The sequence below is a fragment of the Lactuca virosa genome, chromosome 8 (genome assembly GCF_052849685.1).
Source record: "Lactuca virosa cultivar CGN04683 chromosome 8, Lactuca_virosa_CGN04683_v6, whole genome shotgun sequence".
Classification (NCBI taxonomy): Eukaryota; Viridiplantae; Streptophyta; class Magnoliopsida; order Asterales; family Asteraceae; genus Lactuca; species Lactuca virosa.
In genome coordinates this window covers 212,279,416-212,351,504 of record NC_136433.1, presented here as the reverse complement: position 1 = coordinate 212,351,504, position 72,089 = coordinate 212,279,416, and the positions used below count along the sequence as shown (strand labels likewise).

The 72,089-nt window shown below is 33.1% G+C and overlaps 5 protein-coding genes and 3 long non-coding RNA genes across 11 annotated transcripts; 3 read left to right on the top strand and 5 right to left on the bottom strand.

Annotated features, from left to right (window-relative positions):
- Window positions 1-24,532: 24,532 nt before the first annotated feature.
- LOC145134805 (uncharacterized) lies at window positions 24,533-26,508 on the bottom strand. Of its 3 annotated transcripts, none has more exons than XM_079069634.1 (5): window positions 25,670-26,508; window positions 25,421-25,557; window positions 25,204-25,355; window positions 25,051-25,117; window positions 24,533-24,825 (listed from the first exon to the last, which is right to left on the bottom strand). In XM_079069634.1, exons 1-5 carry the CDS (start codon window positions 26,400-26,402, stop codon window positions 24,802-24,804), a joined length of 1,113 nt encoding a protein of 370 aa, XP_078925760.1. In that variant the 5' UTR covers window positions 26,403-26,508; the 3' UTR covers window positions 24,533-24,801. The 3 variants fall into 3 exon arrangements, with proteins under 3 accessions (XP_078925760.1, XP_078925759.1, XP_078925758.1); XM_079069633.1 differs by having other exon boundaries at window positions 24,533-24,811; XM_079069632.1 differs by having other exon boundaries at window positions 24,533-25,117.
- An 803-nt stretch (window positions 26,509-27,311) lies between these two features.
- Window positions 27,312-28,192, bottom strand: LOC145131237 (uncharacterized). Its single transcript, XM_079065957.1, has 2 exons — window positions 28,039-28,192; window positions 27,312-27,961 (listed from the first exon to the last, which is right to left on the bottom strand). Exons 1-2 carry the CDS (start codon window positions 28,190-28,192, stop codon window positions 27,312-27,314), a joined length of 804 nt encoding a protein of 267 aa, XP_078922083.1.
- A 27-nt stretch (window positions 28,193-28,219) lies between these two features.
- On the bottom strand, window positions 28,220-30,173 carry LOC145131236 (uncharacterized). The gene is made up of 3 exons (XM_079065956.1): window positions 30,034-30,173; window positions 29,041-29,915; window positions 28,220-28,962 (listed from the first exon to the last, which is right to left on the bottom strand). Exons 1-3 carry the CDS (start codon window positions 30,171-30,173, stop codon window positions 28,220-28,222), a joined length of 1,758 nt encoding a protein of 585 aa, XP_078922082.1.
- A 1,463-nt stretch (window positions 30,174-31,636) lies between these two features.
- On the bottom strand, window positions 31,637-32,476 carry LOC145131235 (uncharacterized). Its single transcript, XM_079065955.1, has 2 exons — window positions 32,295-32,476; window positions 31,637-32,117 (listed from the first exon to the last, which is right to left on the bottom strand). Exons 1-2 carry the CDS (start codon window positions 32,474-32,476, stop codon window positions 31,637-31,639), a joined length of 663 nt encoding a protein of 220 aa, XP_078922081.1.
- A 5,869-nt stretch (window positions 32,477-38,345) lies between these two features.
- Window positions 38,346-41,706, top strand: LOC145132507 (UDP-xylose transporter 2-like). The gene is made up of 9 exons (XM_079067306.1): window positions 38,346-38,466; window positions 38,633-38,661; window positions 38,771-38,970; window positions 39,471-39,655; window positions 39,968-40,035; window positions 40,159-40,291; window positions 40,712-40,873; window positions 41,002-41,274; window positions 41,370-41,706. Exons 3-9 carry the CDS (start codon window positions 38,850-38,852, stop codon window positions 41,478-41,480), a joined length of 1,053 nt encoding a protein of 350 aa, XP_078923432.1. The 5' UTR covers window positions 38,346-38,466; window positions 38,633-38,661; window positions 38,771-38,849; the 3' UTR covers window positions 41,481-41,706.
- A 17,781-nt stretch (window positions 41,707-59,487) lies between these two features.
- Window positions 59,488-60,906, bottom strand: LOC145129812 (uncharacterized). 2 transcript variants are annotated; one of them, XR_013717667.1, is made up of 4 exons: window positions 60,675-60,906; window positions 60,073-60,203; window positions 59,873-59,999; window positions 59,488-59,739 (listed from the first exon to the last, which is right to left on the bottom strand). It is a non-coding gene; the product is annotated as an uncharacterized LOC145129812 (long non-coding RNA). The 2 variants fall into 2 exon arrangements; XR_013717666.1 differs by having other exon boundaries at window positions 59,873-59,971.
- Window positions 59,841-62,267, top strand: LOC145129810 (uncharacterized). The gene is made up of 4 exons (XR_013717664.1): window positions 59,841-59,973; window positions 61,654-61,796; window positions 61,863-61,931; window positions 62,016-62,267. It is a non-coding gene; the product is annotated as an uncharacterized LOC145129810 (long non-coding RNA).
- Window positions 62,268-64,452: 2,185 nt separating this feature from the next.
- LOC145129811 (uncharacterized) lies at window positions 64,453-67,092 on the top strand. The gene is made up of 2 exons (XR_013717665.1): window positions 64,453-64,561; window positions 64,802-67,092. It is a non-coding gene; the product is annotated as an uncharacterized LOC145129811 (long non-coding RNA).
- The last annotated feature ends 4,997 nt before the right edge of the window (window positions 67,093-72,089 follow it).

Sequence of the window (72,089 nt, the reverse complement as noted above, 5' to 3'; positions counted from 1 at the left end):
TCATCATGAGGATTGACGGGGTAGGGTAAGAGTTGATTATATATGTGGGCAAATTGTATATTTTATGAGATCTAAATTATATATATATATATATATATATATATATATATATATATATATATATATGATATAACATTATGGGATTGAAATCCTTATGTACTCACCAGGTTTCCCAACCTGACCCACTCAAGCTTATTTGTATCACAGGTGTCGATATGAAGCTACTTTACACTGAGAGGTTTAAAAGAGACGTAGATCACTAGTGTAAATGAATGTAAGTTATGTTTATACTTATGTTTCTGTATTGACGATGACATCCCAATGTTTTAAAATGAATAAAATACATTTCTTCGGAAATGATTTGGTAACATATTTATCATGTTTTTCTGGGAACAAATTCTGCAACACATTTCTTTAAAAGATACTCTGATTTTCAAAATAAAGCATAAACAAATCGTTCTTTTCTGGCCGTGAAAATGGGGATGTCACAGTTGGTATCAGAGCATTAGTTTAAGCGAACTAGGAATAAGCATTTATTTCTAGACTTAAACTTAGAATGCTAAGCGATGATCATGAGGAGTGTGTCTATTATATTTTAGGTAGTACACCAGAATTGACACAAGCACTAGCTTATTTAGGGAACATGACTAAATTGCTTTTATGTGCTAAGTGATTTATGCTGCCTTATATGCTTTATGATGTTATCGTTTGATCGGATCTATGGTCTGTTGCCGACCGGATCTGGAAATTTTAAGTGTTCAGATTTCTAAACGTTTAATTACGGTGTTAGAACTGGCATGTAACTTTTCGGAGTAATAAGGAGGAATACGCGTCTAAATCTTCCTCTATCTATATTCTCGTCTCGATACACCGAACACCTGCTTTGGTGTGCAGAACATCATGGTCAAGACTCATAGTGAATTGAGTAAATGGAGGAAATGAGAAGGCTTACGATAGTGAATGATACCTATCGGAAGATATCGTAAGAGTGATATCTTGCCTTTAGAATGCATCTAATAAATAATACGTCTAGTACAGGAGAAGTACACTTTCGATTAGCAAAAAGAAAGATTTTTGGTATAATCCATGAATTTATCCCATTGTCTGACAACCGAGTTGAAGCAGAATGGATTATTGAAGATACGCATGGAAGAAGTCCTAGTAGAGTCTAGGGAAAATTATATGATTGTTTGGACACATTTGTATGTGTTAAAATTGTTTTTGTGATAATAACTTGGAGAACTGCGAGAAAATACTTGGGACGAGTGTGAGTAGGTGTGAAAGGTAGTAGAGGCCTATACTACCGGAAGCACAGGACTCACGCTTGGACCAGGGAAAGTCACAAGGTTACCAAGAAGCTAGTATTTGATTTCGTTTTATTCATGTATGTCGTTACCATTGTTTCGGTAATGACTACGAAGATGATTGTTATTCCGACCCTAGTGGTCATATCGAATTGAGTCCGACTACAATGAGTATGTTACGTGGTTCAGAGAACCAAGTTTGATGTAGCATCTGACTTAAGCCGGAAGATTGAAATAAAAGATAATCAAAGCGACCGGTAGAGGTATCGTTATAGTTGCTTGTAGCTAGAAATGCTACCTTTTAATGTGTGATTAGAATACGAAGGAAGGTATAGTCTGTTCTGGAAATTGACTCTAAAAGACCTGAGTCTAAGCGTCACATCATACGATGAGATGTCATTAGAACATGACCCATTGGTCCATGGTAGTAATAAAAGAACTTATCTTAAGTTCGTATCCAGTGAGGATTGAGATTGTGACTTAAAGGGTCATAATTTGGAGTCTAACGTGAGATAGGGAGCAAGTGCAAGATCGAGCACCGCCTGCAGTCAAGGAGTCCAAGAGTTAGATACTCATTCGAAGGAACAAGGAAGTTACGATTATTACCTAGGATGAAGAGATAACGTATGGAGTCATTATACTGCCCTGTTTCGTTGATGATTTTGGGACGTATTCATCCTAAGGGGGAGATAATTGTAACGCCCGCAGATCCGGGCTAGTCAATTTAGAGACAATAAGCATCAAAAATGAATTTTTTATGGAATATTATTTAGAAGGATTAATCTTTTCCAAGTGGTAGTATATGTTACAAGGGTTCCGTACATATAAAGAACGCCGAAATCCGAGTTATAACGAAGAAGTTATGACCCGTCGAAGTTTTTCGGCAAAACCGGCACGGCATCGGAAGACGTAAATAATGAATTTACAATGGAGTACTTTTTAGCCTTATAAATCTAAACAAAAGTTGTGGTATACGTTAAACCGAGAACATACCAAAAAAGAACGCCCAAATCTGACTTCGTATGAGGAAGTTATGAATTTTCTAAGATTTGGCATAGCAGTGCACGACCCGAAACTCGAATTTTAGTTTGAGCAGTTTTTGGCTTACACGACTTAAATGAGAGTTGAAGATCTCATTAATAGGAACTCAACGGTAAAAAGACAGACGAAAACGGAGTCCGTATGAAAGAGTTACGAATTCTTCGCGGTCATTTAACAGTCTAATCTCCTACTACTGTTAAATTTAAGATCTTTCGAGAATTAGCCAACGGAGTCTAAATGAAAGTTGTAGATCTTGTTTTTACCTACACGTGGAAAAAAAGAACGTCGAAAACGGAGCTCGTATGCGAAAGTTACGGGGTTTAGAAGTCGGCAGGGTGCTGCTGCAAAAGGGGTGACGTGGCACAATACAGGACACACACGTTTGGCCACCAGAAAGCTGACATGTGGCATGGACTCCGCGAGTCGATCAGGAATTCAGCCTATAAATAGAGGTGCCGGGTTCCCTAATTCTTCACACCATCCAAACTCTTCTCTCTCTCTCTCTACTTTCTCTCTCTAAAGCCCCAACCCCCCCCCCCCCCTAAAGTCTAGGTAAACACCCTAGCACCTGAAGGAAGCCCCGAGGCTCCCGAAGCCCCGAGAAAAGAGCCTTTCGGCTCAAAAACTCTGCTTCGGCGGGGTCCAGTTTTCGAGAAAACCCGCTGTAAGTGAGCTATGCCTATCCTATCTTTAGTATAGCTTATGTTTTAATATAGTAATGTTATTAGGACCTTATAATAAGTATTTGGGCTATTATTATGAGTTATATAAGTGTCGTTATAATATCTTTTTAACCACTCGCGGTACGGGGAATCTGGTTTGGAGGGCCGCTTGGGTTGCTGGATTCAGAAGTGTTATATGCCAAAATGATATTGCCCTCCGGTGTTTCATTTCTGGCCCATGTCTGTACATAGTGGGTGAAGAGTATTGTTTAACGCTTATATAATAGTAATAATACCTAGGCTATTAATTAGTCGCGGTTAACATTAGACTAAACTCTAGTGGTAATGATACTAGGTTTTGTCCGAGGGAAATTGTTTTGAGATGACGAAGTGCTGTCCGAGTAACAAGTCACCACCTCTTCAAGTGAGTGCATAGTCCTTTTCATGAACATGATTTTAATACAAGTACTTATTGAAGTATTAAATATATGTTTATGTGCGAATTATTTGATGTTGCATGAAATACATGTTAAAGAACATACCTGATAATATATGATGATTTAGGATAAAGAGTAAACCTAAATTAATTATGAGGAATATTGGGTAGTATCTTCTTACGAGTACGAGTGAGTTATACTCAGAGAATAGAGCTTTAATATATGTCATTGATCCGGGAGCATGGATTAGACATAGTCATTGTCCCTAGTCCGATAGTATGGATTGGACATAGTAAAATGTCATTAATCCGGGAGTATGGATTAACACATAGTCAGTTGTCCTTAGTCCGGGAGTATGGATAGGACATAGTTATTCGTCATTAATCCGGGAGTATGGATTTAGACATAGACATTTGTCCCTAATCCGAGAGTATGGAATAGGCACAATTATTGATCCGAGAGCATGGATTAGATCCAGGAGTAAGAGGTAAAGTGTAAGGTCCGAGAGTATGGATAGTGTCATCGTGAGGATTGACGGGGTGGGGTAAGAGTTGATTATATATGTGGGCAAATTGTATATTTTATGAGATCTAAATTATATATATATATATATATATATATATATATATATATATATATATATATATATATATATATATATATATATATATATATACATATATATATATATCATATAACATTATGGGATTGAAATCCCTATGTAATCACCAGGTTTCCCAACCTGACCCACTCAAGCTTATTTGTATCACAGGTGTCGATATGAAGCTACTTTACACTGAGAGGTTTAAAAGAGACGTAGATCACTAGTGTAAATGAATGTAAGTTCTGTTTATGCTTATGTTTCTGTATTGACGATGACATACCAATGTTTTAAAATGAATAAAATACATTTCTTCGGAAATGATTTGATAACGTATTTATCATGTTTTTCTGGGAACAAATTCCGCAACACATTTCTTTAAAAGATACTCTGATTTTCAAAATAAAGCATAAACAAATCGGTCTTTTCTAGCCGTGAAAATGGGGATGTCACAAATGGATGGACCAGTTTGTGGAGGAGTTGATCCACGCTAAGTGATGGGTTCAGGAGAAGGATGTGGAGAGTGAAAATGAATGTGTTTATTCAGTCTTAGATGAGATACCCTGGTGGACATAAGAGAGTCAGATAAGTGACCTTCAGTTTCATTTTCATTCTCTCCAAGTGCAAACTGAATAAGTGAGGAAGAAATAACCTCTCTTTCTTGATCATCCATAGGAAACACTTTAGTGTCTGTACTATTAGAAGGGGAAGAGCTACTTGAGTCACTAGAGGATTTGGTTTCATCTTTATCGTCACTCTCGCTGGAATAATTGGCTTATCCTTCTTCATCTTCACCCTGGCTAGAAGAGTTGTTGGAATCTTCATCCTCATCTTCTTCAACTTCTACATCCTCATAAGTATACGGATGTTCTACCCAAAGAAGAAATTGCTTAAATAGGTGAATATCTTTGTCTTCAAGGTCTGATTTGATTATTTTTTAGGAGAGAATTGGAGCTGGAATAGATGCCCCATGATTGATGTTATAACCCATTCCATCGTGTGCCAAAGAAGAGCAATCCAGCGTTGATATGGCACATATGTGGGAGGCGTGTTGCCGTTGATACACTCAATCATCTGATCGAAAAACAACTGAGCAAAATATAGGTTTTTGTCACGACCGATGGCATATAGAATTCATAAATCAAACATATTTAACTGGTCTAAGCATCCAGTTTTGTGCCCTAGACACTTCCCTACGACTCCCGTCACATATTTCCAACCAGAATTAAGACACTAACGAAGAACATATTTTCTTCAGGGTCTCGTCTACCCTGAAGAGAGAGATTATACCCAATTTGAGGAAGAATCGATATGCATATGGCTTCAGATGGAGTCTCATCATATGCGTCTGAATGAGGAAGACAAAGAACTTGTCGTATGAGCGCTGGAGATATTTCGACCTTTGAATCACCATCCCCGATAGTTTCAGAGATTGTTTGAGCATTTGCATCAAAAGTACATGAGTAATATAACTCAAATACTTGCTTTGGGAAGAATGGCTCTGGAATGTCACTTAGGGCATAGCGAAGAGGCAGCACATCAAATATTCAACAAAGTCTTCGATGCTTGAGTTTTGATGTTGTGGTGGAATGGTGTCTGAGAAAGCAACATTATTGGCTTGGATAACAATGGGGGTATCTGGAGGAGTATTAGAAGCCTTGATAACATTTGCAGCAGGAACAAAGGCAAATAGAACTCGAGCCATTGATGTGTTTGAAGAACTTGAACTGGAGAATAGAACTTTTGAAGAATATGGAGATAATCGGAGTGGGATTTTGAGGGAGTGTGCTTGAAATGGGAAATGGAGTGACCTAGGAGAGAGAAAACTCATATTTATATTCAAAAATCCCCCTACCATTTACGTAATCATAATGGATGGAGAAATGTGGTAAAAATATCAAATCCCAGGGTAACAGTTTACATTCTTATCCTCATCAGAAAGTTACCGTTGAGGAATTACCATTTGAAAACAGTGAATCACAAATTAACGCACAACGTATCATGATTTGCAGCGGAATAGTGGATGGGATGGTGATCTCTCCTGATGGTATGTAGTGATATTATAGATCATTAACATAGTATTGCTAAATCTCATTAATGTATGGCCTTATATAATGAATCATTAACTTCTTTTATTAGAAGAAAAGGGCAAGAGTGGGTAGTGGCGTGTAATATACCATGGTACATGATATACCCATCGGCATAGATTTTTCAAGTTCTCATCAGCGTCTGGAATCTTACGTTGAATCATAAAAATTTTAAGAAGAAAAAATAGGGTGAGAAAGGATTGGTGTGTGTGTGTGTGATACACTACGGTACATAGCCTTACCGTCGGCATAGAGTTTCGAACTTTTATTAGTGTATGGCATTATACAGTGAATCCTTAAGCTCTATTTTAGAAGAATTGAAGTAACCCTTTGTCAATAGAGGACCTGACATGTATCTCTTATGCTGATGATAATGCAATTAGGGTAAGCCAGTAGGTAATGCTCAATGTTCCAGCAGAACATGAGACTTGATGCATACGGCAAGCACGCTTCCAGGGAAAAAGTTTGGATGAGTGATTAACCATAAAAAGAACACCCAATCCTTAATATAATTTTTTAAGGACTAGGAAATCTCATGCTAAGGACATGCTGGTGCATATAAATCAGGGTGAGTGGGTGACTCAATGTCATCTCAGTAGATGGGCTCGTTGATGAGATGCTTACGGATTTGTCACATACAACAGCATGCTTCTAGGGACGTAATTTGTCAACGGTTTCATACTTTCAATTCGTTGGTACAGGACAAAAATATGAAATAAAACTAAAGAATTAGTCAAACAAAGAATCATTCAAAAAGAGGAGAATATGCAGCTTTTTCAGAAAAGTCAGAAAGACCGGATTTGGTGGATCCTTTGAATCGAAAGGTCATTAATAACTACCTTCTTTCCAAGATATCTACCATGCCACCTTCGTCTATAAAAAGAACATAACTGAAGCACAACCCAACACATTAAAATACAAATTCAAATATAAAAGTTAGAGAGAAATGTTCTCAACCTTTGAGGTGTTGCAGATGGATTCCAAACTTCATATTTATCAAATCAAACGAAGTCCAACAAGACATAGTCTTTGTAACCAACAAGTTAGAAGGTTCTAATATTTGTAACACGATAGAGTTACCTGAATCCACAACTTATCCCTTCTCCTTGTTGAGAAAAACTTTATATCCAGCGACACACAAATGATTGATTAAAACAATATTGTTTTGAAGACCTTCGACAAAATCCACATTCTTTAGCTCAATTTATTTACACTTGACATTACCAAAACCTTTGATTTCTTCCTTGATGTTGTCTCCAAACGTAACTGTAGAGCCATCTTTCTTCACATAATCATTTAGGAGAGACTTAAATCCTATCATATGTCGCGAGCATCCACTGTCTAAGAACTAGATATTCTCTTGACCCTGCAGTACTAAAGCATGAATTAGCACATACTGGCCTATTTTTCAATAGGTCTCTTAGGAAGGAAAATGTTATAGAATTCAATTGGAAGGCAGTTTAGAGAATTTTCCTTTTTGATCCATTTGTTATTTCGAACTATAATGTTGTCGGGATGTTTTGTATTTTCATAAAATGTGCACTCAGTTGATCTTGTGAAGAGTCCCCACATCCATAGCATATCCTGATTCCAGTATTTTTCCTTTTAAAAATAGGCTTCTAGTGAGTGGACTCCTGTTCATTTTATTCAAAAAAAACCCTTTCTTTTGTCCTGGAACTAAATACGCTACACTATGAAGAAACGTTTTCATTACATTCAGATGAATAAGAAGATTCATCAGTGTTAGAAGTATTTGAAAGACAGTCAGTGTCAATGTCACTTACAGTGCATTGAGGAAATTCACTAAGGATTGCATTCACTAAGTGAAATTCACCATTCGAAATGGAATATTTTAGCAAGACTTTGGTAGAGGGAAACACATATTCATAAGTTGGAGGTTGTTGTGATGGATCAAGAGCGGACAAGTGAGATTTGCATTCAGTGTGTCCATTTGAGTCGGTGACACAAAGTTTGCCAATTAAAATTTGATTTATAAATGAGGTACTGACAACTCTAGTTTTGAAGTCGTTTTCAAGATCACGGGAAGTGTCAAAACTTTGTTAAGATTCAATATGTTCGAGTATTTTCATAGCGTCATCAATATTTCCACCAAGAATTTTCTCACACTGATCAAGAATTTAAGCGTCTATTATTTTGTTTAACTTGAAATGTAAATGTTCCCAATTGTGAACTACTCATTGCAACTTTTTGGCAAGTTCATCAGATTTTTCCTTTTCAGTGAAGAAGAAACTGTTTGATAAAGACAAATTCGTAAATTCTTTATTCAATTGTGAGAGAGAAATTTCAGTGGCAATCAGTTTTTCCTTTAAAATCTTAATCTCTGATTTAAGTATGAGCTTTTTAGAGTTAGATTTTTCAATATCAAGACACAAATAATCAAACATATCGAATTTTTCACTACAAGAATAATGAACAAATTTCTTAACCTGATACATAGAAGATGAGTCCCAGTATTGCATCTTTAAGTCCCTGGCGGATTGAGAAAGATCAATGTTAAAAAGTATTGTAACTTCCATTTGACTCCTCATTGTGAAAATCATCAATGCGAGCCATTAGACCCTTCATTTTTGGCTCCTCGTCTTTCGAAGACTCTTCTTCATCAACCTATTCCTCAGTTTTCTCTTGTTTAGCAACAAGTGCTTTTGGAAGAGAAATGTATTCTTTCTTCATATGATCCAGCAGCTTCTTGTACATCACCTCGTAATTTTCTGAGTCTTGTGATGCTTTCTTCGCTTTGCAATTCCTGGAAAAGTGATCAATGCTTCCATAGTTGAAGCATTTTTCACCAGCCTTTTTGTCAGGTATATTTTTTCTCGCTGATGAACTGCTTCCTTTAGACTGAAACCTTTTACGCCCACTCAACCTGCTTTCTTCATAGCATTTGACAATCAGTTCAACGCTAGCAATTAACTCATCTGAGCAATTATTAGTAGGAGTTTCATCCTAATCTTATGTTTTAGAGTCACTGATAGATATCTCCTTTCTAGAGAACAAGGCGACAATTTTTTCCTTGATGGAGTCCTTCATCATGTCTTTTCGAAGAGCCTTGGCTTCTTCATAGTTTTGCAGATTTCCAAAGAGTCAGTTTAGATCCATAGTCTTGATCTTCTCGTTTTTCTTGAGAACATCAGCATGATGTTCCTAGCTTTTGCCCAAGGAATCCTAGAATTTTAACACTAGCTGATATGAGTGTTTAGTGATGCCCAATCGGCGGGTATCATTAACCAAACAGTTAAAGTTGTTAAAGGTTTGAGTCAGAGTCTCACCTTTTTGAGCAAATAAGTGTTCATATCTTCGGTTCAAGTTGATGATTTGAGTTGCTTGAACTTCTACAGTGCATCCGTAGGCAACTGCCAGCGTCTCCATCATTTCGTGTGCAGACTCATAGTTTCGAACCATGTAATAAATGTGATAAGGAAGAGAGTTTCCAATAGCAGCCATTGATTTTACATCTAGACTCATGAGTCTTTTGTGTTCTTCATCATAGCTTGTCTTCGGTTTCAGCTTTAATCCACCAGTGGGTGCATTATCGACCATAGGTTGATACATGGGAACGTGTGGACCATTATTGACAATGTTAAGCATGTCATAGTCCATAGTTTCAAAAACAACCAGGGCTTTTGCCTTCCACATAGCAAAGTTATTTTCATCGAACATTGGAATTTATTTGCTGCTAAGGATTTCGGATAGTATTGAGATGAAGAAGAGAAGATATATTGAATGTATCAGAAAACCTGCTCTGATACCACTTGTAGGTTCGCTTGATCGGATACAAACAAGAAAGAAATAAGAACAAAGTTATCACAAAGGTGTTTTCGCTAAGGAGTGATCCTCACAAATAGAATTGGGATAAAGCGGCGATTAGGGTTACAATTAGCACAACCTAATTACACAAATATATAGCAATACTAGTAACAATCAATCTTGACATTTATGGGATTGATTCTAATCTAAGTAAACAGACTGATCCTAATCACTGAGCTTAAGGAATAGTTAACTGACAGCTACTATTACTATAATTACATAATACAAAGTAAATACACTACTACTAGAGATCACACATTAACGCTGGTGAGGTTCATAAGTTGACGATGGCGCTAGAGCTGATGGTCAGTATGTATTTGTGTAACACCCAGTTCTAAGTAAGCATCATTATGGAATTTCTGATTTAAATTCTTAAGTTTAGACCCAGATCACGACGTGAGCATTAAGGTGTCACAACGTGACCCCATTTGGAAGAACGTGCAGTTCCTTGAGGCTCATGACATAAGCCCTTATGGGTCACGATGTGAGAACGGTTGCGATTTAAACCCTAATTTTCAGGGGTTTTCCCATATTTAAAGGAAGTGAAGGCTAGGGTTAGCCTACCCTTAGCCTTCATCACCTCCTAATACCCCCCCCCCCTTGAAACCTTAGCACCCCTTTGTTGATTTGAGCTCATTTGTTGTGATTTCTAGCAAAGAATAAGAAGAAGATCATCTAGTTATTCATTTCTGCATTCAAGCCTCACCATCATTCATCTTCACACCTTCTAGACCCTTGTGAGTTTCCAAGTTAAGTTCTTTTGAGTCTATAAGCTTAGATCTGGGTTTTTTATGCATTATCTTTCATGTATAGAATGATATAGTGTTTGAAATCCATAGATTTGCCAACTTTATGGATCTCCAATGTCCCTTTGATGAAATAAGTGTGGGATCTGAAGTATGGTTGGGTTTTGAGACTCTTGCATGAGCTTCTAATGCTATTTCTTCCTTTTGTGCCCTAGTTCGTGTTTGGGACATGCATTGGACATGCATGTCCAAAAAGCCACGATCTTTATGATGTTCTGGAGTAGATAAGACATTTAGGAAGTTTTGGTTGCTTGTCTAAAAGGATTAGAAGCTTATTGCATCAAGTTGTTCTGAGTGTATCTCACGATGTGAGGCCTTGTGGCTCACGACGTGAGAATGGAATATCTCGACTATTCGTCTTACTGTCTCACGACGTGAACACAAGTTGTTCACGACGTGATGGATGGTTGTGTGGCTTTTGAATGTGGATTTTGACCATTAACAAAGTTTGACTTTAGGTTAAATAGAGTATTTTGAGTAGTAGATTGAGATTGGGTCCCTGTTTATTGTATAGGCGACCAGTAGAGTTAGTATCCAGAGTAGTGATCAGTTCAGCTATCTGTTACACTTAAATTAGGTATGTTCCTTTTATCCCTTTTTATTTAAAATATTGCAATTTTGTCCTTAGGGTTAGTACATGAGGCGTACCATTGGGTATGCTTAGCGTACTAGCTGAGAAGCTAGTAGCTAGTACGTGGGGCGTACCACATGGTACGCTTAGCGTAATAAGGGGGAAGTCTGATCGTGGATTCGAGCCTCGTACGCTGGGCGTACGAGGGTTTAATGAAACCCTAATTTGAGGGTGTTGCACCCTATATAAACTCTTTAAGTCCCTAGGGCTGGCCTTTTTACCAGCCTCCATACCTCCTAAACCCTCAAATTCGAACCTTAGCCATCATTTTGTCTTTGAACTCTTGAGAAGACTAGTTGGTGCTTATTTGCTCATTTTGAAGGGATAGAAGAAGGTTGAAGGTTCATTGCTTAGTGTAAATATTACAGATCCATAATCATCACTCTTTTTGCAAGTCATTTGAGGTATAAAGATATTATCTTGACAAGTTCTCTTATGGATCTTCTTTTGGACTTGTTTATGGCCATTTTATTCCCTTTTGGTTGGTCTTGATGAGTTAAGACCGTTTTAAAAGCTAAATCTTGTAGATCTGGATGTTTGGAGGGTTCCTTAAACTTAAAGGTGCAAACTATATGGTGTTTATGGTCTCATGCATGCATTAAGTCATTTATTAAGCTCATTTGTGCTCTAAGAGCCTCATTAAGCCATGCATGCACGTAAAGTTGGCAACTTTACGTGATAAACCATCTTAAGGAAGTCAGATCTGAGTTTGGATTGAGGTCTTAATCGATTAAGAGCTTGAAAAATGGAAGTTGGCCAAGTGGGGGAGTACATTGCGCGTACAAGCAGGTGTGCTTAGCATACAAGCCCTAAAGCGAGTACGCTTTGCGTACTTGCTGAGTACGCCCCGCGTACTCAGCAGGTTGGGCTTCGGATGCTTGGGCTTTCGGTTTGGGCCTTGTTTGGACTTAGATGTTTAGGGCCTTATTGGGCCATCAGGTTTTTGGGCTGATGCTTATTTTGGGTCCGTTTGGAAACGGCCTGTGACATCTCCTAATTTCTCGGCCAGAAAAGACCGATTTAATTTATGTTTTTAAAATAAAATCAGAGTAATCCTTTTAAAAGATGTTGCGGAATTTGTTCCCAAAACAAAACATGATAAAAATTTATCAAAACCTTTCTTTAAGAAATACATATTTTCATTTTATATCAAAACCTCGGAATGTCATGTTCCGATACAGATTAAAAGCATAAACAAGGCATTATAAGCCTTACAACAGTTATTTACAACTACTGGCCTATAATCCAAAAATCTCTCATCATCATCCAACTATGCTTGGGGTCCACTACCTGTAATATAAAAAGTTGAGTGGGTCAGGCTTGGGAGCCTGGTGAGCATATAGGGTTTTCAACCCACAAATAATAAATTTATTAATTTCATCATTCAACAATAAATTTATTAATTTCATCAACCAAAAATAACCTTGATTACCCATTCTCGTTATCCTCACTTTACGTCCCTAAAACAACTATCACAAGGGACCTAGCCTAAGGATTTTCATCGGGGCGACAACACTGCTTTGGGGGTTTCCCAGCAATTTATGTCAAATAAGGCAACCATGTGGGGGATGGAGTACAGCAAATGAACACCCAAGCTCATTAACACCTACAGGTTGCGAGCCTGCCAGCGTTCCACAGGACTATCTAGAAAAGTCTGTGGTCGTCATCCATACTACGCTAGATGACTGATCACAATAACATCGAGGCCTCTCATCATTTTATTTCATCGCACATCAACTATCTACCCATGTTTTACCCAACATATTTGTAGATAAAAATACATATACAGTTAAATTTATTTAAAAATCTGTATAAATCATGCATTCATCATCCATCTCAAATAAATAAACAATATATATTCACATAGCACGTATTTTATATAAAATACTTCATATCTATGTGTAAGATGAAAGTGACTATAGACTCACTTGATTTAACGATAATCGGGCAGCACTTCGTTTCCTAAAACAATCGTTTCTAATAAAACCGGGAGTTTTATTGAGAAACCGGGCTCTGCGAGGGTTGGGCTTCAAAACCGAAAAGATAAATTTTTCCAGGTCTTCGGGCACTTCGGAACGTATTTTGGGTGTTTGGTATAATATCGGTGCTTTGGGGGAAGTTGGAATGGAAGAAATATGGGTTTAGGGGTGTAAAATGGCAATTTTCCAAATTACCACCGGGAGGTCTCGCAGGCACTATTTATAGGGAAGAGCCACGGATCCGAAGCAAGGGTAAGCGAGCACGTGGCAGCTACTGAGAGGCTCGGACGCAAGGTGGCTCGGATACGAAGCGAACAGGTGGCTGGTGCGAGGGTGAGACACGTATGCGAGGAGTGAGAGGCGCGTCGGAAGCTCGTAGGCGAGGTATGGCTCGCTTCGGACACGCCACGTATGCGACACACGTCTGATTTCTACCGGACCATGCTTTAGATACGTCATCGGATCGGACACGGGGCAGCAGCGAAGCGAGGGTAACGTGGACTATTCCGGACCATGCGAAATTTCTTGGATTTCGTGTTTTTCTCGATTTTTGAGCCAAAACTTCTAAAATCCATAACTTTCGCATACGGGCTCCGTTTTTGACATTCTTTACATGCACGCATAGGTAAAATTATGCTCTACAACTTTAATTTAGACTTCGTCGGCTAATTTTGAATTTAATTTTAATATTATTATTTTTAACAGACCGGGACAGGAAAATCCGTTAAAAATTCATAACTTCTTCATCCGACGTCCGTTTTCGTCTGTCTTTTTACCATTATACTACTATTGACGAGACCTTCGATTCTCATTTAGGTTGTGTCGGCTAAAAATCACTCGATCTAAAATTCGAGTTTTTAGTTGTCTACTGCTAAGCTGAAACTTAGAAAAATCATAACTTCCTCATACGAAGTCAGATTTGGGCGTTCTTTTTATACATACTCTCGGTTTAACGAACACTACGACTTTCATTTAGATCACCAAGGCTAAAAAGTAGTTTATCAAAAACTCACTTTTTACGTCATTCGGCGCCATGCCGGTTTTGTCGCGGAACTTCGACAAGTCATAACTTCTTCGTTATAACTCGGATTTCGGTATTCTTTATATATCCGGAATCCTTGTCACGACCACTACAACTTTCTTAATAGATATCGACTTTATCTAATATTTATTTTCGATGCTCATTTTTATTCTTAATTAATTAAATCCTAATAATTAAGCATAAAACACATAATTCACATAATAATCACATAATTCCTCTTCATTTCTTCAAAATGAGTTACAAAGGTTGACCTAAACTATTTCATCATCATTAATGCCTAGCCTAGAAACACGGGCATTACAATTCTCTTCCGCTTAGGATGATTCCCTCCCCGGAATCACACATCAGCAAACAAATGCGGGTAGCGACTCATCATGTCACTCTCCGTTTCCCAGGTGAGATTTGGCCCATTCGTACGTTTCCATCGCACAAGCACTAAATCGACCATCTTGCGTCGCAATTTCATAGTCTTACGGTCAACGATTGCCTCTGGTTCTTCAATTAACCTCTTGTTTTCATCCAACCTTAATTCAGAAATTGGAATTATGTCGGGTACATCTCCCGTGAACTTCCTCAAATAACACACATGAAAGGTGTTATGAATACCCTCTAGTTCTTCTAGTAATTCTAGCTTGTAAGCTTGATTCCCGATCCTCTGAAGAACTTTAAACGGTCCAATAAACCTTGGACTCAACTTTCCCCTTTTACCAAATCTTATAAGTCCCTTCCACGGCGAGACTTTAAGTAAAACCGAATCTCCAACTTCAAATGATATCGATTGTCTTTTCTTGTCAGCATAGCTCTTTTGACGATCTTGAGTAGCTAACATCCTTTCCCTAACCACTTTCAACTTTTCAGCAGTCTGAGGGACTATTTCAGGTCCCATAAACTGCTTTTCCCCAGCTTCCATCCAACATGACGGCGTTCGACACTTTTCTCCATACAAAGCTTGGTAAGGTTCCATCTTGATGCTTGAGTGGAAACTATTATTATAGGAAAATTCTACCAGAGGTAAATGTTCATCCCAGTTACCTTGGAATTCTAGGGTACATGCTCTCAGCATATCTTCCAACGTTTGAATTGTTCGTTCACTCTGACCATCCTATCTGCGGATGGTATGGAGTACTTAAACATAACTTTGTACCCAATTCCTCTTGTAGACTTTTCCAAAACCTTGAGGTGAAACGGCTGTCACGATCCGACACAATCGTTAAGGGAACACCGTGAAGCCTCACAATTTCCTTCACGTAAGAATTTGCAAGCTTATCCATAGACCATTTCTCATTGCAGCTATGAAGTGCGCACTCTTAGTGAAGTGATCAACGACCACCCAAATCATGTCGTGACCGTTCTTTGTTCTGGGCAGTTTAGTCATGAAATCCATGGTGATGTCTTCCCATTTACCCATGGGTACAGGTAAAGGTTCTAAACTCCCATATGGTTTCTGATGTTGTGCCTTCACTCTCGCACATGTCACACACTCGGCCACATAATTTGCAACATCAAGCTTCATCGTCGGCCACCAGTAGTAGGGTTTTAGATCCCTATACATTTTAGTGCTTCCGGGATAAATTGAGTACATGGTTTTGTGAGCTTCTTCCATCAGAAGATCTCTTAATCCTCCTGTCTTAGGTACCCAAATCCGATCTTGGAATACCTTCAGTCTGTGACTGTTTATACCGAACACTAACGTTTTGCCCAAACGTTCTTCCTTTCGGTCATTGTTCTCTGGAGCTTCTTCTTGAGCTTTCTTTATACTTTCCATAATTGTCGAGACAACTTATATTCTCAACGCCCTTGGCCTTTTTCTTTCAAGATTGACTTTTCGACTAAGAGCATCAGCAACAACATTGGCTTTACCGGGGTGGTAAAGTATCTCACATTCGTAGTCCTTGAGTAACTCTAGCCAACGTCTTTGCCTCTATTCAATTCTTTCTGATTAAATAGATATTGGAGACTCTTATGATCAGTGAAAAGTTTGCACTTCGTGCCATAGAGGTAATGCATCCATATCTTTAGAGCAAATACTACTGCTGCTAACTCCAGATCATGAGCGGGGTAGTTCTTTTCATGCTCTTTCAACTGTCGAGATGCATACGCTATCACCTTTTCTCTTTGGGTCAAAACACAACCCAACCCAACACCAGACGCGTCGCTATAGACAGCGAAGTCTTCAACTCCGTCGGGTAGAGAAAGAATCGGCGCTTCACATAATTTCTTCTTTAGCAACTTGAATGCTTCTTTGTGCTTATCACTCCAAGTATAAATAGCTCCTTTGTGGGTCAAAGCTGTTAATGGAGTAGCGATCGAAGAAAAGCCTTAGATAAACCTTCGGTAATATCCAGCTAATCCTAGAAAGCTTCGGATCTCCGTGGGACTTTTTGGTTGCTCCCACTTCATCACAGCTTCAATCTTTGCTGGATCAACCATTATCCCTTCTTGGTTGACCACGTGACCCAAGAATTGGACTTCTTGAATCCAAAAAATCACATTTGGAGAACTTTGCATACAGCTTCTCCTTCTTTAAGACTTCTAACACTTCTCGCAAGTGTTTTCCATGCTCCTTTTGGCTTTTCGAGTAAATCAGAATGTCATCTATGAACACTATCATGGATTTATCGAGGAATGGTTTACAAACCCTATTAATCAAATCCATGAATGTTGTTGTAGCATTGGTTAGTCCAAATGACATAACCCAAAACTCGTAGTGTCCATATCGTGTTCTGAATGCAGTCTTCTCGATATCCTGGTCTCTCACCTTTAGCTGATGATATCCTGACCTTAGGTCGATCTTTGAAAAATAGCTCGAACCTTGCAACTGATCGAACAAGTTATCAATCCTTGGCAGTGGATATTTATTCTTTATCGTTGCCTTATTCAGCTCTCTGTAATCTATGCACATTCTCATACTCCCGTCCTTCTTCTTTACGAATAACACCGGAGCTCCCCAGGGTCACGAACTAGGTCTAATGAAACCTTTGTCCAATAATTCCTGAAGTTGTGTCATAAGCTCCTTCATCTCTGTTGGTGCTAATCGGTATGGTGCTTTTGCTATTGGCGTCGTTCCTAGTAACAACTCTATTCTGAACTCCACTTGTCTATCAGACGGTAATCCAGGAAGATCTTCGGGAAATACTTCTGGATAATCACACACCACTGGTATACTCTGCACCTCCTTTTACTCCTTCTTTGTATCTTAGGATAAGTACTTTCCTTTATCTATTGTAACAGACCGATGGGTCATGCTCTAACGATCTCTCATCGTATGATGCAACGCTTAGACTCAAGTCTCTTAGAGTCAAATTCCAGAATGGAATGTACCTTCCTTCATATTCTAATGTGATATAATCACATTTTAGCATGTAGCATTTCTAGCTACAAGCTTCTTTAACAACGAGCGCGATGCTATTGATCGCATTGATTTCAATCTTCTGACTTAAGTTAGATGTTACATCGAACTTGGTTCTCTGAACCACGTAACAAACTCATCGTAGTCGGACTCAATTTGATATGACCACTAGGGTCGGAATAACAATCATCTCATTAGTCATTACCGAAACGATGGTAACGACATACATGAACAAAAACGAAATCAATTACTAGCTTCTTCGTAACCTTGTGGCTTTCCCTGATCCAAGTGTGAGTCCTGTGCTTCCAGTAGTATAGATCTCTACTACTATTCACACCTACTCATACCCGTCCCAAGTATTGTCTCGCAGTCCCCAAGTCCTAAAATCACAAAACAATTTAACAAATACGAATGCGTCCAATTAATCATAAAAATTTTCCTAGACTCTACTAGGACTTCTTCCGTGCGTATCTTCAATCATCAATTCTACTTCAACTCGGTTGGTGATGGAAATTCCAGACGATGGGACAACTTCACGAATTACACCAATCGTTCCATCATCCTGCCAATCGAAGGTGCACTTCAGACATACCGTACTCCTTTAAACGTTCCGTTATTTTAGCAGACACATTCTAAAGGCAAGATACCACTCTTATGATATCTTCTGATAGGTGTCATTCACTATCATAAACCTTTCATTTCCTCCATTTACTCAATTCTCTACGAGTCTTCACCATAACGTTTTGTACACCCAAGCAGACGTTTGGTGTACCGGGCGAGAATTTAAGATAGGAAAGTTTTATTTACGATAGACGTATAAATCTCCTTATCACTCTGAAACGTTTACATGCTCGTTCTAATATCGTAGTCATACGCTTAGAATCCTGAACACATAAGGTTTCTAGATCCGGTCGGCAACAGACCATAGATCCGAACAAATAATATCATATATGGCAAACATATAACATTTAGCACATAAAAGCACTTTAGGCATCTTTCCTAAAATATACTAGTGCTCGTGTCTTAAAATATGGTAGACACTCATCTCACGATCATCACTTAGCATTCTAAGTTTAAGTCTAAAAATCCTACAATTTCCTAGTTCGCTTAAACTAATGCTCTGATACCAACTGTGACATCTCCTAATTTCTCGACCAGAAAAAACCGATTTAATTTATGCTTTTAAAATAAAATCAGAGTAATATTTTTAAAAGATGTTGCGGAATTTGTTCCCAAAACAAAACATGATAAAAATTTATCAAAACCTTTCTTTAAGAAATACATATTTTCATTTTATATCAAAACCTCGGGATGTCATGTTCCGATACAGATCAAAAGCATTAACAAGGCATTATAAGCCTTACAACAGTTATTTACAACTACTGGCCTATAATCCAAAAATCTCTCATCATCATCCGACTATGCTCGGGTCCACTACATGTAATATAAAAAGTTGAGTGGGTCAGGCTTGGGAGCCTGGTGAGCATATAGGGTTTTCAACCCACAAATAATAAATTTATTAATTTCATCATTCAACAATAAATTTATTAATTTCATCAACCAAAAATAACCTTGATTACCCATTCTCGTTATCCTCACTTTACGTCCCTAAAACAACTATCACAAGGGACCTAGCCTAAGGATTTTCATCAGGGCGACAACACTGCTTTGGGGGTTTCCCAGCAATTTATGTCAAATAAGGCAACCATGTGGGGGATGGAGTACAGCAAATGAACACCCAAGCTCATTAACACCTACAGGTTGCGAGCCTGCCAGCGTTCCACAGGACTATCTAGAAAAGTCAATGGTCGTCATCCATACTCCGCTAGATGACTGGATCACAATAACATCGAGGTCTCTCATCATTTTATTTCATCACACATCAACTATATACCCATGTTTTACCCAACATATTTGTAGATAAAAATACATATACAGTTAAATTTATTTAAAAACCTGTATAAATCATTCATTCATCATCCATCTCAAATAAATAAACAATATATATTCACATAGCACGTATTTTATATAAAATACTTCATATCTATGTGTAAGATGAAAGTGACTATAAACTCACTTGATTTAACGATAATCGGGCAGCACTTCGTTTCCTAAAACAATTGTTTCTAATAAAACCGGGAGTTTTATTGAGAAACCGGGCTCTGCGAGGGTTGGGCTTCAAAACCGAAAAAATAAAATTTTCTGGGTCTTCGGGCACTTCGGAACGTATTTTGGGTGTTTGGTATAATATTGGGGCTTTGGGGGAAGTTGGAATGGAAGAAATATGGGTTTAGGGGTGTAAAATGGCAATTTTCCAAATTACCACCGGGAGGTCTCGCAGGCACTATTTATAGGGAAGAGCCTCGGATCCGAAGCAAGGGTAAGCGAGCACGTGGCAGCTGCTGCGAGGCTTGGACGCAAGGTGGCTCGGATGCGAAGCGAACAGGTGGCTGGTGCGAGGGTGAGACACGTATGCGAGGAGTGGGAGGCGCGTCGGAAGCTCGTAGGCGAGGCGTGGCTCGCTTCGGACACGCCACGTATGCGACACGCGTCTGATTTCTACCGGACCACGCTTCGGATACGTCATCGGATCGGACACGGGGCAGCAACGAAGCGAGGGTGACGTGGCCTATTCCGGACCATGCGAAATTTCTCGGATTTCGTGTTTTTCTCGATTTTTGAGCCAAAACTTCTAAAATCCATAACTTTTGCATAATGGCTCCGTTTTTGACGTTCTTTATATGCACGTGTAGGTAAAACTATGCTCTACAACTTTCATTTAGACTTCGTCGGCTAATTTTGACTTTAATTTTTAATATTATTATTTTTAACAGACCGGGACAGGAAAATCCGTTAAAAATTCATAACTTCTTCATCCGACGTTCGTTTTCGTCTGTCTTTTTACCATTGTACTACTATTGACGAGACCTTAGATTCTCGTTTAGGTTGTGTCGGCTAAAAATCACTCGATCTAAAATTCGAGTTTTTAGTTGTCTACTGTTAAGCTGAAACTTAGAAAAATCATAACTTTCTCATACGAAGTCAGATTTAGGCGTTCTTTTTATACATACTCTCGGTTTAACGAACACTACAACTTTCATTTAGATCACCAAGGCTAAAAGTAGTTTATCAAAAACTCACTTTTTACGTCATTCGGCGTCGTGCCGGTTTTGTCGCGGAACTTCGACAGGTCATAACTTCTTCGTTATAACTCGGATTTCGGTATTCTTTATATATCCGGAATCCTTGTCACGACCACTACAACTTTCTTAATAGATATCGGCTTTATCCAATATTTATTTTCGACGCTCATTTTTATTCTTAATTAATTAAATCCTAATAATTAAGCATAAAACACATAATTTACATAATAATCACATAATTCCTCTTCATTTCTTCAAAATGAGTTACAAAGGTTGACCTAGACTATTTCATCATCATTAATGCCTAGCCTAGAAACACGGGCGATACACGGCCCATGAAAGAGATTTGGGCCCAATTTGGAAAATTGGGCCATAATTGGGCTTGAGGTGATTATGTTGGAATTTGGGCTTTTAGACAATTGGATTGAGCCTAGACTTTGGGCCAAGTTAGGTAAAGGGTAAAAATGTCTTTTACCCTAGTTCAAACTCTTTGTGTGAGTTGGGATCCAATTATTGATTGGATGATTATTTTGTGATTGATAGCACGGGGATTTTAGCGGGCCAGCAACCAGAGATTCTTTTTGTGAGATTCGGTAGTGCGAGGTGAGTTTCATCACTGCGTTTCGCGGGTCGAAAGCACCAATGCCGGCCCATGGTTTTGTTATGTTAGGATGTTAGATGTCTGTGTGACTCTTGCATGTGTTATGTGCTCGTATGCTTACCGGGCGAGGCACAATGACCATTCTGTATGCTATGTATCTTTGTGATTATTGCATGTGTTATGTGTTTATATGTTTATATGTTTTATATGTATACTGGGTGGGGCTCGATGACTAATAGATCTGTATACCGAGCGGGGCTCGATGTCAGGCGGGGCCCAATGACGGGCGGGGTCCATTATGTGTTTATTATGTATGGTATGTGGTATCTTGGGGAACTCACTAAGATTTGTGCTTACGGTTTTCAGTTTACGTTTTAAGTACTCCCAATTCCAAAGGGAAGAACTTGGGATGATTGTAGAGCACGCACCACTCGTTTCCGCATCTTTGTGATTTACTCTGATATTGATGATGTATCGATACATGTGATAATCTTGGTTTTATAACAATGTTTTGGGTTGTTGTTTTTATTAATCTAAAAATGAAAAAATTTCGGGTCTTATTTTTAGGATGTTACACTATCTTTCAGACTGTGAGGTGAGTTTTCTTCACTGTACTTGTGGGTCGAAGGTACCAATGTCGGCCCACTAAGTTATGTATCCTGGTATATAGGACGTTGTTATGTTGTAGTGATCTGTCATATCTGCATGATTATTTGTTTGATGGTTATATGTTTATCGGTTGCATATGTCGACATAGTGCGGTTGGGTTGAGGCAATATTGTTTTATGCGGAAGCCAACAAACCTAGGAGCAATCTAGACACAAGTCGTAGGCCGGGAGGGCAATCCATACTTATGATGTGGGCTTGGGAGCAATCCAGACATAAGCTGTGGGCTCGGGATTTTCAGTATTATTGTTTCTATAACTTTTTGAATATGTAATGTGGGATTTTGACTTCCACAATATGTTTTTGAAATATCTTTCATGTAACTCTGATATTATGTCTTGGAAAGTTTAAATGGGATGATATCATGATTGCTTTTTTTTACAAATGGTTTTTATTTAATGTTGGAAGTTATGGTTTTTCTATATTAATTGCTTTAAAAAAATAGGACGTTACATGAGGGTATTTTTGACTAAGAGTGGCACCACTAATCCACGAAAACTTAGTATGTATTTTATTTCCCACTTGAACCTTACACAATTCTTGCAAATCAAGGCCTTTAAAATGTAAATGAGTAATGGAACGAACACAAACCATTATGGGCATTTCCGGTATCCAAAATTCGAAATCGACCATGTCAAGAACTTAGTCATTAACTTCAGATCATAAAACAAAGTAATTACAAGCAATTAATACCCGATTTTCATTATTTTCAAAAAATTTCAAATCATACTTTTGGAAACGAAACATAGTGTACTTTGTTCACATCTTCATATTTTTACAACTAAGAATTACCACTTGACAAAAGAAATCATAATAGAAACAATACACATACACACTATACAACGATAAATAGTTGTTATACAAAAGAACTTGCATGTAATGATCTCTTAGACTTCCAAAAGACGAGCTTGTTTCTTATCATAACATCTTACTTCCTAACGATACATGAATCACATACTTGATGAGATATTATTATCTAGTAAGTGAATTGACGAACAAATATGGTAATTTTCATGTATAATAAAGTGTAATAAATTTATAGTTCACAGTACTTTAAACATTAGGTTTCTAATATAAATCATTACTTAATCATACATAAATTCATTATCTCCCTAATTGACACTTTTACATGTATGTAATCATTTAGATTATCTCCCATCGAGTGGGGATCCAATACATATAACTATACAGTTCATCTCCTAATGAGTGGGGATCCGATTTACATGACTATACAAGTCATCTCCCAATGAGTGGAACCCATTTTATATGGCTATACAAGTCATTTTCCAATGAGTAGGAATCCAATTTATATAACTATAAAATCCATCTCTTAGTGAGTGGGAATCTAATTTATATGACAATACAAGCCACATCCCAATGAGCGGGAATCCAGTTCATATGCTTACTCATACATAACCCATATAATTCATATTACAAGTAATACTCTTGAGTTGTTCGAAACTAAATTGTAAGTCAAACACTTACCTTTCGAGGGTTGAGATTCCAAGTCGAGTTGTGGTTTCTCTTGAGGCTTCTTAGCTCTTGAACCTGTGGATTATCATATACATATACATTTATCATCATGATGTTTTTTTCTTGATCCTCACTTGGTAGTTTATTAGATAACCATGTTTTGCAAACCTTTTTCTTGTCCTAACATATAACATAGTTACAATCTTTTCAAGCATAAATTTTAGACTCAATTAAGCAATTCACACTAATCAGACATCTTATCCTTATGTTGACTTTGTGGGTCAACTTCACCTTTCCTCACTAGCTCCAATCCATACTTTCAAGGTTGTTTATAAGACATTCCTGGAAAACAACATATATTCCTCCCCAACCCCAATAGTAATGAAGGTTTCAATTGTGTTCACTTATTTCATATCATGACATATAGCTCCGTTAAATAACAAGTTGTTGGTGGGCTTTTGAAGCCTTTTCTTTGTAACCAAATTTAGTTGTCCATCCAATCCATTAATTGTTTCCTTGACTAATTTAAGTCTTTTAATTAAACAAGCTCTTTTATTTTATTTATAATAAATAAACCCATTTCTTTATTTAGCTCGATTTTGATCAATAAATAATAAACAACTATTAATTATTTATTTTAGTTGGTAAATAAAAAATTTGTCTTGTATAAATATATTATTTATTTCATTCTTTTGTAATGATCTTTAATCGGTAATTAGCAGTACAACATATGCCTTATTTGTTGCACATTTACAAAAGGTATTTAACTACTTAGTAATATCATGAAGCTACAATAAACTTTAATTTTAAAAGAATTGATTCTTAACTTTGTATCAACCATGAAAATTGTTAAAAAAAATGTAATTCTTAAGCATGAGAATAATATATAAGAAGCTAAAACAATTCATTCTTAACCATTCTCATGTAGCATTGTACCATGAGGGTACTACAGTAGAAATTTTACATACAACGCACCCACATATACCTTAGTGAACCAAAAACCTACCAAATATTAACCAAAAATATACAATCATAACCAACTTTTACCTAACAATCATAAAACACTTGTTCACTAAACAAAATCTCCAAAACTTGGAAAGGAATCTAATTGATTGATTTGACTTGTCAACGTGTCAAATTTCTCCATTTGTCCTTCAAATCAACCTGAAACCATGGGCCTACATCACCACCAAATCAAACATGACATGACATGATTTGACTGGACTTTTCAAGATGACCTTAGACTGTTTGGTGGGATGGGACTGGAACTAATCTCAATGGGTACAAATTGTAATTTTTATCCTTATCATAAAAATAGCCTTCGAAAGTATCTGTCCAGTAGTACAGTTCTACAGTTTTGGCTTGTGTAACAAATGCAACTTATAAAAATAATGATGCATTACCTCCGTTCTATCTACAAATATGTCACGATATATATTTAACATCAGCTTCCAATTTCCTTTACCATACCTTCAAAAAGAATACAAATTATATGGGCTATAAAACTGCAAATAAAAAAAAGTGAAATAAAGAAAGATTTTATAAGTATGACTTACTTTAGTACCCCTGTTCGCAGAGTGTCCTCCTCTGTGATACTCCATCTCATTTTCTTTCTTGTTTGTGGGAGTTTCTTGTTTTTGTACTTGAGAGGTGCAATGGGTCGCTTTTTTGGTGAATCTTTGTTGGAACTATCAATGGAGTCACTCCACTACAAAGAGATTTTAATTGATTATGCGTTATGTATCTTTGTTGGAACTATCAATGGAGTCATACCTCAAAGACATGGGAAGTGCTATTTTGTTCAATTAGGCTAACTTTAGGCTCCTTCTGATCATCTCCATTAGCATGTAGAGCTTCACCATGATCACACGAAGGACTGGGATCATCTACACCAACCCTATTATGGGCACCTACAACACAGTCATAATGAAATAACTAACATACTGATAGATTCTTGCAAGCATTATGATCATTAACACTGATACAAAACCAAAGACTAAATGTCTTTCAGATTGAAATTACCTTTGTCCTCTCTATTGAGATTGGCATTAACACATTGATCATCATTTGAAGCACCATCTGCAGCTACTTCTTTAATCTGATCATGATGTTCTTCCTCTTTACACAAATCCAAAACCTTCCTTGGCATATCATCACCCAGTGTCTCAGCCACTAATTCAAGGAACGTAGGACCCATTTTTTCTTTAGCCTCCTTGACATAACAACAAACGGCATCCACTACATCCAATCCCTTATACTTCACCAAGACTTTTTCAAAATAATTTGGAACCCAAACGCCAGCCTCAAGATAATCCATCCAACCCAACAAATCATCCGAAACCAAGCCCACTCCGTTTGCCACATCAAATTTCTCCATTTTTTCAGCCCTACCCCTCCAAATCCTACTCACAGCACAAAAATACCTGTATGTATCATCATCCCCACTCCCTTCAATCAACTTTACTGTACAATGCACCGCAACAGCGCAATACGCTGCTTTCATGGCTTCAGAAACCTCAGTATTTCCTTCTCTATGATCCAATTCTTCAATTTGTTCTAAGAATTCGAGAGTACGTTCGGAGATTGTACCTTTTTTGATATCAGACTCCAATTTTCGCAAGAGCAGACTCTTTGTAATGCTTGGGTCGTTGTTTGGCAAAGGAAGAACGGGAATTAGAACGTTTAATAAACGATCGTCGAGTGAGTGTTGTCTTATGAGGAACTCGAGAATCCACCTACCTATATCAATGTCCATTTAATGAAATTAAGCATATACAATGATGAAATCTTACACTTTTCCTCAGGTTAGTCGACTGGGTTTTTGAATTAGGGTTTTCATGGGAATGATCCTGTTTAAAATTGGGGTATTGTTATTTTTATTTAAGCCTCCTGAAGTTTTAAAATGTTTCAATACTTACCTCGTAAAACGCAAGTTTTCTAAAATGCCCCTTGACTTAAAGACTTTCGGTATTGCGCTATTTTGACAATGACATTTGTTTTTTACTTTTTTCCTAAGAATTTAGGCAGATGTTTGATACAAGTGTCAAACTTACTAGTACTGAATTATTAGTTTAGTAATGTATTATATAACATTATTGTTACTAAATTTTATTAGCATCTCAACTTATAAGAAAAGTGCCTCCAATAAAATTTTGTAACACACTTGCAAATACTAATCTAAAAGTCGATAGACACAAATTCGATAAACTTCGGCAGAAAGATAATCACTATTAGAAGAAAAAACCAAAACTTTAATCAAGAATTGGAAACTTAGAGGTGCACACACAATCTGTTAATCCAATATGGATCCGGGTCCGACCCAAAACCGATTTGAGCGATCGGTTATATTTGATGTGATTGTATTTAATCTGATCACAAATTATATATTGGAAACCGGATTATAACTTGATAAGTGAAACCGTTTACAAATCGAATCGGGGAAAACTCCAGAAAAAAAAAAAAAAAAAAAAAAACAGTGAAAATTGGATTAGAACAGATACATTGGTTTATACTTTTTTACTAGATTATAACCCGCGTTAAACGCGGGGGAACGTATTAAAAATTTACCAAAACATTTATATATATTGCATAATAATTATACAAAAAGTTTATGGCTATTGTGATTATTGAAAGGTGAAGAAGAAACACTGAAATCGATAAATAACTATAAACGTTGCAGGACCTCTTTGTAGACAACGTTTTTTGTTTTATTAGTTGAACGACCTTCCTCGTCACATATGAGTACCTTCAAACCTTTTTTGCTTGTTACACGAGAAACAGCTACATATAACTGACCATGGGTGAAGACAGGTCTACGCAAGTATAATCGAACATTTGATAATGACTGTCCTTGACTTTTGTTAATGGTCATAGCGAAACAAACTGCTATTGGGAATTGTCTACGTTGAAAACGGAATGGAATTTTTTTATCGGATGGGGTCAACTTCATGCGAGGTATATAAGTAGTCTCATTGAAAAATCTACCAGATATGATTCGTGCTTCAATGACGTGTCTTCCAAGCCTTACGATTTGTAATCTAGTACCATTGCATAGTCCTTTGGTTTGGTCGATATTACGAAGCAACATGACCGGAACACCTTTTTTTAGTATAAGTTTTTGGTTGGGAATTCCGGAGGCCTTAAAAGCGTTTAACACATCCGGAGAGTATACGGATTCCTCAAAAGAATCTTCTGCCTCGGTCTCACATAAGGAATCTGAACTCAGATATGTTTTCCCTTCAACTTTCATCAATTCTAACATGTAGTCGTTGATAGCATCAACTTCTTCATTAGTAGGGACCAAAATAGCTTTATCTTGAAATACGATGAATCATCAAGATGGTTCTGAAAAGATGAATAAATGCAGGATACAATTGAATTAATATGGTCACCCGTAGAGGGAACGATCACATCTTCTGGAAATTCAACTTCAACTTCACCATCATTAGGACCACCGATAGTACCTTCACCAATTTTAAGAATCCAATCAGCAAATGATTTTGTCTCTTCGAAATCATTGTTTGGACAACCAAACTGAAGCCTCATGTTTACAGTCAAACGTAAATCTGTACATCATAGCCATAATCTTGATGAATGCAATGATGCCTGCACAATATCTGAACGATTTCCTCTTTGTATTACTGGAAGAATTTGTCGAAAGTCGCCTCCAAATACAATGGTCTTGCCTCCAAATGGTTTATCATTGTTCTTAGGAAGGATAATATCTCTAAGTGTCCTATCAACTGCTTCGAAACAATAACGATGCATCATTGGGGCTTCGTCCCAAATTATAAGGCTCGATTTGTTCAATAGGGCAGCTACATCGTTACCTGGCGTAATAGAACAAAACGAATTCTCATTCACGTTAATTGGTATATGAAATATTGGATGTGCTGTCCTACCACCAGAAAGCAAGAGTGCTGCAATTCCGCTTGAAGCAACATTAATAACTACTTCACCTTTAGATCTAATAGCAGCAGACAATGTCTTCCAAACGAATGTTTTTCCTCTTCCTCCGTAACCATAGAGGAAAAAGACACCACCTTTTTTGTTGTTAACTGCATTCATAACGATATCATAAACATTTTTTTGCTCGACCTTTAATTTTGAATGCAGATGTTGATGTTCAGATTCAAGACTGGATGGATCATAATTAAGCTCATATTGAATTAACATATTGTAAGAATCTTGAATATATTTGTGATCAAGTAATGGCATATTGGGTATTTGCTTAAAACTCACTCCACAGCTCAATAAAGATTTCTCAATGTACGACAACGTTAGGTGGTAAATTGCTTCCGGTTTTAGCTTCAAGCCTGAAAACATTAAAAAGTAATGAAATAATTTATTTATAATATCAATTAAAGTGTGAACGTTTTTTTGTGTGAATGTACCTTTCACTCCTATTTCTTGTTCGCGAACGTGAACGACATCATCAGAAAGACAATTATATGTCTCTTTAAAAACATGATGAGGTCGGGATAGACTATCTGGTGTAATCAACATAACGAATAGAGACCTGCAGAAAGAAGTGGTGGCCCAATGATGTGTTTCTTGTATAGAAGATATGTACTCTCTATCATCGTCTAATACACCAAGAGCGTAGCAAGCATCTTTGTAAGAGTCATAAACGGTCCCATTAACCGTTCTAATATCTTCATAGCAAGTAGGACCCTTTACTTTGTTGAGCAAAATGCGCAAGTAATAAACATCACCAGACTTGGGAGACACATGATTAATTCTGCCAAGTGACTTTGTCTTTGTTTTTCTTCTTGTCCATACTTTATCTGATTTATTCCAAACATATTGAGTTGGGAATTCAACATAGGATAACTCCCTTGCCTTTTCGTCGTAGCTATTACATTCCATCCAGGCCAAAAATTGAGAAGCAGCAATAGTTGGTTTAGAAACAACATTAGTAACACGTTGGGATGGTTTAAACACAACAAGTTGTTTGTCTTGTAGGTGAAACGACAATCTTTCAACATGTGGTGTTCTATAATGAATGTAATACCTAAAAAGTCTCCAACATGCCTCACAAGCAGAAATATAACGACAATTGTAATACTCAACAATTTCATCACGATCGTTATTTTCTTTATGTTGTTTTTTGTTATTTTTGGCGTCGTAAAAAGACGCGGTGATCCTGTCTAGACCTTTGTTAATATACTTAAAAAAGTATTTTATCGATCCAAGCTGATTACACCACTCAAGATTCATATGGGCTTGGTATTGCTTCAAATGTGTCTTATTATATAGAACAACATATCTGAAAAAAGAAACAAAATGTCATAAAGAAAATTAAGATCATTTAACATATCTTTCCTATAAAAGATAACATTTATAAAGAAATAAATGTTTATATAAAAAAAATTTAATTTTTATACCTATTGTCCAAAGAAACTCCATTTTTCACGACATTGTTTCCGTTTTCACGTCTTCGGTAAACTGGATAACCATCATCATCAATATATGTGTCATTTGTAAAGTCTTTTGGAAATACTTTAGAACATTTGCCATTTTTCATACATGGCATAAATGGAAAATCATTGCCATCCAGGCCAAAAATTGAGAAGTAGCAATAGTTGGTTTAGAAACAACATTAGTAACACGTTGGGATGGTTTAAACACAACAAGTTGTTTGTCTTGTAGGTGAAACGACAATCTTTCAACAGGTGGTGTTCTATAATGAATGTAATACCTAAAAAGTCTCCAACATGCCTCACAAGCAGAAATATAACGACAATTGTAATACTCAACAATTTCATCACGATCGTTATTTTCTTTATGTTGTTTTTTGTTATTTTTGGCGTCGTAAAAAGACGCGGTGATCCTGTCTAGACCTTTGTTAATATACTTAAAAAGGTATTTTATCGATCCAAGCTGATTACACCACTCAAGATTCATATGGGCTTGGTATTGCTTCAAATGTGTCTTATTATATAGAACAACATATCTCAAAAAAGAAACAAAATGTCATAAAGAAAATTAAGATCATTTAACATATCTTTCCTATAAAAGATAACATTTATAAAGAAATAAATGTTTATATAAAAAAAATTTACTTTTTATACCTATTGTCCAAAGAAACTCCATTTTTCACGACATTGTTTCCGTTGTCATGTCTTCGGTAAACTGGATAACCATCATCATCAATATATGTGTCATTTGTAAAGTCTTTTGGAAATACTTTAGAACATTTGCCATTTTTCATACATGGCATAAATGGAAAATCATTGTCGCAAGGTCCATGTATCATGTTGTCAGAAACAATTTGATACAGATCTGGTTCAAGTTCTTTGTCTGGCAATTCAGCACATATAACGCGATCTATGTCTTCGGGATTTGGAAGTTTAGACTTTTTTTCTAAAAATAGGCATATGTGACAATGTGGAAGACCCCTTTTTTGAAACTCGATCGTATATATAACTGTATGATGCAAATATGTACTCTGGTTAACGCATGATATTATAAAATCAAAATAAAATAAAATGAATAATGAGATTTTAGATTTATACCTCCATCGACTTCACCCAAAAAATTTTCTTCCTTGAGTCTAGTGATTAGTGAATCAGGTTTTATTTTGAATATTCTTGTCAAAATATCGGGCCTGTCTTCGGGTTTAAGATTTTCAGATTCAACGAATCTAATTACCTCTGGCCATTTAGGATTACATGTAACAGTTAAAAAAAGATCAGGATAACCAAACCACTTAACCAAAGTCATTGCGTCTAAGTAATTATGTTGCATGTAACGACTGCCACCCGTAAAAGAAGACGGAATAATAATACAGTTTCCCATCGCAGAAGCATCTTTAGTTCCTTCTTAAGTAGCCTCGGCCAAGTCTCCATAAGGAGCGACACGTAATGTTGGTTGGTTAAACCGAATATAATTTAGCCTGTCATTTTCAACCATTGTATACGAATCAACCAAAAACTGTTGGAAGAGTTTTCTGGAACGTAATACCAAAGATATTTCATTAGTTCTCTGTTATATACGATAAGCAAAAAACTCTCGCATTGTCAGTGTTATTCGTCCTTTGGAGTTTGGTTCTTCAACACCACGATGTAATATTTCTAATCGAAATCCATCTTCGGCATAAGGGAACAATAAAGGATATTGAAGTGAAAGATATTGCGGATGCAACTCATTAATGTGTTGAAGTTGACGACTTTGAGTTTCCAAAACAATATCTCGTGAATCGGAACCGTCAATGTCACTTACAATAAGTGCAGCAACCTCACTTGTGGTAGGAAGATTATACTGTCTACCGTCCTTTTCTATTGTCCCAATTAATTTAAGCATAATACGCTCTGTTGGATTCGATCCAAATCGATCACGTTCCATTCTAAATTGCTTAACTAATGGATTTATAAAATCCAATAAACCCATTAGCTCATGAATAGTCAAGAACTCCGGTGAAAAATGATTTCCCATTGAATTATGAGATGTTGAATTTTTCTTTTTTGAACTACATTAATAGGAAAACAAAATCATGGATATAAATATTATGAGACATAATAAAAATTTTAAACACACACACACACACATATATATATATATATATATATATATATATATATATATATATATATGTGTGTGTTTGTGTGTATTTAATGCTATTATATGATAGAATGTATTTACATACTCGTATGTATTGAATCTGTTGTCAACCTCGTGATCTGTATCGTATATATACAATTGGCAAAATTTTGGTAATTCGCCTTCCTCTGGTAGTAAGCTGCCTGCAATATGATAATTTTGTCCATGCATTCGATAAACATAAGGACCACCTCCAGAGTTAATGACATGATCAGTCTTATCATCCATAGATGTAAATGCAAACATTATATTGTATCTACGAATATTTTTTATAAAGTTCTGACTTTTTTCAGTAACTCCGCTATATAAATCAAGCAATAACTGAGGTGGGTGAATCAAGTTTGGTAATTCTACTTTTCCGTTGTAACAACATATGGAATAAGAGGTTTTCCTTAAATCTTTATTTCCTCTTATTGCTTCTCCCTTCCAAACCCTAGTTTTACATACAGAGCAAACGTATACCGCATCACCTGAATCCAAATAATCTATAAAGAAACAAAAAAAAAAACTAATCAAATAATATATACTATAAGCGTAATATGAAAATGGTGATAACATATTGAAAGGATAATTTTCATTGGATAACCAAAATTTTAAATTTTAAATAAAAAGAAACAGTACCTTTGTTTATGCCAATACATTTAGTCTGGGTGTCAATCCGTACATCATTTTGAGCAACTGAATTATAAGGCACATATGTTTGTTTCTTTTTTCTTGGTGCTGCAAAATAAACATAATTTAAATTATTAATAAGACGATGAATATTTATAAAATTAAGTGCAAAAATGTATAAGTGGAAGTATTAACAAAATAGATGATAACATACCTTGGTAATCAACCTTATCAGTATAACCGCATGAAGGTTGAGAACGAATAGTAGTATTGCTTGAGTTTCTCCACAAAATCTTCATTCAAATCAAAAAAAGGAATATCCTTTGTATTGAACTGTTTTCGTTTCCCTCTTGTCGTTTTTGTTGTGTTATTTTCTTGAAATGTAGCACATTTTTTTGAAAAAATAATGATTAGATAAGATCAATGATTGTGTTGCTAATAATTGTGAAGTAACTTTTAAACGTGAAAAAAAGGAATAAAGTGAAATATAGCGAATGTAATTATATAATAAAATAAAAAATACTATGTATTAATTAATAATGACATAATTTGAAATATATGACCATAGTTCGGATAGGTCTTGCCTGCGTTGAAAGTTGTTGCATTTTGAATTGTTTGGTGATTTGAAATTTGCAACGCACTTGAACTGTTTACAACTGTTCATTGGTAGTTTTTTATGTTAGTAAATATTGAATGTATTAAAGTTTTTATATTATCTATATTGTTTAGGTAAACATAATAAAAAATAATTATGAAAAACTTACCCTGACCGGTGATATGTGACAGTGGCGACCATGAGGTAATTAATGAATGTTGCACGTTTTGCCGTATACGGTTATGAGAGGATGATGTTGAAGGTGATGGAGTAACTTCCCGAGTAACTTGAGAAACAGACGTTATAAAGATACGATTTTCTGGAAAAAAAATTGAATTGTAAAGGACAATGAAAATATGAATATGCATATGTAATATTAAAGTACATATATTGAAATTAAATTTGTAATTATTTAAATACAAAAAATATAGTAAGTAGTAATATAACAATAGGATAACTATTACCAAAGTTATGATGCCTCCTTATATCCTTGAAAGTTGTTGCATTTTTGTTTGTTTGGACATTTGAAGTCGGCGACGTATACGAACCGTTTATAACTGTTTATTAGTGTCATAACAGTTATTAAATTTGGAAAAATTAATAGTCTTTATATGGTTTTGACTGGCAGTGAGAGAATAATATAAAAGTAATTATTAATAATTTACTCTGATTGGTTATTTGTGAAAGTGGCGACCTTGATGAAATTGTTGTAGGTTGCAAATTCGGTTGTAGGACGTTATGGGATGATGAGTTTGAATGTAATTCCGGGCATTTTCGAATAACTCGACAATTAGTGGGGATGTAGAAATTATTTTCTTCAAAAAAAAATAATAAGTATGATAAAGGTGGATGAAATGAAAATATATTAGACATTAAATATGAAATTTAACGGGAATATATATTATATAAAATGAAAATCAATAAACTATATGTATTGAACATCTAATGCTAATATTAAATTAAAAGTTTACCGTTTGTGATGTTCGACAGTGGTGGGCATGACGATGTTTTTGATTTGGTTCTTCCATTGTTGGTATTCATATATGTTGTATACTGTAAAATATAAGATGAAGTACATAAAGTTGGAGAGAAGAGTAAATGTATAAATGGATATCATAACATACAATTAAATGATATTGGTGAAGAAAATAACGAATTAAAGTTGGTTAACAAATATAGATAGTTTATAATTTTTTTTCAAGTATGAATTATGGACTTTGTTTAAGTATGTTGACTTGCATTATTTTTGTATTTTTGGTTTATAATGAACTTTTATATATTTGTTTTCTGTTAGTTTTTTATATGCGTTTTGTTGACACAAATCTATTTAAATGAACACAATTACACTTTTGAATGTAAATAAAACAAACCTAACTAAAAACTATAAATCACGGAAAAATAAGTATAAACAATGAAATGCGTACCTTTTTGCCTTTGATTAACCAAGCTAATAATTGTTTACTGTTATAGAAGGCTGTAGAAAGGAAGAAGTATTGATTTAGTATCGTGAATATCAATATAAATGAAGAGGTAAAAACATAGATAAAACACAATAAAATACCCATGTTTTGCAGGAGCGTGGAAGGAAAAATAAAAATGGGTTTAGGCGGAATATGTCATATATATGTATTGAATCCAAGTTGGTTTTGGAGGGATAAGATAAAAGTCATTTTTATCTTATCCCTTAAATGTTGAATTTCAAAAAATGTAGTTAGGATAGATAATGTAGAACATTTTAGGATTATTTTTTAAAATTTAAAATTAGGATAATGTTGATGGTTAGTGTATTGAATCCAAGTTGGTTATGGAGGGAAAAGATAAAAATCATTTTTATCTTATCCCTTAAATGTTGAATTTCAAAATGTAGTTAGGATAGATAATGTAGAACATTTTAAGATTATTTTTTAAAATTTAAAATTAGGATAATGTTGATGGTTAGTTTGGAAAAAAGGATAATTTTTATAACAGCCAAGAATATATTATTTACCAAAACAGCCCATGACTTTACATTTAATACCAAACAGCCCTTACTACATACTGTTTATTATGTAAGCATTTTACTTTGAAAAGTGTACAAATTAAGACATTGTATTTTCATTTTTCTTATTAAAGACACATTTCATTTGGAAAAGCCATGTACTTCATTCAATTATTTGTTTGTCATTGCAGGTATGCTATTTTTGTTTTTTTATAGAATTGCATGTCAACATAGTTTGTTACGAACAATAAAAAAAATTATTGTTATAAAATATTGTTTGCATTTGATGACTTATTGGACTGTCTCAGGACAAGTTGCATTTGGACAATTGCATTGTGATTTGGAAGATCATAGCCCTCACCATTTTTGCACTCTTCACATAACCATCCATGTTTGGGAACTTCATTTGGCATTTTCTTCATACAATAAGTGTGTTCGGCGCCATCCATGCATCTACTGCATATAGCAAGTAAATGTTCATGCCCTACATCTCCACATGTATCACACACAATGACATCGATAACAACTTCAACATCCATTTCTGAGTAGTTTTAATTTGCAAAAATTCCAAAAATTCTTCATGAAATAAGGTTTTTTTCTCGATTTTTTTTTTGTTTTGTAATAAAGTGACATTAAACAATATTAAATTGCAGAAAAATAACATTCCGAATGAGCTTTCTTTAGAAAATTATATAAATAACATTCCAAAATATCCAAAGGAATCAAAGAGGTCTATAGCTCTCATAGATAATTCGAATTTTGTAAACACAATTGGAATTGATATGTATAAATAACTTTTGCGCCCTTTGAGCTCAAGACCTGCCATTTCTTTTCTCTTCATCACCATGGAATCGCTTACACATGGCACTTATTTGGGGAAAAAAAACAAATAGGGATTACTATATTACATTCAAAACACCCCATAGAAAGGTATGTTCACTCATAAAACAATTGTTAGTGTATAATAAAGAATAAAAAAAAGATATTATAAGTTAAGCTCATCAATAGCTCAAAAAATCATTAAAACCAAACTGTTAAAATTCACCAAGTATTATTTGAATTGATGCGATAACAACAATTAACCAAGAACATACATAATCACACGGTCACATCAATCATCAACTAATCCAACTTTAATTATGCAAATACCTTCAAGAATTTCTGCCTAGGAAACAATTTTTTGCCTAGATTGAAAATTGTAGTGTGTGCTTTTGGGATTAATAGAACTCGTCACATGATGCAATCGACATCAAACCAATTAAAAGGAAAAAAAATCACCTACATATAACAAAGGTTTGTTAAGTTCCCGTCTTTGGTGGCTGATTTTTCGATTTGAATATGGGATAATTCGAATTTAGTATTTTTTCAACAAATAGTGAATTGTTTTGTTAGGATGACATCACCAGAAATATTAAGAACGATCTAAGAGTTGAAATCAATCAAAGAAATCCAATGAATGGTTTTGATTATTGAAGGTGACATCATCAGGTTTCTGTTTTAATATATATAGAGATTATAAAACAACTAAACCGGATAACTATGAGAAAACCCATATTTCACTCTACCCGGAAAACCAATTGGTTTCAAATCTGATTCTTATTTTGTGGTTCCTTTTAAAAAAAGCTTATATATTAATTATTAAAATTGCATACTTCCTATCACGTGTGTAATATTTAACGAATTTTAGGTATGTATCCATTAGTTATCAAGTTGTTTTCTGCCGATTATTTCAACGAACCTTATTTATTTTGCTTAATCCTATATGTCCATTATAAAAGCCGTGTTACATCCATGATATATTTTTAATCATTAAATGTTCAATTGCCCATCACCACTAACCAAATATGTATACAACTCATAATTCGTTTATATTATATATTATTATTATTATTATTATTATTATTATTATGGTTCCATAAAGATTTTTAATATTGAGATATTAAGTATATTTAGCAAAACTTTAGCTAAAAGTTAGAGCTTTTATTTGTATAGAAATATTCGATAAAGTAGTAGTAAACTTTTAAAGATGTAACATTATATAAAAACTAAAAAGTGAAAACTCTTTAAACCTATTTAAAATGGTTTTTGGATTATGGGATTATTATTTAAAATAAAAACTTTAAGCTCGTACCCTTATACTAGAGTTGTTTTTCAAGAATAAAAAAAAAAACTAAAATAGCCAATTTCCTTAATGATTTGTCAAAAATAGCCCAAAATTTCATCTATTCCCAATGTAGCCACACATTTCGCAATAGATCCACTATAAAATAGTGTGGCCCCTGTGAAATGCTTTTTTGTTTTTTGCCCACGATGCGATATCACTTTATCCATTTCTATCCTTTACAATATGCACTTCAAAATGGGTAATGTAGAACATGGAGGGTAATCATGATTTTTATGTAAGTACATTACTTAGATGAGTAATGTATGATAAGACAATGCCTATGTTGCTTTTGATAGAAGTATATTACCTAGATGAGTAAAGTGGAACATGGAAAGTAATCATGCATAGGTGAGTAGATGTTATAATGATAACATTGAAAAGTAACAATTGCAAACTTAAATGCTTCCACATACATATATTGTGAAAGTATGATGTATAAATAAGTAGTTTGGCATTTAGGAGACTCAATGATGAGATTCTAAAGAAAGAAGTATTTGCATTGGCTTTAGTTTACATGATCTAAGTTTGGGTAGGTAGATACAAAATCTTTAAAGATTTGAAACACCAACAACCAAAACTGAAATGAATAAGATAAACCCCATGAAAATCCATTTTCGTGATTCCATTGAAGCATTTAAACTCATGATCCACCGGCGTGAAACCTGCCGGAAAATCACATTTTAAAAACAAGTCAACTTTTGGTAGCATTAACTTCCTCCACCTTTCCGCCCCCATTAAAAAGGAAATTGGGATTTGGGGGGGTTTAGATCAATTTGGGCAATATTTTAATTCAATCTCATACTATATTTACACATATTTCGATCCGATATACATTGTCAGTTTCACAGTCATATCAGCTTCAGTTTCAGGTGAGCATTCGCATTCGCATTCGCTTTTGCCTTTTTCTTTCTTTCTAAATTTGAAAGGTTTCCACGTACCCAAATCTACAGTTGCAGATCTAGGGTTTTGATTTTTAAATGCTGAATTTTACGGATGTTTATTTGTACTTACGTTTTTAATTTCCGTGCGTTGCAGTTTGTCTGTTCGTAATTCACTTGAGCGAGGTAAAATTAGACTTCTGATGCTTTCTACGTTTGGATTTACTTTAAATTAACGAAAAGTAACTGTGATGTTGAAATTGTACCTATAATAATACCTTGTTTTATTCCGTAGGTTTTGAAATCAAGATCTACATTTGAAGCGATAAACGAAACGTATCACTCAGCACAATTATTGTCGGTGAGTAGAGAAGATGAGTGAAGGACAGCGGTTTCAGCTGGGAACAATCGGGGCGTTAGGTTTGTCTGTGGTTTCTTCGGTTTCGATTGTAATCTGCAACAAAGCGCTCATCAGCACCCTTGGTTTTACGTTCGGTAAGCCATTGATCTTTTGCACCAAGTTTAATTACTCTTTTAATTCTTTTTGTGGATCACCGAAGCTTCATAATTCAGAGATATGATCCTATCTTCCATAAGTGAGGTCTTAGGTTTAAGCTTCAACAACTACACACACATCATTTGGTATATATAATATGTTGTTCAAATCTCTCTTAACTATCTTCCTTCATGTTCATGTGGCCCTATACCTATCCTAAAGCCCTGATGCTTTCCCATGGCTGGAAAAGATAATCTAATAAATGTTGTTTGAAAAGTGCATATGAGAGCTTGATGTGCTGAACTGATGATCCACCTACACACATCTTGATGTGCTGATCCACCTACAGTTGACCAACATGTTAACTCATCTAATATGATAGGATTTTGCAGTTTTTCTTATACCTTGATTTGACATGAGTTTCTTTCTGCATAGTTGTTTAATGGATGTTCCTATTTCATAATTGTGTTGGTTTTGACTCGATTCCTTGTTCTCTCAGCTACAACTTTGACAAGCTGGCATCTTTTAGTCACATTTTGTTCACTACATGTGGCATTATGGATGAAATTTTTTGAGCACAAACCTTTTGATCCTAAAGCTGTAATGGGCTTTGGCATATTGAATGGGACCTCTATTGGGCTTTTAAACCTTAGCCTCGGTTTCAATTCTGTTGGCTTTTACCAGGTAATTTTTTTATTACTTCCTTCACTCTTAGCTTAGGTAGTGTTTGGTATGATGGAATCAGAGAAGGAATGGAATGGTTCATTCCATTCAAAAAAGTTATTGTTTGTTTTGTTTGATGGAATAGAATGGACCATTTTGAAGGATCATAATTGAGACAACTCATGCAAATGCAAGTTAAAGATGACAAAAAACTAATGATCATTTCCAATTGTGTTAAAATCTTTCAAAATTGTATAAAAGGTTCTTTTACACTTAATATTTTCATTAATTTTAGGGAAATGTAATGTTTGTTTTTTCATGGTTTCATTTCAGATGACCAAATTAGCAATCATCCCATGCACTGTTCTTTTAGAGACTCTTTTCTTCAGCAAACAATTCAGGTTAACCTTTTTTAACCTTTCTTTCTCTTACCATTTTCTCTTCAAGATTTACTTTTCAGGGTGTCCCAAATTACAATTTTACCCTCATGACTCATATTTGAGGCGACTTATCACTTTTTACAGCAAGAAGATCCGTTTCTCACTTACTGTTCTTCTCATGGGAGTTGGTATTGCAACTGTAACTGACCTGCAACTCAACATGTTGGGCAGTGTTTTATCCCTGCTAGCAGTCCTTACAACTTGTGTTGCTCAGATTGTATCCTTCCTTTAAATGTTTTGAATCACAAGGGTATTTACGTCTTTTTCACATATGAGAGATCCAAATCAAATCCTTGTCCCACCTTTTTCGGGTGAGGCAAAAGATTGCAATTTTGTCCCGTTGACAATCTTTCTACGCCTTTTTTAATGGTGAGAATCACAAGGGTATTTACGTCTTTTTCACATATGAGAGATCCAAATCAAATCCTTGTCCCACCTTTTTCCGGTGAGGCAAAAGTTTGCAATTTTGTCCCGTTGACAAGCTTTCTAGGGCCTTTTTTAATGGTGAGAATCACAAGGGTATTTACGTCTTTTTGTGTAGGACAAAAAATTACAATATTTTTGATTTTTCACATTGGCATTTGCTATGTTATGTCATGTGGGGCCTATATGTTGAATCTTAACAAATCTATCTCAGATGACAAATACAATCCAGAAGAAATACAAGGTTTCATCAACTCAACTTCTATACCAATCTTGCCCTTATCAAGCTCTTACATTGTTCATCGTGGGCCCATTTTTAGACGCCCTTTTGACAAATAAGAATGTTTTTGCCTTCAAATATACTCCTCTAGTACTGGTTAGTACCAAAAATACCTTTTTTTTTTAATCTCTTGAAGTTCAATGCAAGAAACATCAACATACTTTTAACAATAGAAAGAAGTGAAAGCATGTTGCTATTTTTAACTATCTAATCTAAAATTGCAGGGGTTTATTGTCCTTTCTTGCATGATATCAGTATCTGTAAACTTCAGTACTTTCTTAGTGATTGGAAAAACATCCCCTGTAACTTATCAAGTATTGGGTCATTTAAAAACATGTCTAGTTTTGGCTTTTGGATATGTTTTATTACATGATCCATTTAGTTGGAGAAACATTCTTGGAATCCTCATTGCTGTTGTTGGCATGGTTCTCTATTCTTATTTCTGTACTCGTGATGCTCAACCAAAAGCCATTGAACCATTAACACAGTTATCTCAGGTAATCATCAATTCCATTCCCTTTCTTATTCCATTCCGTTCCTTTGTCATTTCATATATTTTTGTCATTGTCTGATTTGTTTTATATTATTGAAGGAGAGCGAGAGTGATCCTTTGATAAATGTGGAAAACGGAGTGAACACTGTAAGTGAAAGTAGTCCTCAAAAGTTAGGTGTGTGGAGTTCAGATAAAGATTTGCATGCGTGAAGATGTTGATTTTTGGGTGTTTAGATAAAATTATTATAATGGAAATGAGAAGTTTTCAATCCGGTAATGAAGATGTTACTGTGATGGGAATTGGAATGGAATTGGAATGGGTGAGAGAGAGAATATTGCTGAGTTGTTATTGTATTATTTGATAAAATTTACACGTGAGAAATATTGGGTTTGTTTGTTTGTATGAGTAGAAGAGTATCTTGGCATTTAGTTATAATATTGTATTTTGATAGAACAAGTTAAGAAGAAAGAAGAAGAAGAAGAAGAAGAAGAAGAAGAAGAAGAAGAGAATATCTTGTTTATTGTTAATTTTGTTGGATGGGTATGGATTGGATGCAAATAGCTATGTTATACAAGGTTCATTACAAAATTGCAAAAAGTTTCATTAGAGGACTATGTGTTGATTGTTAAAAGGAAAATAATAACCAACTTCGTACATGTTATCTTACATGCTTGTATTTCAGATCACTTATTGTGTTCTGGAACCAAATAAAAGCCACCTAAGAGTAGTTATTAGCCAGTATGTGACATCTATGATCTATTTATTTTGACCATAAGTTCAACGAATTCTGGACCAATTATGTGTACTTCGATTCCGGTTATTTTAAACTATCTGAATCAATAAAATGTTCACAAAAACATATAAGTAGATAGAGAACATATCAACACTCCAAAGCTCTTCATCATCTGAAACTATTTTTGTTAACAATTGAAACAAGCTATAAATAGGAAAACCACTAAATCAGGGTTGGGTGTCCGACCCATATCTAGTCTAGAGGACACATTCCTGAAAATTTTATCATTATTTAAAAAACCTATTTTTTGGTTATTTTCTTTAACATTAAATTTAAATATGATCATTTTGCTAAAGAAAAACACAAATAAAGCTAATCTTATTTACCATTTACCAGTATTTAACCAAAAATCAAATAGTCTATTAATTTTGCAGGTCTTACATATGTCTGTCAAATATGTACCACAGAGACCATCCATGATCCAACATACTACCAACCAAACCAAGAAAATTTGATACTGTTATGTTTGATACTCAACATGTTTGGTTATTAGTACCATACCAATTTAGTAAACTTGGTACGGTAATGATATTAAATTTTAAATACCACAGTATTATATATATATATATATATATATATATATATATATATATATATATATATATATATATATATATATATATATATATATAGGCTTAGGTTATTCTATTCAAAGTAATTATTGTGTTATTGTATGCATAAATGTGGGTCAATCAAATTTACTTATTTTAAGAAAGTGATTAATATATATTATTGAATTAAATATAATTGAAAAATATCATCTTAATTAATTACAAGGGTAATTTAGTCATTTAATATAGATTTAATAAAGGAAAATTGCATTTTTTTAGGGATCCTAGATTCTATTAATTTTAAAAATCCAATTTTTCGAATTATAATTCTTTTAATTCGGACATTCTGACAGAATATGTTTATGAGTATATTAAAAAATAAAACTATTCTTGAACCATAAATAATAAAAATATTCTTGAACCTATTTCTTGATCATGACTTTAAAAACTTCTTGTAGAATAACAAATTCTTGAACAATCAATTGACGAATAAAAACAAAAAATACATTATTTCTTATAGAATACGGGTAACAATTGTTAAGAATTACATTTATTGTTAAAAAAATAAAACTAAAAAAACTTTCAAAACGGGAAAGAAAATATCAAAATATAACAACGACACTAATACATTCTAAAAAAATAATGTTGCTTATAATCACTTTCAATTTTGTGGTCCATTCTTCAAGCATCAACTTCTGTGAAAACAAAACAAAATTGTAGTTTAGATTCCAATAATGCATTAGCAAATGAAAATAAAAAACTAAATTCCTTTGGAAAAATAATACACGATTTGTTAAATTGTATGAAAATTTGAGTCCACAACTAACTCAACTTTCAACATCCGAAAGTGACAACTTTTTGGAAGTGATCACTTTGTTAAAAGAGTTTTTACAGACATGTCTTTATTCTCTGTAAACATTCGAAAGCGTAATAGAGCTGAAACAAGATCATATTTACATCTGTTGTTCAATCTCGCATTCTTAATTGATTTCATACTCTGATTTGTTTTATACTTGATTCTTTGATTCTACAATTGGTATCAGAGCGGGTCTTCAAGATCAAGGTGATTTTTGAAGAACGATTCTCGGTTTGGCAACTTTTGTCACAATTGAAGCAATTTTGGCGAGTCTCTCTCTATGATCTCTCTTAATCTCTTTGAATCGTGCGTTGCGTTTTTTATTTTTGATCATTTGACTCGTTGGATCAATTTTTTTTGAAAAACCCATTTGTTATGATCCAATAATTTTTTTCTATTGATCAAGCCCAATCCAATCATATTTGTTGTTCGGTATGATTATCAATTTGTAATTGTTCATTTGAATCCAGATTCAGCCCAAAAACATTTTAAATCCCTTACTGTTCATCATTGGTTATAGTGATCCGATTACTATTCATCTGATTTAATCAAAAGCCCAATACAGTTACTGTTCATGATCTTTTATGAGATTATATTTCTTTTCATCATATCCGAATTCTAATTCAAATATCATTTGTCGGATTAGCTTATGTCTCGAGATCGTACAATTCTTGAATCGATTTTTTTATTCGATTATATCTGTGGATCGAATATATGCTTTGAATCGATTCTACTTTGAACATTGTTTATCGATTCATGAATCATTCATATTAACTATTTTGAGCGGATTCTTATCTTCATCTGATTCTGTTTTTTTTCTCAATTTCAATGATCGTTTTCAATTAAAACTCAATATCGATTGCTTGTTTCGATTGAACCATATTCTTGTGTTCTGGAGAATTGAATATCAATTTCTAGATGTTTGAAAATCAATTGAGATATCGATCAATATGACGATGTTGATAGAATTGATGTGTTCGAGATTTTACTGCATATTCTTGCTGATGAACACTCAAAAACGATGAACAGTTGAAGATGATGATTTGATCTGAAAATCAAATTGAGAAAATCAATTTATGTTTGTCGACTTTGCAGAAGAACGAATTGGTTTTGATGGGTTAATAAAAAGTCAAACTCAAAGTCAAAATAAGTGTTCTTGATGAATCTGGAATTGATTTCACTTTTGTTGTTCTTGTGTTGAGTCATTTGAAAAATCGAATAGGAAAATGATATTAGAGTCGAACTCGATTTCAAAGTTTTGACTTGGAGCTGCGATTTGATTATGAATGGTTGTTTGATGGTTTGGGGATGAACAGAACTCAGATTTAGAATCGAAGACAATCGAAGTGACTGGAATCGATTATTTTGATTTCGTTGATCGAAGATTTGGGAACGATGTCGATTTTGATTGTTGGATGTGAGTTCAACGGTTTCAAGAATTGGAATCGAATTTACTTTTATGATACATAGATGACGAACAGTTACTAGTTCTTGATTTCAAAGAATCGAAATTTGGGAAGAACTGTAACAACGAGAATTTGGGGTTAATGAACGAAGGGTTAACGATCGATTTGGGTTAAGATTCGAAGATTTGGGAATTGATGTTGGCTAATGAAGTTTGATGTTGATGAAAAACGAAGGGTTGTCGAGGTTTGCAAAAGAAAGGATTTTGGGTTTGGTGAACTGGAAAACGAACGAAAAACGATGAACTGTAAGAACGAAAATTTGATTTTGGGTTGAATGTACAAAGTGAGATAATTCGATTCAGAGGTTGGATGATTAATTGAAGTTTGGACGCAAAATTTTCGTATGTTTGGAATGGAAAAGTAAAATTTTCGAATGTAGTCCCTCAAGTTTCGAATGGTTGACAAATGGAAAAAGGCTTCGTATGAATGATCAATATTTCATATGTTTTGATCAAAAAGCAGAATTTTCGAATTCAGCCCCTGTACCTTCGAATATTTGTCACCTCCACAATTAATTGAAGTTTCAAATGTTTGACACTTTTCACCCAAATTCGAAAATTTTCTGAATTTTCGAATGTTTGGGACAACTCTTCGTATGTTTGGAACACAAATGGCAGAATTTTCGAAAATAGTCCCTGAGGCTTCGAATGTTTGGCGGTTCATACCCATTTTCGAAAAAGGACTGTTTTTGCTGAAAATTGAAGAAATGCATTTCAGGCCCCTGCAGTTTGTGCAAATTGACGCTTTCTACCCAGCTTTGAAAAAGGGGGAGAGTTTTGCATATTTGGCTGTTTTGGGCGCACTGGGTCACTGCAGAATTTTGAAATTGACAATTTCTACCCATTTTTGAGAAATTTTGTCAAAGGCGATCCGTGAACGAAGCTAAAAATTGAATATTTTTTGGGTTTTCCGGATTAAAGCACAATGTTTATGCCACATGTTAAGGGGGAGTTTTGAAATGAAAAATTCCGAATAGAGCACGTTCTTTTTCCTTGGGAGTTTTATAATCAAATTTCGATTATAAAAAGGGGGAGAAGTTTTATATGAAAATTCGAACTTGAATTTTTCATATTACGCGGATTTGAAGACCGAAGTGATCTTGAAGTTTTGAAGCTTACAAGATGATGCAATTGGAAGTTCGGAAATGATGTATTCGAAATGGGTTTGGTTTTATTAAAGATTTTTGGGGTGTGCTTTATGCTCAACTTTTGGTGATCAATTTGGAGTTTGAGAAGCTCGTGATCATTCGTTGATGCTCGGTTTGTACGGTCTCACATCCTAGAGCCCAAATTGAAGAATCATGGAAGAATTGAAGATTGAAGTTCGTTTCGACATGTGTCACCCTTGAGGCTCGGATCGCGTAGTTGCTCGCTTTTGGAAGATTTGAAGTGGGTCATTCATTCCTAACTTTAAGGGGGAGAATGTTGGGGTACAAAGTTTTCCTTGAATGACTTTGTAATGTTTGACTTTTGTAAAACCCATTTGCATGTGGAGTATTAGCCTTGTGATACATGAGAGATAGAGAGTGAGAGAGAGACATGTAAACACCTCTATAAATAGTGGGTTCATACCACTTGTAGAGGTGTGCTTGAGAGATGTAAAAGTGAGTGTGTAAGTGTGTGTTATTTATGTAGTCTAGATCTAGATCCTTTTTGTGTAACACCATATACAATCAATACATCTCTTGAACACCCAAATCACCATGTTCATTGTGCAATCTTTAATTCTGCATGCCAAACCATGTTCTTATGTCACTACACCTTTGGAAAAATATGTGGACTTGTGAATTGCACAAAAACCAATAAACAAGAATTATAGAACATGCATAAATCAGTGAGAAAAATATCCATACTCCTTTCCAGCAGAATTAGAATTCATGATTCCATTCCAACAGAATTGGAATTCGTAATTCCATTCCAATAGAATTGGAATCTCACCAATATCATCCATTGAATCATCTACATAAACAAATTAATTCCAAATGAAAGAAGCATCAAAGCATCTATGTATTTTACTAATCGTTCTAGAATTGTACAATTCTAATTCAAACATAACTAAAAATGAAATATAGTCAAACAACTCAAAATTAAAAGTCTAAGTCTAATATATTAACTGAAACCCTTTCTTATCAGTTTTAATTGAAAGCCAACTTGCCTACTGCCTACTAAACAAATCTTTCAATCCAATTCGGATTCAAACCAAGTTTAAAACCCCTAAAATTATTCTTACCAAGTTTAAAACCCCTTTATATCAGTGAGTATAGGGTTGAGGGCAATTGCAAAAAGCAAAAATAAAAGCATTCATTTAAAAAAAAAACAGAATAGCTACAAGTTTCACTAAACAACAAGCAAGGCATTCTAATGCATAGTACCAACATCATGGACTTGTTTGTTGCTGCCATTCCATCTATTGATTGTTCAAGCAAATGAAAAACAACACTCAATCATCTCTGCCTTCTTCCTTTCCTTCTCCATTTTCTCTTTACCAAGAAATCAAGAGACGGGCTCTCTTCCTTCCCTGCAGTCGATTAAGCAACCCAAAAACACCCACCTAAGTTCTTTGATTTCTATCAAAACAAAAAAAAGAAGAAAAAAAAACCTCTTTACCTGTTTGATGATTCACTGCTCCCTTCTCCCTTCTTCATATCGCTTCCTGCCAAGAACCACCCATTCAATGTCACCTCTTCCCTTGTCAAACAATGAACTCAAACACCCATTTCCCCTATCGATTCCTGTCAAAATAACCCCAAACATGCATTCCATTCATCAATTTTTGTCAAGAATAATAATAAATTTTTTTTAAAAAAAAGAAGAAGAAGAATAGGGGAGGCTGTCGGAGCAGTCCCCATCCATTTACCTGCTAACGATCGAAGCCGCAGCCACACAAAACCCTCGCACCTCCCTTTCATACCCTCTCTGCACCCACTGAGGTCGACGGCAGCTCTCGTTGCCTCTTCCCTGTTCTTCGGACCATTCGAACATCGGAGGTGCTCACCTCCTTACGACTTCAGCCACCGAGAATCGTCTTTAAATCAGTAGCCGATTGGCGATGAAGATTGATCTGATCAGTAGGCCGTTTATAAAAGGGAGGAATTAGGTTAAAATCAACGTAACTAGCAAAATTATAGGGACTATTTGTGGAAGTTATTTCTCAAATTACCTAGTTACCCTTATTGATTTATTTAATTATTGTTTTTTCTATTATTTTTTGATTGATCCACAATCATGCATACAATAACACAATAATTATTTTAAACACCTGAACTTATCTCTCTCTCTCTCTCTCTCTCTCTATATATATATATATATATATATATATATATATATATATATATATATATATATATATATATATAGGGTGAGGTTCAATTGAGAACGATTATTAACAAAGAACCAATCGTGAGCGTCGAAAATTATAATGATCAACAGGCAAGGGAATTGATGTACACTTGTATATTGGATATACATACACCGGATTATACCATAAACCCACTTCTTTACCAAAAAAAACTCACTTCTTTTTTATCGTTTAATTTTTTTAAGCCACGTTTTTTATCGAAAAAAAATGAATATAACGTTGTTCGCAATTTTTCGTCATCTTTACATAAAGATCCATTTTGATATATAAAAAACAATTTTTTTTTCGAAAAAAATTCACTTTGTTTTGTTGTTTTTATTCAATATTTAAGTTTATTTTTATCCACAAAAACTAATTATACCAAAAATATTATTTTTTTGTCCTCTATTAATAATCATCAACATCAATTAAAAAAATTCGATCAGTTTAGATTCGCAATGTGAATCTGAACTGATCGAATTTTTTTAATTGATGTAAATATTTCAATTTTAACATTCACAATGTGAATCTGACTTACTGTTTCAACTCATTGATCAATCACAAATTAAGTGAAATTTATATATTAATCGAAATATATTTCCATGTAGTTTTATAATATTTTAACGTTTTGATTAATAGAAAAGCCCCGATTATTTTATCTTTTGTCCAGATTAACGAAACGGTCCTTATTTTTTTTTTCAACAGAAAATGATAGGTTATCGTATAGAATTAGATAATCGGGACTTTTCTTTTCAAAAAATAAATGTTGGGATTAAACGATAAACCGACCTAAAATATTAAGATTTTATCGGAGATTTCCTTTTTTTAACATCAATATGAATTTATATTTAAAGAGTACAAAAAATATGAATTTTGATATACTTATTAATTTTTTCGATAAAGAATAGACCTTAACTTTTCAAAAAACAAATAAAATGAAGTGAGGTTTTTTGAAAAAAAATATTTATTGAGCAATGGTATATTCGGTTTTTTTCGATAAAAAACATGGCCTGAAAAAAATTAAACTAAAGTTTCACTTAATTTCAAAGAATTTCGGATATCAGATATCCGAAATTTATATTCTTTAATTATTTTTTATATTTTATATATTATTTAATAATGGAAAATTTCACTTAATTTAGCATTGTAAGAGTTAGGAAATCACTATGAATTCATATGGGATATCGCCTTTTCTTTTCAAAGTGTGATACTTTAGTGGATCTTACGAATGTCTCCTTTTAGTAACATTACTAACATTAGTGTAGTCTATGATAACTTGAATACTACCTGATATAAATCTTACAACTCATATTGCATAAAAACTAAGCAAATCTAAGTACGTTTTAAATGGAGTTCATGTTGATTTCTCGTTTCAAAGATGAAACTCACCAACAGTTAATTTTCTTTGTTCTAAATTTATAGATTGCACCATTCTAAACAAGGACTTAATTAAATTATTTTGCCTAATAAATTAATTTCGGATATCCGTATCCGTATCCGAAATTTCGGATATCCGAACTTCGGATATCCAAAATTTCGGATACGGATTCGGATATTGAAATATACTATCCGAAAATTTCGGATATCCGGTTTTGAACACCCCTACACGTGTGTCCATTGTAAAAGTTTACAACCTTTTTTTTTGCCGTTGATCGTTTTAAATTCCGACGTTTTTGGATTGATTCATTAGTTACTTAATTAATAATATATATATATATATATATATATATATATATATATATATATATATATATATATATATATATATATATATATTTCAAAATCAAAGTCTTTAAATTTAAAAACTGTTGACTATTCTAGTCCTATTCCTAAACCTCTTTATCAAGAAGACCAAACTAGTGATACAAGTTTACCAAGTCCTACTAAATCTGATTTTATTAATGAACTTCAAAATTATAGACAACAATTATGACTAATAAAGTTCAAATAAATTGCAATTCTTTAAATAGAAATAGAGTTACTGCTATTAAGAGATTAAGAAATTCAATAAAAATATTTAAAAAACTCTTGCAAGAAAAGATATTAGAATTAAAAAATATAAATAATGATAAAGAACTATTGGAATTAGAACAAGAAATTAATAACATAAAAGCAGTATTAAAAACCTTTAATATACATCTTGATAATTATTTAAGAAATTTATCTAAATATACGTGTTAATGAGTTCTAAAAGACAGATTAGTTGTAGTAATAATAATAAATTTTGGAATAATTTATTAAAGACCAGATGGAACTGAAATTCTCAAAGGCTTTTCTAAATTCAAAGAGCTATTTATTCAACAAATCCCAGAATTTGAATATTTGTTACAATTCACCATGTTATTTAAAGTTCCATGGATTATGTCCTGGACATTCTCTTATCAAGAAGCAACAGACTTCAATCCCCCTTGGCTCAATAGACAATTTCGTCTAAAATGGTGGGATAAAGTCACAATTTCTCAAGCAAACGAGCAAGCTGTTTTCAATCATTATCAATCAATGTATAATCAAAAGCCAGAAATTGAAGCAAATCTTATCAAGAGTCTATCTTCTCCAGATGCTAATCTTATTAGCAAAATTCGTGCCGCTGCAAACTCTTCCCCTGAAGATCTACAACAATTACTTCAAGAAATTCGCAATTTTTTTTTTGGAATTGATAATAGTTGAACAATTTGATAACACACGTACTACCCCCCTTTGAATAACAAACACATATAAAAGAATACCTTACATTGAAGGTATAACACCAAAATTAAAAACTTAATTAATCAGCAAATGGTATCAAAGCTACGTTTTAGACCAGAGATTAGTATGTATGATAACTCTGTTTGTTATTTGGTTAATTTTTGTTTGAAGAATTTTAAGAAAATTATGAGTTTTGTTAAGAATGATACAGAGACCAGACCAGTGATTGGTTGGATTAGCGTAAGACGTGCAAGTATGGTAAGTCACGGAGCCGGACCACAATCATCGTTGGGCCGATGCCCTCTCTGTTCATCCTAGATAAAACAAGTAAGTTTTCTTATAAAATCTTTAAACTAAAAATTAATCAAATATGAGTAGATTTTCACGCATATTATCTAAAAAATATGATACTGGTAAAAATATTATGAATAAAGAACAAGATTATGATGATAATCATATAAACTCTATTGAAGAAACTATTGATAATATAGAACAAAATTTAAATGATTGGACTATACCTAAAACAAATATAAACACAATTTATAGAATAGGGACTTTTGATTATTTTCAAAGTTACTCAATTAAAATGACTGAACAAACCCTATCCATTGGTCAAAACCAACAAAATATAAATTTGTTATCATCAAGATCTATTTTCGAACATAGACAAAAATATAAATTTCTTCATTTAGGTCTTGTTCAAATTGCTATCAAACCTCTTTTTAGAATTGGTGTTGATGCTCCTGTTCTCTTAATATTAAGAGATAAAAGACATACAGATTTTCAAAATTCTATTTTAGCTATGGCAGAAACAAATATCGCAAATGGACCAATTTATTTTAATTGTTATCCGAATTTTTCCGTAGGATTATTTGACAAAAATATTTTAGACACTTTGGTTTTAACTGTTGAAACAAAGAATTTAGAATTTAAAAATAACTCTAAACCTTTAGCAATTATTTATCGTGTTTGTTATAAAACCATGACAACTACCTTAGAACCAAAGACCCGTTTGTTAAATCCAAGAAATGAAACAATTATTTACGAAGCAAATACTAATCATACAAAAGTTCATATGCCTAAACGACTTAAATGGTCAGAAATTACTCAATCATGTAATTGGAATTTACAAAATGTTATTGAACCAAAATCTTTAGATTCTTCAAAACAAATTTCAAATATAATTGAGCATAATGATGGCTCAGTTGATATAAACTTTTCTTCTACAAATTTTTCTTCATCTAGATTTTCTACTAGTTCTATTCCTGAAATTGGTACTTCTAAATTTTCGCTTTCAAAATCAAAGTCTTTAAATTTAAAAACTGTTGACTATTCTAGTCCTATTCCTAAACCTCTTTATCAAGAAGACCAAACTAGTGATACAAGTTTACCAAGTCCTACTAAATCTGATTTTATTAATGAACTTCAAAATTATAGACAACAATTATGACTAATAAAGTTCAAATAAATTGCAATTCTTTAAATAGAAATAGAGTTACTGCTATTAAGAGATTAAGAAATTCAATAAAAATATTTAAAAAACTCTTGCAAGAAAAGATATTAGAATTAAAAAATATAAATAATGATAAAGAACTATTGGAATTAGAACAAGAAATTAATAACATAAAAGCAGTATTAAAAACCTTTAATATACATCTTGATAATTATTTAAGAAATTTATCTAAATATACGTGTTAATGAGTTCTAAAAGACAGATTAGTTGTAGTAATAATAATAAATTTTGGAATAATTTATTAAAGACCAGATGGAAAATTATTGCAAGCATTTCTAAAGAAATAAATAGAATTAAACAACTTAAAAAAGACGAAGAAATTAAATTAAGTAATACTGAAAAGGACACATATAATTATAATATTCAAAAGGAAATAATATATTGCTTATCAAAAATGATTAAAAATAAAACTATTGTTATTAGTGCTCAACTTAGTATTATTAAAAATATATCTTTTAGATTAAATCAATCAACTTGTTAAAATGAATATTAATATAGATATTTCTAAAATACCATCATATGTTAATTTTGATTATTTAAAAGAAGAAGAATATTATAAAGATTATAATAATATAAAAAGAATTTGGCATGAAGAAAACTTTTCATATTATATAAGATTTTTACATTTTGGACTTTGGGAAGATTATGTTTTATCAAATCAAATTCACTCTCCGTTTTTTCAATGGTTCGAATTAATTTATGCTCCTAAACATAATATAGATTATCCTTTTAAAATGCAAACTATTTTTCCTGTTTCTTCAAAAACATACAAGGATGTTATTACTAATCAAGAAATTATTTCTGAGTATCCGCCAAAAAAGGAAATCATTATTGATAATAATTTTATTGCAACTCCTTTAGTTAAAGTTCCGAGTCAGATAACAAATGAAAAATGTTTTCAAAACATTATTTATCAAAATAATTACTCAAATGAAACTCTTTTAACTATTTCAGATCAACTAAATAGGATTGAAGAAAATACTATAAATTTACAATTATCAAAAGAAAATAAAATTAAAACAAAAATTTTTTATAATAATATAGCAAGTTCTAGTAATGTCAGCTTTATTCCTCATCAAATAAATGGAAATTTTAATCTTGGAAATAAAGATTTAATTGATGAATTAGAAAAAAGACTTACTAATTTTCGTATTTCAAAAAATGTATCTATAAATATGTTAAGAACAAATAATGACTCTTTTGACGAATCTGATGAAAGTAATAATGAAAGTGAATTAAATTTAGACAATCTTACTCAACAATTCATAAATGACAATGATGATATAAATCAGCTTACAAATGATTTTTCAAGATTAAATAAGATTAATTATTTTGGTAATAATCCAAAACCAACTATTAAAAATTATTGGAATAGACCTTCTCTTCCTGATATTCAAATTGAAGAAAGAGCTTTTCAATATGATCGTTCAGCTTACGATGGTACTTCTGTTTACGAATGGAATATCGATGGTAACTCTGAACATCAAATTCTTAATATTGTTCAAGAAATGACCATGGCAGCTAATGCTTACAAGTCTCACAATAATACTCAACTTCAAATTGTTAATATTATTATTTCTGGGTTTACTGGTACTCTTAAAGGTTGGTGGGATTTCTATATTACACCAGAAGAAAAGAATTTTATTATGAATGCCAAGAAAACCGTTATAAAACAAGAAAATAATTTACCAATTCAAACTCAAGAGGATGATATGGTTAATACTTTAATTTTTGCTATAATCAAAAACTTTGTAGGAGATCCTACTACTTTTCAAGAAAGAACTTCTGAAATTCTAATGAACTTACATTGTAGAAAATTAACTGATTTCAGATGGTACAAAGATAATTATCTCGTTAAAGTTTTTTCAAGACCAGATTGTAAAGAATCTTATTGGAAAGAACGTTTTATTGCTGGACTTCCAAAACTTTTTGCCGAAAGAATTAGACAAAAATTAAGAGAAAATTTTAATAATACAATTCCTTATCAAAACTTAACTTATGGAGACTTAATTAATTATATTAATAAAGAAGGATTAGCTATTTGTGCTGACCTTAGATTTAAAGAAAAACTTAAAAAAGATAGAATTAATAGTAAGAATGAATTAGGAAATTTTTGTCAACAATATGGTTATCAACCATTAACAGGTCCGTCTACTTCAAAAACCAAAAAATATAATAAAAAATCTTCAAAATATTTCAAGAAAAAGAAATATAATAAATCAGAAAAATATAAGAATTATAAGAAAAATAAATTTTTAACATCAAAAAACCCTTATAAACGATCTAATAAAAATTCTAAAAGAAAATCAAAAGACATTATTATTTGCCATAAATGTGGTCGTAATGGTCATAATGCTAATAATTGTTATGCAAAAACAAAAATTAATGAATTAAATATTTCAGAAGAATTAAAAGAACAAATTAGAAAAATTATGTTAAATTCTGATTCCGATTCTGATTCTAGTTTTACCGATTTTCAAGAAAATGATTTAAACATCTTAGAACAAAAATACTTCAAGTTCGGAAGATTCTGATACATGCAAATGTGTTGGAAAATGTAATTGTAATTATTCAATTAATGTCCTTACAAACAATGACAAAGATCTTTTAAAAAATTTGGATTCAATTAAAGATAAAAATATCCAAGAACTGTTGATAAAACAAATGCTTAATAAGAATGAAAATTCTATTTCAAATAATACAAAAATTTTTAATTTAAAAGACATATATGAAAGATTTTCTGAAACAAAACCCATTTCCATACAAGAACTTCAAGAAGAATTAAAATTAGTTAAACAAGACATAAAAGAAATTAAAGGCAAAATTATAACTCTTGAAAAGGGAAAAAATATTATTAATTCACAAAATAATGATAATAAAGATGAAAAGGTTATCGAAAGAATTATAAATGATCAAATTTCTCAAAAATGGAATACTCAAATAACTCTAGTAAAAAATAATTTTAAAATGGATATTACTGCTCTAATTGATAGTGGTGCTGATATGAACTGTATACAAGAAGGTTTATTTCCCACTCAATTTTATGAAAAAACTTCTTCTAGGCTTACTGGAGCTGAAGGAACCAATTTAAAAATAAATTATAAAATTTCCGATGTTCATATTTGCAACAATCAAGATTATTGTTATAAAACTCATTTAATTTTAGTAAAAAATCTTACTTCTCCTTTAATTTTAGGAACACCTTTTATTACTAAATTATATCCTTTTATGGTTCAAGATGATGGAATTATTACTAAAGTTTTTGGAAAAGAAATTATGTTTAAATTTTGTGAACCTCCGTCTTATTCAACTATTAATATTCTTAATTATAAAACAAAACAAGCAAATTACCTTATCAATGAAATTAATGATTTTCGTATACATAATCAATTACAAGATAAGTATATTCAAGACAAAATTATAGCTTTAAAACAAAAGTTTGAAAATAATGTTTGCTCAAATATTCCAAACGCCTTTTGGAACAGAAAACAACATATTGTCAAATTACCTTATATTAAAACTTTCAATGAAAAGGATATTCCTTCAAAATCAAGAGCTATTCATATGAATAATGAATTAGAAGCCCATTGTAAAAAAGAAATTCAAGATTTATTAGACAAAAAATTAATTAGACCTTCTAAATCTCCTTGGTCTTGTTCAGCTTTCTATGTTATGAATGCTGCTGAATTAGAAAGAGGATCACCAAGATTAGTTATCAATTATAAACCTTTAAATAAAGTTTTAGATTGGATTAGATATCCTATTCCTAATAAAAGAGATTTATTGAAAAAACTTTATGATTCAAAAATATTTTCAAAATTTGATATGAAATCTGGTTTTTGGCAAATTCAAATTCATGAAGAAGATAAATACAAAACAGGTTTTAATGTTTCTTTTGGACATTATGAGTGGAACGTTATGCCCTTTGGTTTAAAAAATGCTCCTTCTGAATTTCAAAACATTATGAATGATATTATCATTCCTATAAACAGTTTTTCAATTGTTTATATTGATGATGTTCTTATTTTTTCAAAATCTATTGATCAACATTTCAAACATTTAAATCAGTTTTATGATTTAATTTATAAAAATGGCTTAGCTGTTTCAGCTAAGAAAATGCATTTATTTCAAAATGAAATTAGATTTTTAGGACATAACATTGTTAATAATACTATTAAACCTATTATAAGAAGTTTAGAATTTTCTAATAAATTTCCTGACGAAATTATAGATAAAAAACAACTTCAACGATTTCTAGGATGTCTAAATTATATTCATGATTTTTTCAAAGATTTAGGAACTCTTTGCAAACCTCTTTATAATAGATTAAAAAATAATCCACAACCTTGGACTCAAGAACATACTAATATTGTTAAACTTATAAAACAAAAAATTCCTTCTTTACCTTGTTTAAATTTACCACATCCTTATGCTAATATCATAGTCGAAACTGATGCTAGTGATATTGGATTTGGAGGTATTTTAAAACAAAAATTATCAAATTCTTCTGAAGAACAATTGGTTCGTTTTTATTCAGGTGCTTGGAATAATACTCAAAAGAATTATTCAACTGTTAAAAAGGAGATTTTAAGTATTGTTTTATGTATTACTAAATTTGAAGATGATTTATTTATGAAAACTTTTTTATTAAGAATTGATTGTCAATCTGCAAAATCAATTTTAGAAAAAGATGTTAAAAATATAATTTCTAAACAAATCTTTGCTAGATGGCAAGCATTGTTGGGCAATTTTGATTTTGATATTGAATTTATAAAAGGAGAAAGCAATTCATTACCAGATTTTCTTTCTCGTGAATTTTTGCAGGGAAAATGAGTTCATCGTCTTCCTCTAAGATTGAAGACAAGAAACCAATTAATCAAAAGCTTGTTCCTTTCTCAAGTCAGAATCGTTTTTCTCCATTAACTCCAATTGCAAAAAATTCTCAACTTTATTCAAATATGCTTCAATCAAAATTAGTCAATCCAAACATTTCTCCAGTTCAATCAATTAGCCCTTTTTCAAAACCTATTCCTTCTGAAACACAACTTTCAACAACTTCTAAACCTACAAATAAAGCCCCTTATGTTCTCAATTCAAATCTCTTGAAAATCCAAATACTTGAAGATTCTCAAATTCTTAAGCTCAATCAAGGTTTTCATGTTCTTACTGAACACCTCTTTGGCCGAGGAAAAACCTTTCATGAAAACTCTTACAAATCTCGAGAATATTATCAAACCATTCTACAAGAATCTGGATCTGTTCAGATTGATCACCGTTCTAATAATAAAGAAGGATCTATTGATTTTAGCAAAGCCCGAATTCTTAAAATCATTTCTCCAGAAAATTGGTCATCCAATCTTTCTTTCGAAAAACCCCTTTATCAATTTCCTGCTTATCCAAGATATTCATATTATGATTACCAAGAAGCTTGGACTAAAGCATTTTTTCTTCGAAACTATTCTCATTCATGGTTCATTTTCTTTGATAAAAATTTTACCTGTGAATATCCCAGATGGTTTGTCAATTGGTATCGCTATATGGGACTTGTTCCTAGTTGTTTACCCACTGAAATTCTCAAAGGCTTTTCTAAATTCAAAGAGCTATTTATTCAACAAATCCCAGAATTTGAATATTTGTTACAATTCACCATGTTATTTAAAGTTCCATGGATTATGTCCTGGACATTCTCTTATCAAGAAGCAACAGACTTCAATCCCCCTTGGCTCAATAGACAATTTCGTCTAAAATGGTGGGATAAAGTCACAATTTCTCAAGCAAACGAGCAAGCTGTTTTCAATCATTATCAATCAATGTATAATCAAAAGCCAGAAATTGAAGCAAATCTTATCAAGAGTCTATCTTCTCCAGATGCTAATCTTATTAGCAAAATTCGTGCCGCTGCAAACTCTTCCCCTGAAGATCTACAACAATTACTTCAAGAAATTCGCAATTCTCCAACTAATTCAGAACATTCTCCCACATCTGTCAAAAATAATTTTCAAGATGCTCAAGATCCTTTTGATGATCCATTTGCAGATTAATTAAGTTTTTAATTTTGGTGTTATACCTTCAATGTAAGGTATTCTTTTATATGTGTTTGTTATTCAAAGGGGGGTAGTACGTGTGTTATCAAATTGTTCAACTATTATCAATTATACACTGTGTGTGTTCAACTATTATCAATTATACACTGTGTGAGTACATCAATTATCAAAAATATTATCATGTCTTCTGCAGTGAGATGATGCTAAATTATTGCATGAAAACAAACAACTTTTATAAAGATAAAAGAAGATGCTCCATTATCGCCAAAGAAGATTTCCATTATCAAAAAATGACAAAATATGATGCCAATTTGTCAAAAGCTTTAAAGTTTTGTCTGCCACATCTACACTCTGACAAATGCAAGTTGATTCAATAATTCTCAAGATGATCCGGTAATCCTTCGGTTTCCCGTCTCAAGATGTTTCAAGACTCCAAGACTCCTATATATTGAAGGGACATGTTTTAATGAAAACCATCTCAAAGTTCTCTAAAAATCTCTCTTATAAAACTTCTGTCAAATGTTTAGTTCATGTCTAAGAAAGAGTTCTCCTATCTACTTCTAGATGTTCAAAATCTTTAGATTTTCAAATCATACTTGCTCCAGACGGATGCTCTGATTGTAATTTAAAAGAAGGTAATATATAAAGAATTTTATTCAATTATTGTCTTAACTCTGTTATCGCTATGACAGTCTCTTTTCGAGTTATTCTAACTATTAATTCTACAAGATTTGAAATTTTTGTTAAAATAATACTTGCATTTAATAATAATCAAATTCATGCTTGAAATATTATGTCTGATTCAAAGATACAAGCTAATCGTCATTATTATTGTAATCAATTAAAAGCTTTACAAGTTCTAATCCATAATCATGAGTTTAGAAGCAAAGATAGAAAACAGTTTTATAAAATAATGTATGATTTTTATCATCAAAAAATATCTGAAACTACTAGTTAGCAAAATGGTATCATATATATATATATATATATATATATATATATATATATCCCCTATCCTAATAAATAAGAGCTTTCAATGCCACGTGGCATTCGCTAAGCCCTACCAATCTATTTTTTCCCGCTCTTTTCAGCAAACTAAAATATCGAAATTGCCCTTCCGTTCGATTTAATATCTTCTGTATACACAGCTGCTTCATGCGTTGAATAAGGAGATCCGATAATCTTTTAAAATTCAAAAGAATTTTAAATCTATTGATCTATTTTCTGCATTTATTTTAAACAAGGAAACTCATTAATCAATATTTAACATTATCATTTAAAACCGATCACAACCTTATCTATCGTAATACTTTAAACTTCATAAATTTTTTTATCTATTTTATTGGTTAATACTCACCATATTGCGTTGATTCTTCACATTCCAATCTTTCACAATTCCAGAGCAGGCTCAGGAGCAGAAGAAAAATAAAGATTCTAATCGGCATCCCTTCAATACCTGTAAGTCAAAAACCTTTAAAATAAATCTGCTCATCGTTATTCATTATACATTTAATCAGTAGATAATGAAATAATTTCAAATCACCATCACTTCACTACCTGTATATCGTTCTTTCTATGAGTCATTCTTAGATAAAAATTATTATATTGCTTTAAAGGGCATCACTTGCTCCAGCATCGATTTTCATTTTTGTGTTCCACTCTATGGGTTGTTTTCTTTCGTGGAGAATCTGAAAAAAATATTTGAAAAAAAATTAGTTCTAAGTAATCAAATCCGTGAATTTTGGGTGTTTTCAATCAATACTATTTTGATTTCCCATAGGAAATACACAATTTCCTAAGGTTTTTACAACTAATCGTTCCAGTTGGATTCAGTTTGCAGACTTCTAATGGCAGATCAGTAAAACATGAACTGATGAAAAAAAACTGATCTAACAGAAACCTATCTTCCAATCCCGTATACCAAAACTTCAATTTAAGCTCTTCAACATCACAACTTATAGCATAATGAAGCCAATTTTCGACTTACAATCCAAATTGAGTATTATAACTGGTACACACTACGAATTTCATGAACTTCAATTGGCAAAATTCACTTAGGGTTTTGTCCACCAATGAAAAAAAAAATCGCCCCTTTAGTTAGGGTTTTCACGACATTGACTTAGAGGAACATCTCAATGTTTAAAAATGAGAGTATGTACCAATTTCCAAAGATGTTTCCATGGCTTGGAGAGTGTACTTGTTGTAATGCCGTATTTTGTGGAGGGTAAACAAGACAGAATATCAAGAAGCAAGCAATCTGTTAATGTACTGATTCAATCCTCTTCCCCCTTCTCTATATTTTCTTGAAACTTTATTTGTTTTGGGGCAATTTTATGTGTATATCGTTGCTCTTCCAACATTTCCATGGTGGCAACAGAGCCCTCGCAGGTTAGCCCATGAAAAAACTGTGCATTACAATCGTTAGGTGTCTACATATACTCTGAATTTTTGCTTTAGCCCCTAAACTTAGAAAATATGCCCCAAAACGAATAAAATTTAGATATATTTCCATATTCAAATCATTAGCCAAATGTTAAAACCTGAAATTTATCCCTATATGGCTATAGAAATGTCGTGAAGGAACTAAATTATCCATTCAGAATTATTTTATACAATATAGGTTATGTTTGTCAATGCAAATTTATTTAGGAACATTTTTAATTTTTTTCATTCTTAACTATTAATAATCATATTATTTACAACATATCAAATATCAACAATCGTCAAAAATTTAGCTTTACGCTTTTTTAATCATCCGAGTATTTTTACTTAATTGGTATTTTTTTTATAAACATAAGTTAAACATAACTAAACACATCCTGATTTAATATGTATATTTTTTAATTGTATAAAAAAATTTGAGCATGTATATATCCGATAACTAATGGGCCATATTACAAACTTTTATAAAAAATATTGGAATTAGATATTACATATTACGATAATGTAGGTTTATATATTAGTTCTCTGTAATTTCTCCGTATTTGTCGATATGTGAAAAAAAAATGACATTTGTTCTACATATAAACATTATGAAATACTTATTGTTATCTGTTAGGCATCTTAATTTATAAACTATTGTTATCTGTTAGGCATCTTAATTTATAAACTAATTCGAGTTATATGTTAAATTTGCAGACATACAATGCATTCGTTTCCTTCTAAAAAGTCTAGAAAATTAAATTCTTTCTACTTAGATAATACAATTAATATTAATTTGGGTACTACATCAACACATCTATCTACAGCCACTACAACTGTTAATACTTCAATTTACAAAGGTATTTTTTTCATAATTTTTTTATTATATTTTAATAACATACACATGTATTAACATAAAAAATTAGATAAATTGTCAAATTCTTCGTCCGTTGGAAATCAATATTCTTCCGGATTAGTTATTGATGCTTACAAAGGTACGTTTATTTCTTCAATATTATATAAACATATTATTTACCTAATTATATATTTTATATCCTATCCTGTTATCTCTTATGCAGAAAACAACAATAACATGTACCACTTGCAAGCCAGAGAGAAGAGAAAACAAAGAAAATTATATTTGGAAAATAAAAGATCGAAGAAAATGAATACAATATCAAACGTTCGAAGTACATCAATACCGCATCACTTAAAAAACATGGATAACTGTGAAATTCTTATTTTATATTACATGTATTACACTTAATTTACATTTATATACAATACATGACTTCTCATATTTTTTTATTAACCTATAATATTATATGATTCCAGCTTATTAATTTATTTTATACGATATGATTTCAGCTTATTAATTTATTTTATACGATATGTCTTCAATTATCATAAGTTTTCATAAGTTTTTGTTACTTACAGATCAATCAACGAATGTTGTCTTCAATTTTCATAAGTTTTTGTTACTTACAACTTATTAATTTATTTTATACGATGCGTCTTCTAAAATAATGATATATTATTTTATTACATAATTAAATTTTTAATTCTATTTAAAAATAACACCTGTGGGTTCCACGGGTTTTAACCTAGTATATATATAAACTTTACTATTTTTAAAAATAAATTTAAAACATCCAAATGTTTAAGCTTAAAGTACAACCAGACTTCAATAAAAAAATATATTAAACTTTAAATTGTCCAAATTTATAAGCTAAAATTATAATCAAACAATTCAAAACAATTTAATACGCGTATCTTTCCTAATATATTTCCCAAATTTTAGCTAAGACTCATTCAAATTCTCCATATTGTAGCTAAAATAACTCATTCAATTCGGAAAGACTTATTCAAATCCGGAAGAAACCATAAATATTGATGTTTCTTTCTTTCAATATGCTACAGGAATGGGAAGACAAATTAAATATCCTCATACAATTTCTTTTTACTTATCTTCTTACCCATGTTAAATATTGACAAATGGATTAGAATATTATTTATGAAAATTAAATGTGACACACACATTTGATGAGTTCCTCTTCTGGATGTGTTCACAGTTTTGTTTTCTACACCACTCCAACTTCTTGCTTTGCAAATAGATACGATTTTTCCTATCTTTTTTTCCCTTTCATAAACTTTTTGCACCATTCTTTTTTATATAGCTTTTTGTGTGTTTACTTTGTTTCTTCAGGGCGTTGATATTGAGTTTTTGCTGAACACAATTATAATATGTTTTCCAACCGCTACTCACTTAATAGCTCAAGATCATCTGCACAAATATGGATTCAAAAGCTTAGAAACCTCTGAATAAACAAAGTAACAACTGTTTTTATGATGTATGAATGCAAGTGAGGAGGTTTACCTTTGTGACACAATTTTAAAATTTTCCATAATTGTTCCTAATTAACTTACGTATGTAATTTTTTGCTTTATAATGATAGTAGTTATCAGAAAATAATTTGAAGTCTATCCAAACGGATTTCGAATTTTCAGATTATAATTTTAAAATATTGTAGATATACATTAACTCTATCTCATCCATTCATAACAAACCTGTAACAGAGATATATATATACATAGATATGGACGCCAAATTCCAAACCTATTCCATAATTCAAGTCCTGCTCCTACGTATGTTTTCTTTGTTGTTTAGTTTCTATTTTTTACTTCTTCATTTATACAACATATACAATAACGATGTCTTCCTTTCTACATGCCTAAACAACATTTATTATATCGGATTCATCAAATCATCTGCTTCTATCGGTTTCATCAAAATCAAACAGGCATGTATGTATTGCTTTATTCTTTTAAAAACGAAAAACAGGATATGAAATTGCTAAGATATGAAATTGCTTGAGTTGAACATTAGTTTAACAAATAAACTTGGAGTTAGAAGCCAGAATAAGAGCATAACTTAAAAAAATGTCTTTTCCATCCAAACTTAATCAGATCTGCATTACCTCTTAAGTTCTTATTACAACATGGTACTTTTAGATTATCTCTTATAAATATAATGTGTATTGAAATAATCTACCGAATATATCAATGAATAGCTTGTTACTTTTTATATGATAACCTAAGTTGAAACTTTTAAAAAGAAAGATATAAGAGCACAGTAAGCCTACTAGATAAATTTAAGAAAAAACTGAAATAAAGATAATTATATCAAAATTATCATGAAAGCATTTTAAATACTCAATCACACAAACATACACACACTAAAACACTATAAGTTTGAAATAATTCTTACATAGGTTCTGTAGAAGAAGTAACCATAATTGATAATCCAACTACATGTATAAACCATAGTCACATTGATCGCCATATGAGTCACGATCCCCGTTCCGAACGTCCCGTTCCCAAACGCAGTGCGTTTGCGTTCCAATCGGTGGCCGAAACGCTCTCCGATACGTGTTCCCTCCGATCCCGTCTAATCTTCAATTCGGTCCTTGAAACATGAAATCGGCGATCCTGATTGCACAGAAACGTGATTAGGATCGCTAATTTTGGACTTGGGATCGCCGATTTTGGTTTGAGCTGGAAATTGCTTCTCCCTGGAAAAACGACGATTGACGCTACGATAAAGTTATCATCTCATCGATTCCTGGTATGTTTCTTCGATTCCTACAGCCGACTCTTCCAGTGAATCTCGATTCCAATAACTATTTAACATGCCTCTTATCCCACATCACTACTCACCAGTTCACCCACATTACTCTCAGTCGATTACTCTATTGTTGGGTTCTTTTTCTGTTACTCTTCTTCATCACATAGTCGACCCTTTCCAATATATTGTTTCTTTATTGATTTGCTTGGTGTCAAAATGGTGTTTGGCAAATCTTTTAAGCGCACAGAAGACAGTGAAACACAACCACCACCTGAAGCTTTTGTTGATCTTGAGAATGAGGACCAAAGAGCATCAGATATAGGTACATCAGGAAGCAAGAAAACGAATGATAAGGATGCTAGCAGGCCTCTATTGGAAGAAGTCACTTTCACTGGTCCTATACTAGAATTCACACACATTTCTTTGGGGCTCAACCTAGGAAGACCGCAGAAATAAGAAGATGTCTGGTTATGATTAAGGACCGGGAGAAGCTACAAAGACTTTTGAGCAAGGTTAAAGAAGCCGAGAGTGGACGTGTTTCAAAATCTTTGAAGAATTCTATACTTTCGAAAAAAGCAACATCAAGAAAAGGAATTGATGAATTTTTTGGTCTTATGGAGCGAAATGTGGTTGACATGAAAATAATTAGAGTATTGTGTGCTAATGGTATCCCGTTTAACGTCTTGCGGAATCCACAATTTATTGAAATGCTCAATGCACTCAAGAAGGCACCGGAGGGATACAAACCTTCGTCTAGTGAAAAAGCAAGAACCATATTGTTAGATGAGTGCATGAGAGATGTTGAGAAAGACCTAACCCAAGTCAAAGATACTTGGTACACGCAAGGGGTTTCTATAGTTTCCGATGGGTGGTCTAATGTCAAACATAAGCCACTCATTAATGTTCTTGCAGTGAATGCCTGGGGGTGCTATGTTCATGTACGCGGACGATTTCTCGGGGGTCGAAAAAACAGGAGTGGAAATCTCTAAGTATCTTCTTGGAGCTATCGATGAGGTTGGACCGAGCAACGTTTTGCAAGTGGTCACGGATAACGCGGCTAATTGCAAAGCCGTCAGAAGAGAAGTCGAGAAGGTATACAAACATGTATTTTGGTCACCTTGTTGCGTACATACTCTAAATTTGATTCTCAAAGATTTATCAAATGAATTTTTTTTGGTTAAATAATACCTATAAGAGGGGCAAAACAATTGTCAAGTACTTTCTAAACCACACTCAAGTCTTATCAATTTTTCGAGAAAATTCCACATTAGAGTTGTTACGGGTGGCTAAAACAAGGTTTGCATCTCACTATATTTTGTTAAAAAAAATCAAGGATTGTAGAGAGGCTCTTTCCACAACTATAGTCCTTAATTCTTGGAGGGAGTGGCTTAAAATGGAGATGAAAGCACAAAAGTTCTTGGTTTAAAAGTTGCGGATACAATCAAAGATGATTTGTTTTGGGAAGATGTAGACAATGTTTTAGCAACTACAAAAGCCATTTTCCTACTCATCAAGTTTTGTGATGGGGAAGGTCCTAAAATGGGTGAGATTTATGAAAAAATGGATAACATGTTGTGGGAGATTAAAGACATCATGCAAGAAAATACGTATTCAAGCTATTACCAGGAAATTGAGAAGATAGTGTTAGCTAGATGGGAGAAAATGACAATCCCATTACATTGTTTGGGGTTTGCATTAACTCCAAGATTTTATGATAGACAATATCTTCAAAAGTTAGCACCAGGGGGTATTCCAAGGAAAGCTCCAAATCTAGATAAAGAGGTTGTGATTGGTGTCATGAAAGCATTCCATAGAATGTCCGAGAATGAAGATGAGGAACGAGTGTTACGAGAACAATTCGTAACATTCCATATGAAAAAAGGAATCTATTCCATGGCGACAACACAAACGGATGCCGTGACAATGGATGCAATAGATTGGTGGTCAACATATGGAGCCGAAACCCCGGAATTAGCCGTGATAGCAAAGAAGGTACTTTCTCAACCGATTAGTAGCTCTTCGGCGAAAAGAAATTGGAGTACCTATTTTTACATTCACAATGTGAAAAGATAAGGGTTAAATTGCAAAAGATCCGACAAATTGGTTTTCATTCACTCCAATATTCGACTCCTATCTCGTTTCTCGGATTCATATAGAGCGGGCCCATACAAAAAGTGGGACATGAATCCCGAAAACGCTTACATTGAAGGCTCAAGTTCATGATTAGAGAAATGCTTTGGGAGAATTTAGATGAACATATGGAGAATGGGCAAGGAAAAAGACAACGCGTGGATTGAAGAAAACTTTTCTGTTAAACTGTTTTTTGGGAATTATATTATGTTTTGATGTGTTTGGCTTGGACGTTTTTACCCCTGCCTCTGGTTGCTGGAAATCTGTTTTAATGTATTAAAATTATTGGTGTTGCTGGAAATCTGTTTTAATGTATTAAACTTATGTTTTCTTTCCTGTTAATGTGTTTTTAGGGAAGTTTATTGGAAATATCAAATATGTATTGAAGTGTTAGTTTATTACTTGACTGTTTTTGAAAGTAATTTTGCTGGGAAATATTAAAATTCTGTTTTTTTTCCTGTTAATGTGTTTTGAAGTAAAATATCGCTGGAACTTTTGTATTAACCATGGGTACACCGTACCGAAATATACGATACACCGTATCGGAACGTACCGGGACGTACCGAAATGAACCTACCCCCGCCGTATCCGATACGTCCTAACTGTCGAATCGCGTTCCCGATCCTCGTTCCTGTACCGAACCGTACCGCGAACTATGTGACTATGGTATAAACAGAAGCAGCATCCTCATTTTCAAGAACACTAGGAAGGTCCATCTAATGAATGATTTATACCCATTAATATAGTAAGATGAAATATAAAAAAAACTGTAGGAAAAATCGATATTTTAACCTTCTAAGAAGAAGATTTCATGAAAGAATAAATAAACTTACCTTCCATCTTAACAAGTTTAAGAGACAGCAAACCATTAGGAAAGCCCCAAAACCACAGGAAAGGAATATAGCTCAGAATGCTTCTCCATCGAACCCACTTCTGCATGAGTACACTCAGTTGAAAAAGACCAAAAAAATCCTTAAAACAGTAAAAAAAACCTTAGATCAATAGCAGAAAAAAAACACATCGACAAACAAACCTGACAATCAATTTCACTTCTTGTATGATAAACCAAACCGATCAATCTATGGAGGGTGACAATAGCTCAGTACAAGGCGATGCCACGTCTGTTGAACCCAACGACGAAGATCAAGAAAAACCAAACTTTTGGCCGAAACTACGCATATTACTTCACGATAAACCACTAGGACAGATAAATTGGAGACGGATTGCCGGCTTGCAGGTAAGATAAGTCGACGATGGAATTCATGTGGGGTTTTGGTGGTGGTATGGTTTGTTTATCGATGGAGAAGGGGTCGGAGTTCGAGAGAGAGAAAGAGTGATAGCCATTTAGGCCATCTCCTATCCATTGAACTTCACGTGAGTTCAATAGATTAATATATATATATATATATATATATATATATATATATATATATATATATCCACTCATTATATAAACTCATATAAGTTCAATGGATTGACACATGTACATTTCATTCATTATATATGTGTGTGAGGAGAGAGAATATATAATTCAATGGGGATTGGACTCCCCATTCTATTGAATGTCATGTCATTAACCTACAATGGAGATTTTGAGTTTAATGGGATTCACCCCATTAAACTCTCCATTCAACTCCCATTGGAGATAGCCTTAGTATCGTTTGGTTTCCGGGTTCCATTTAAAGAAAGAAAGGAAAGAAAGCTAGAAGATCATTGTTCCTTCCCGAGGAGAGAAAGGAATAAAAGGAGAAAGAATATTATATTTTCCCTATAAATATAGTATCCTTCCAAATAATATTCTATTTTCCCTATAAAATATCAATTTCTTTCTTTCTTTTTTCTTTCGTTTATACCTAGGTCCCGAGTTTAAATACAAAAAAAGAAAAAAAGAGAAAAAAAAGTAAGGAGAAAAAAGAAGAGAAATGAAAGGAAAAGAAAACTTTCTTTTGTATTCCCGAGTTGGAGAAAAGTGGTAGGAAAGTTAATCATTTTGTTCTTTCTTTCCAAATATTTTTAAATCGGAAGGAAAGTTAGGAGTGAAAGTGATCCTTCCATTTCTCTTCACTTCCTTCCATTTTCTTCCTTTAATGAAACTCGGGAACACCAATTTTTTTATTTTCTTCTCATTTCCTTTCTTTTCTCCCATTACATTGAACTCAGGAACAGGGTGTTAGTGAACTCGGGAGCGAATCTAAGGCTTATGTCTTAATTTAATAAACATATAAAATTAATATTTATATTATATTAAAATATAATTTAAAAAAATATATGTAACCTGATATTATAAATTTGTGTCATTAACAAACAATTTTAATGACTAATACTTTTTATCAATATTTTGATTTTATATGTGTAACTTGATTTCTTTAGTTGAAATGAATTTTTATCATATCAATGTTTATGCATTTTGGCTTTGGACCAAATGGTGGAACATATCGACTTTTAGAGTATTGTGTGTTTGGGAGGATGTCGAAAACAATAGAATAAAATGTTCATTTGGATGATTGATTGTAGGGTAAGTCATTTTCCAAATAAAATTATCTCATTTTTTATTTTAAGTTTAATTTTACAAATTATATCAATACTATTATCTTATATAAATTAGAGAGAGAAAAATGCTGGCAATCATCCCACTCTAGTTGGTGTCTCTATATCGTAACATGAATCTGAATGTAAATGTATTATGTGTGGAACATTTCCAAGTTAAGGAATTCCACTTCGACCACCCGAGGTACTAGCGTTATAAAATATGCATGAGTAATAATGTGATTATCACAAACCATGTGACATTTTTTACTTAATATTCAAATCATATTGCCATTGGATATCCATTATATTCGTTTGTGTCAACTCTTGTAGAAGATCATACCAGTCGAAGAATGTTTGTTGGTATATTTACATCTTTTATTTTTATAATAATTAAATTTTATATCATCTATTATATTTTTGTAACGAAAAGATATATGTTGTTTTTTAGATGTTGTTGGAAAAATAGCACGGGGCCAACGAATAAGACCTGTATAGCATTTGAGTTAATTATGCAAGAGTAGACTATATATGCATTAAATATACAATGGTTTTTTTTTTATAAAAATATTACCTAGAGTTCATTCATTTTAAGAGTTTTAACAACATTATGTTTTACTAAGAGGAACGTAATAAAGTTGATGCTGTATCGCATATCGGCTAACCTTATGCTTAAGGTGATTGTTGCAATACATAACAAATCCATAATCTATGTCTCTCGTGTGAAGCTGATCCATAAAATTTAGGTAAGTTATATATGAGCAACAATAATTTTTTTATATTAATATCGACATATTCTAAAATGTCAATATGCATTGTTAAATATATAATAAATACTCCATTCAAGCTAAAGAGGAAACAATTTCATATTCGATTATGTTTTGCTATGACAATCAATAAAGCTCGGGGACAAACAATTCTGAATGTAGGTATTTATCTTCCAGAGACCCAACATTCTCGCACGACCAACTTTATGTTGAGTTGTCCATAGTGGTCTCATGTGGCAATACAAAACTGTTAGTGAAGCTTCACGGAAATTTCAAAGAAGATGACGTCTATACAACAAACGTTGTGTATAAAGAAGTGTTTCACGATTAATAATGTATAACCAGTCATGTGTTATTACACATTTTCATATTTTGTGTATTCTTATATTATTATATTATTTTTCTTTGAACAACTAACACATTTCATATTTTGTGCCATATTGAACAATTTCTTTTTATCAATTATCTGATGTATCATGTCATAAATAACGTCAAAGTTGGATTCATATTTTCATATTTTGTCTATTCTTATATAATTCTATTACAAAAATCTTATGTTCCAAAGATAGTACATGTCTAAGACAATAGAATCCAACTTTGGCGTTATTTGTGACATGATACATCAGATAATCAATAAAAATAAATGGTTCAATGTGGCACAAAATATGAAATGTGTTAGTTGTTCAAAGAAAAATAATACAATGATATAAGAATACACAAAATATGAAAATGTGTAATAACACATGAATGGTTATACATTATTAATCGTGCAACACTTCTTTATACACCACGTTTGTTGTATAGACTTCATCACCTTTGAAATTTTCGTCAAACTTCACTAACAATTTTGTATTGCCACGTGAGACCACTTTGGACAATGCAACATCAAGTTGGTCATACGAGAATATTGGGTCTCTGGAAGATAAATACATACATTCAGAATTGTTTGTCCCCGAGCTTTATTGATTGTCATCGCAATGCATAATCGGATAGGAAATTGTTTCCTCTACAGCTTGAATGGAATATGTAGTATACATTTAATAATTCATATTGGCATTTTAGAATATGTTGATATTAATATAAAAAGTTTTTGTTGCTCATATATAACTTACGTAAATTTTTATGGATCCAGCTTCACACGAGACACATAGATTATGGATTTGTTATGTATTGCAACAATCACCTTTATCATAAGGTTAGTCGGTATGCGATACAACATCAACTTTATTATGTTTCTCCTATTAAAACATAATGTTGTTAAAACTCTTAGAATGAATTAACTCTAGGTAATATATTTATAAAAAAACCATTGTATATTTAATGCATATATAGTCTACTCTTGGAGAATTAATTCAAATGCCATAAAGGTCTTATTCGTTGGCCCCATGCTATTTTTCCAACAACATCTAAAAAACAACATATATCTTTTTGTTACAAAAATATAATAGATGATATAAAATTTAATTATTATAAAAATAAAAGATGTAAATATACCAACAAACATTCTTCGACTGGTATGATCTTCTGTAAGAGTCGACACAAACGGATATAATGGATATCCAAATGGCAATATGGTTTGAATATTGAGTAAAAAATGTCGCATGGTTTGTGATAATCACCTTATTATTCGTGCATATTTTATAACGCTAGTACCTCGGGTGATCTAAGTGGAATTCCTTAACTTAGAAATGTTTCACAGAGAATACATTTCCATTCAGATTCATGTTACGATATAGAGGCACCAACTAGGCACCAACTGGAATGGGATGATTGCCAATATTTTTCTCTCTCTCATTTATATAAGATAATAGTAATGATATAATTTTCAAAATTAAACTTTAAATCAGAGATGAGATAACTTTATTTGGAAAATGACTTACCCTACAATCAATCATCCAAATGAGCATTCTATTGTTTTCGTCATCCTCCCAAACACACAAAACTCTAACAGTCAATATGTTCCATCATTCATGTGGCCTAAAGCCGAAAATTCATGAATATTGGTATGATAAATATCAATTTCAATTGAAAATATCAGGTTACACGTATAAAATCAAAATATTGATAAAAGTATTAGTCATTAAAATTGTTTGTTAATGACACAA

What these genes read in the sequence shown, in the direction of transcription:
- LOC145134805 (XM_079069632.1), bottom strand. Translation starts at nt 26,402, where the DNA reads ATGGACATTGATATAGGTAGGTGGATTCTCGAGTTCCTCATAAGACAA. An exon ending in TCTCAATAGAGAGGACAAAG is followed by an intron (nt 25,558 to 25,669) that starts GTAATTTCAATC and finishes ACTGTGTTGTAG; the next exon opens with GTGCCCATAATAGGGTTGGT. An exon ending in CTGCGAACAGGGGTACTAAA is followed by an intron (nt 25,118 to 25,203) that starts GTAAGTCATACT and finishes TTCTTTTTGAAG; the next exon opens with GTATGGTAAAGGAAATTGGA.
- LOC145131237 (XM_079065957.1), bottom strand. Translation starts at nt 28,192, where the DNA reads ATGAGGCTTCAGTTTGGTTGTCCAAACAATGATTTCGAAGAGACAAAA. An exon ending in TGTGATCGTTCCCTCTACGG is followed by an intron (nt 27,962 to 28,038) that starts GTGACCATATTA and finishes TCGTATTTCAAG; the next exon opens with ATAAAGCTATTTTGGTCCCT.
- LOC145131236 (XM_079065956.1), bottom strand. Translation starts at nt 30,173, where the DNA reads ATGAAAAATGGCAAATGTTCTAAAGTATTTCCAAAAGACTTTACAAAT. An exon ending in GGAGTTTCTTTGGACAATAG is followed by an intron (nt 29,916 to 30,033) that starts GTATAAAAATTA and finishes TTCTTTTTTCAG; the next exon opens with ATATGTTGTTCTATATAATA. An exon ending in ACAAGAAATAGGAGTGAAAG is followed by an intron (nt 28,963 to 29,040) that starts GTACATTCACAC and finishes TAATGTTTTCAG; the next exon opens with GCTTGAAGCTAAAACCGGAA.
- LOC145131235 (XM_079065955.1), bottom strand. Translation starts at nt 32,476, where the DNA reads ATGGATGATAAGACTGATCATGTCATTAACTCTGGAGGTGGTCCTTAT. An exon ending in AACAGATTCAATACATACGA is followed by an intron (nt 32,118 to 32,294) that starts GTATGTAAATAC and finishes CTATTAATGTAG; the next exon opens with TTCAAAAAAGAAAAATTCAA.
- LOC145132507 (XM_079067306.1), top strand. Translation starts at nt 38,850, where the DNA reads ATGAGTGAAGGACAGCGGTTTCAGCTGGGAACAATCGGGGCGTTAGGT. An exon ending in ATTCTGTTGGCTTTTACCAG is followed by an intron (nt 39,656 to 39,967) that starts GTAATTTTTTTA and finishes GTTTCATTTCAG; the next exon opens with ATGACCAAATTAGCAATCAT. An exon ending in CAACTTGTGTTGCTCAGATT is followed by an intron (nt 40,292 to 40,711) that starts GTATCCTTCCTT and finishes AATCTATCTCAG; the next exon opens with ATGACAAATACAATCCAGAA.